Source organism: Salvia hispanica, chromosome 6 (assembly GCF_023119035.1).
Source record: "Salvia hispanica cultivar TCC Black 2014 chromosome 6, UniMelb_Shisp_WGS_1.0, whole genome shotgun sequence".
Taxonomy (NCBI): Eukaryota; Viridiplantae; Streptophyta; class Magnoliopsida; order Lamiales; family Lamiaceae; genus Salvia; species Salvia hispanica.
In genome coordinates this window covers 16,550,144-16,618,400 of record NC_062970.1, presented here as the reverse complement: position 1 = coordinate 16,618,400, position 68,257 = coordinate 16,550,144, and the positions used below count along the sequence as shown (strand labels likewise).

The following is a 68,257-nucleotide window of genomic DNA, read 5'->3' as shown; positions in this document are numbered from 1 at the left end:
TTTGTGTCATAATATACCAACATTCGAGGTATGACATAAACTACTGAGTTCCAGAATGTCTCATACAATTTGATCGAAATGTTCGTATCAAACATATTGAATATTAGTACGACCGAATATTGGGTCATAATAAATGAATATTTGGGTCATAGCATCATATGGTTAATTTGTGTCATAATAAACCACTAGAAAAGGAGGGATCAACAAAGTGTGCATCAATTGAAGCTATTAATGTCGGGAGCAAGTATACAGCAGAAAATGTGAAATGTAGTAATCAGAAGTGAAATGTTTTGGAATTACTTTACATATTATTATGTAGATACTATTATGATGTACTTTGATGTTCAGTAAGTAAATGACTCATTCAAGGTATTGCCATGCTATAAATTAATTTTGATGGCCACTTTGTGATTTTAGGGCAAGTGGAAAAGGCGTTGTCAGGATAGGGGTCTAGCATCAGACGTTGCAGATATTCATGGCCGGTTACATTGGTTATTTTATTCACCAATTGAAATGAGGGACTTTAGAATTTTCCACTCATCACCTTGCTTTTGTAGTTTAGATATGTCATTGGATTTTATGTTTGACATCTTATTATATGTTATTTAAGAAAACATGGTTTGATTCCTCAGTAAATCTCCGTTGCATCTTGATATTGTGAGTTTGCTTTAGTTATTAATGTGACAAACTATTTGTATCAATAAGGGTCATTGTTATATGAAAAATAAATCCAAATCTTATAATATGACCTAAAACTACTTAATTATGACCTTCCGTGTTTTGGGTTAATTATTGACCATTAGATCATCTAATCCTAGGGCCAAGATTTGGGCTGCATTTCTGGATTTAAATGCATACTTGTTTTGATCATCTCCCTATATATATATATATATATATATATAGGGGTGTATTCAGATTAAAACCATAATGTATATTAAAACATCAAACCATGTAAAATAATGTACATTATACACACTAATAATGTACATTTTATTCATGTATAATGTACTGTCAGCATAATGTACAGAATTCATATAATGTAAATGTACATTATTAGTGTGTACAATATTTAGAACATTACATTATACATGAATAAAATGTACATTATTAGTGTGTATAATGTACATTATTTACATGGTTTGATGTTTTAATATACATTATGGTTTTCATCTGAATACACCCCTATATATATATATATATAGGGATGTGATCAGGTCCATAAGTGAAATTCTGTCAAAAATCAAAGCAAATCTCAACCATTGGATCCTGTGATGTAACCGTTAGATTAATGCCACGTGTCATCTAATAATGTAGATTGTGTAGTCTAATAATGTAGCTCGACGAATAATGTAACGCGCTTTAGTCTAATAATGTAGATTGTGTAGTCTAATAATGTAGTTCGGCTACTAATGTAACGCTTATAATGTAATAATGTAGCTCGGATATTATGATCACAATCATCCAATCTAAGGATCCAAGGGCAGAGATTCACTTTGATATTTGACAAGATTTCACTTATGAACCATAGCGCACCCCTATATATATATATATAGGGATGTATTCAAATCCTTTTCATATCTTTTGTCTTTTTTCCTTCTTAATCCTAGCCCCACGATTTTGTCATCTGACGGTTAGATTAATGCCACGTGTCATTTAATAATGCACATTTTCATTCTAATAATGCACAACGGCTAATAATGCAACATTATAGACTAATAATGCATTGATCACAACCATCCAATTTAAGGATCCAATGGCTAAGATTAAGAAGGAAATAGGACACTTAGGGTGCAAAGGAGCCTAACGCACCCCTATATATATATATATATATATGTACCACATCATTCATTCATTCATTTATTCATTCAGGAAAACGCTTCATATTTTGGAACGGAGTGGAGCCACGACTGTGCCTCACCGAAACACACCTCATCAAAGAGCTTCTGTCCAAATACAGCAGCCTCTCCGTGAAATCCTGGCTCCAGCAGCAGGGCTCCAAGCATTTCATCGGCCGCGGCCTCTTGATGGCTAACGGCAACGACTGGTACCACCAGCGCCATATCAACAGTCAACAATCAATTAGTGAAATCGATCCTGTTTATAATGTGAATATAACTATGTCAACAGTCATTCAAACAAGCATACACAATGTCAATATCCTGTTTATAATGCACAGTCTAATTAGTGAAATTGATCATGTTTATAATGTGAATATAACTATGACAACAGCAATTCAAACAAACATACACTATGTCAACAATATACAATATCATGTTAACAGATGTATACTTTTATAGCTATGTCAATAGCTATTGAATAAAATGTCAATAATCTTAAAAATTTAAACAAATCCTTAACTGGAAGGTGATGCTTGATGTTCTCTGATGTTCAATTGCGCTTCTTCAATTGCTAATCAACAAAAAAAATCATCAGAAATTGAATTCATAAGAAAACTGGTTATTCTAGTATTAATCACATCAAAATCATACTACTAATGAATCGAAGAAGGAAAATCCCCCCAAAATCAAGGAAAATCAGAGAAATCGTCCACAATTTCACATCAATGTCGCAACCAGATCGGCGCCAAATTATGGGAGGTAAATTGCGACGAGCACGGAATCAAATTTGGTATATTAAAACACATCTGGATTTATTCCGTTTTTTCCAGCAGCATTGTTCATTTCCATCTCTTCCGATTCTACCATCGCTAATCAACAAAAAAATTTAGCAAGAATCGAATTCATAAAAAACGAAATCCAGATGTGTTTTAATACACCAAAATCGAAGCAATATACTTAAAATTTGAATCAATTTCTTAACTTGAAAAAGTCGCTTCAACCGTCGCCGATTTGGAATGCCTATTCTCTTCGATCGATGCTTCAGCCAATTCAACTTCAATCGATGTTTCAACCGATTCTTTTCAATTTTGCTCTTCTATCGTCATTGTAGAAAACTCTGTTTGAATGTTTACGGTTTGAATTTTGAAGATCAGTGAGATTTTGCAGATTTTGAAGGGGTTCAAATTGTATGAATTGTATGAAGATTTGAAGATTTGAAGATGAGTTTAAGAGAGGTTTTAAGAAATTAGATTGAAATACGTTTTTATGTTTTAAGCTTTTTTATTAATGTAATTACAATTATACCCCCTTGTTGACATAATGTGGTATTTGTTGACATTTTGTTAATCTTGTGGATTAGTGGCCCATATTGCATCTCATTTCTCAATTTAGCTAAATAATCTCAACCTAACAAGACCCTATATATATATAGGGGAATGTTATATTGCTAACTCATAACTTAATTGTTAACTACAACTAAATAATAGCCATTATATATTCAAATTAAGGGCTTAGATCATTAATCCCTAAATGTCAATACGATCAACGAAAAACGTCAATAAGGCCATAAGATTAATTCCAAAAAATATCAATAGGGGTATTAATGTCAATTAACTACATGTTTAGTTATAACTAACTTTTAAAAGAAATCCCAAAACTTTAAATTCATATAACATATATCAAATTAAAAATAATTTCATAAGGATTCCAACGATATCATACATCCATATGTTCCGACGTCAAACTTTGAAAAAAAATTCAAATTTTTTAAATTTTTTCGTACAAGCAGAAATGTCAACATACTATATAAAATATGTCAACATAATACATGTAGAATGTCAATATAAGCAATGAGTTAACATTCTTAAAACATTGTGTTGACATTATCAAAGCATTGTGTTGATATTTTCGGAACACTATATTGATATTTTTATCCAAAACCCTAATTTGGAGTTTTTTTTTTATCTTTTTCGATTTAATTAATGAAAACGAAAATTACACTTGGCAAAATTATAGACCCCACGTTTTCTAAAATCCTATGGCCTTAAATTAGTTGTAGTTAGCATATATATATATAGGGGAGTGATCAATTGCTAACTAATTAACAATCTCAAACTAAGACTAAATCTTAGCCATTAGATTATAAGATCTAGTGGTTGGAATAATGTCACATGTATTATATTTTTAATTAAGAAAATTAATAAATAAAATTAGAGGGTATTAATGTCAATTCCCTCTCATTAAAATCATCTTCAAACTTTAAATTTATGTAACTCTCTCGATTTAAATTATTTTTTCGCAAAAAATATATCAAATTAAAGATAATTTTATAAGGATTCCAACGAGATCTCAATTGCATATGTTCCGACGACGTTCGGATGATGAAATTTCATATTTTTATTTTAGTTTTGGTAAATGTTTGATAACCAGATTTTTATCAACAAATACATCAAAAAATCTCAATAAAACCATGTAAAAATCTCAATAAATATGTGTTGATATTTTCTTGTACTAGTGTTGATATTCTTATGTCATATTGTTGATATTTGTAATACACTATGTTGATATAAAAAAACATTCATGAAAATTATCATATGATAACATAATGACGATATTACCCTTTTGTTGATATTTTGTCCACTATTTATTGAGATTCGTAAGATTTAATCTCATCCACTCATTTTAAAATCTAAGGGTGGAGATTTGGTCTTGATTTTTTGATCAGGGTGCTATAAGCATTAGAATATGACCATATATATATATATATAAAGACTGTTTTTTGTCCATTGGATTAGCCGATCTCATCAATATCTAATGGCTAGATTAATTTGGAAGATATTATTAATTTAATTACTAATTATCATTAAAGGCCAATTTTGTCAATCTCTCATTTCGTTAGTTATGGTAAGTCCTATGATATTGCTATTTCCTCTATTCACTAACTAATTGTCAGCGTGACTTTCCAGTAAACAATCCTTAATTTCTCTCTTTCATATCTTCCATGAAGATTCATACGATCTTCATTTCATTTTCCATTCTAATTAGTTTCCAGTTTGTTCTTCTTCTTTTTCTTCACGGACTTTGAGTTTGCATTCCACAATTTCAAAGTGACTTCAGTTTAATTTTTTTTGGAGTCCATTTTATTTGCACTGGCAAGTTGTTTGAAATTACTCATATTCGTGTGCAGATTTGTAGTTTAATGTCATGACTCGATATTGGATTATTATGACTCAATTTACACATATTTTTCCATGACTTAAATTTCAGTCTAGTATGACCCAAAAGAATACGTGATGTTTTGGGTCAACCGGCAAAGTAATCTTTTATTTAGTAGTTTTATGTCATGACTCGTATATTCCATTATTATGACCCTGTTTACCCATACGTTTCCATGACTCGAATATCCGTTTAGTATGACCCAAAAGCTGAATTGTATTGTGTTATTGTTTGTGTATTCTTCGGTCGTGCTTATATTTGATTTTTTTTATTATGTTACAACCATGAGAAGAATAGTGTATTTGTTTTTTACAATATGTTCAACACATGAAAATATTCTTCGATCGTACTTATATTAAGTTTGTTTGAAACGAACAACTCAATCAAATTTTATGAGGCATTCTTGTACTCAGTAGTTTTATGTCATGCCTCGAATGTTGGTATATTATGACACAAATCAACCTAACAATGCTATGACACAGTTATTCATTTATTATGACACAATGTATCGAGTAATTCTCATCACATGAATTGTTCATGTTTTTCTCACCTTAAAGATGAAATAACATATATTAACAATGACATCCAACCGACAGATAAACATGTTTTGAAAAAATAGAATTGCAGGCTCTAAACATCGATTCAATAAAATAGTGGCAATCTATAAAGAAATGAACGAAAAGTTTCAGAAGCTTTAGGTATGACATAACCATTGTTTAAGAAACGTAGTTTGCTATCATCCTTTCTACGTTGATCTTTTTTTTCTTGCTCTCCTTTGCATAATGCTTGGACGCCGACTCTTTATTCAGTAATGCGCTATGATTATTTCTTGCCAGCATCAACACACGATTGTATTTTGCTCTTAGATACTGAAACACACCTTTGTTTTTAGTCGATAGTCCACAATTCCATTGACCTTCTCTTTCACCCATGTATACTTCAAGGTGTCTGAGCAAATAAACACCGTTGTCATCACTATTACCTGTCGTTCTCCAACTCATCCTCAACCTCTGAATAGGAACGTTGATCACTGTTTTGCAATGATTGTGACAACCAATCATGGTTAAATACTTACAAAAGAACGTCCTATGCAAGACATGCACTGTGTCAGTATAAATAACATTTAAGTAGTTCTGTGAGGACTAATGTGTCACACATATCAATGTCTCTGGGACACGACCGTAGGTGAATGACACAAATCCTACACAAGTATGACAATATTATTATATGGCACACAAACTGTAGTGCATCAATTTCTTGAATCATAGTGGAATAAGCATTAAAGTTTCTCAAGTTTGCAACTAACTAATACATTTTACATATATTATATGATTCAAATGTTATATACACATATCTTACACAAATATGACATTTATATTACCACATCACAGACACAATTAATTACATTCAAAGTCATTAAAATAAAATAAAGAAGCACAACTCAACTCAATAGTGAGAATACACAGCAGAGGGAGGAATATGTGACATGTTCCATCTGAATATTTTATATTTCAGCCTTGTCGTTGGTCATGTTGATGAATTATTTACACACTCCCTTAGTATGATGTGCAAACTATATCAACATAATGTTCAATGTGGTTAAGAATGACATAAGAGTGGACATTTGATGACATGTTCCAACTTTATTATGAGGTGCAATATCAGTACCATTAACAGTGGTTGTATGAGACATTGTTGTACTCAGTAGTTTATGTCATGACTCAAATAATGAATTATTATGACCTTGATTACCCATACTTTAGCATGACTCATGTATCCGGTTATTATGACCCCAAAGCACTAATGGTGTGCACTGTGTGTAAAAATGACATCCCAGTGGACAATCTATGACATGTTCCACCTAATTTACTTAGATAAGAATAAATTCCACCGAGTCAAACAAACCAATGTAAATGTTTAACCTTTTGCAGCATGTTTTAAGTTTCCAGCCCCTTCCTTCCCAATGGCAGAGGTTTCTACTTCCCCAATGATTGCATCTGTACAATAAAACAATGTTAATATTAATAGGTGACGTCATAAAACAACAATTGTGTAATAGAGATATCATATCAATCACAACAAGTTATGATTTGTGTTAAAAGTAAGTACCTTTTCTAGAAATGGAAATATCTTCACCTATTTCTTTATCTTTTTCTCCTTCAGCAACCATATTTGGAGGTGGTACTGTATCTGAGAGATTATCAACTTAGTTTCTCAAAAAGGACAGTTACATAAAGTAAATAGATATAACTTTAACCTTGTTAAAATGACCACCGACTCAACAAACTATTATATGTTCCCACTTAATTATGTACTAACAATTATATTCCAAAGTGTCAAACCAATAAATTCATAGTTACAACCTTTCTCCGCATTGTTTGCACTTGCTGCCGGATCTATCCCTTTCGTATTCCCCTCCAAACTCGCTGCATAAAAACAATGTTAATACTGCGGCGTACTCGTCAATAAACATCAATTGTGTAGTTGAGATACAGTCACAAGCATATCAGGTTATGATTTATGTTTACTGACCTTTTTCATAATTCGTTAAATCCTTTGCATTTCCTATCCCTTTTTCACTGTCTGCAGAGATATTCTTTTGTAGTGTTGTATATGAAGCATCAACAATTTAGTGTTTAACATTTACACAAACAAATAATAATAGTATGACCTATTTTCCATCAATTATATCTCATATTTGTCCTTTTACAAAAGTATATCACATCTCACTTAACTCATTCTTCAAAAAACAGAGGTACAAAATGAGAATAGGTATATGTTGAACCAAGATACCAAATCGAGAAGTGTTTCAGTCGAACATGTAACAGAGCGGATTAAGAAAAAACCAGCGAACAAAAAACAGAGTGCCGAAAAAGAATTAAAACTTCATTACTTCAAATAATAACCCAGACAATGTAGTCGACATACCTTTGTGGTTTCTAGGTTTTGGCGGTGCCTTCTTCTTCACATTAGTTCGTTGATAGACTAGGTCACAGCCAACAAATGGAATTGAAATTTGGGTCAGATTTGAGTTGGGTTTCGGTGAAATTGAAAAATAAACAAAACATACAAACCTTTTCCGTCATGTGTTCCGGTTCCAGAAGATCTAGTGTCCACCATGGTTGAAAAATACACTCCAGACGATCTTGAAGACGATTTTGATGCCCAGACGATCCCTTCTTCGGCGAATCAGTTGTTAGAGCTTTCTAGGGTTTCGACGAATCTGATGCCAAGATGATTTGGGTGATTTTTAGTGAAGTTTGTAGGGTTTGCGGATTTTGTGGTGGTATTTGGGTGAGAGAGAGGAATTGAATGGCGCGGGAACCGAAGAATCCACTTAATAACGTGTGGATTAATGATCCCAATTAATCCGCTCTTGAAAAACGGAAAGGGCGGTTCATTGTATTTTCCATTCCTAAATTACCCTTACATGACATAAATCACTCTTATTATGACCCACAGAAAATGTTGAAAAAGCCAGATCGTTACCGTTCATTTCCAGATCTTACGGTCCATGTTTAGTCTGTATTTCTGTACTTAAGGGCTTATTTTGGTAGATGAAAACCCTATATATATATATATAGTTAAAGAATATGCTTGATATTTCTGAGATGTGAAATAAAAGGTGAAATTTATATACACTGAGTTGTGGCTCATTGATAAGGCTAATTTCATGCATCGGTTATGTGGTGAAAAACACTTTATTCTACTGGGTCTAACGCAGTTTTAAGCCAGGTGTGTGAAGGAATTGCTAGATCCAGCTGGAGGCAAGGGACTAGCGAAGGGAAGTAAAGGAAAGTGAGCCGAGTTGAAGAGAAAAAAAATGGCTAGACGAAGGAAGTCAATAGCTGAGGGCAACAAAGACTATTCATACCTCGCTGGACCCACGTCTACGCCTATATATAGAAGAGCATGCAGCACACGCCAGATATATGATTTTGCTCTCAGCCCACACACTCACAAACACACTTGGGAAAAATGGGAATTCCGGGGTAGTTAAGGGTTTCTAGGGGTTCATCTTCGGCGAAAGTTAGTGGTAACACCGTCCTCACGGAGGGCGAAGAAACAATCAGTTTACATTCAGTTTTCTGCACTTTTATTCCGTCGAACTTCATTGTTTTGGAAGTCGATTGGTTGTTTGCTATTACCGTTATCTATGCATTTGGTTTATGTCATGATGGTGTTTATTTTGTGTTGATTTATGTTGATTCTGAGTTCTTTGTTTGAGGTTTTATTTCGGCAGTTGAATGTTACTCTCTGTTTTGGATAATTCTGTGCTTGATTTGGGAAATAGGTTGTGGATCTGTGTTGTTGTTGTTGATCGGTGGTTGTTTGGCGAATCTGTAGCTATGGATATACTTTTGGTCGGAGTTTGTTTCGGATGCTTGGATCCGGAGTGGATTTAGCATCCGAGGTTGGATCTGAACAGGGGAATCAAGTTGTGCATGGATTTCGAACTTTTTGCTCTCTTTTCATTTTACTTCGTCTAGTAGTCGCAGATCTGCTTAGTTTTAATTGTTCTTCGTTTAATTGCTTTAAATTTCAGTCTGCTTCGTCTTCGATCCACGTTCCATCTTTATTTTTTTTTTACTAAAACTTTTATGCAAATTGTTGGAGAAGATGATGTCGCTGTTAGTTAGTACTTTAGTTAGTTGTTTTCCAGCTTTTCATCCGTACTTTACCTTTTCAGTAAATGGTCCCCACCGTCAGTTCATTTCCCAGGTCTAGGTAATTTAGAAAATAGTTTCTTAGATCTAGTGTTTGTCTCATTTTCCAGTTATATGCATGATTTCTGTTTGCCTAGATCTAGTTTGTTAGCGTAGCAGATTTCACTCCAAGTTTAGTTTAATTTCCTCAACCCAAAAATGCGTGGCAACAGCCAACCCAAAAATAGTCCCGAATCCTTGAGCATGTTTAATTGCGCATTCATCTCTGTGGGATCGATCCCTACTTCCCCTGTGCTAATTTTAGTATACGTGGTTGAGGGTTTTTGAAGCGGTATTCTGTGTGTCCGACGACCGAGATCTTCCAACGATCCGTGAGTTCCTAGACCCTGTGATCTAGTGGATTCGCTGGACCTAGGAAACTTTTTATTCCTTTCTGTGCACGCGGTCTAAACAAAAGTTGTAGTAGCAGCCTAGCTTCACTTATATAAACCACTAAATTTTCAGGCAAAGATATTGTTGATGTTTTGGTTGATATGAGTTTTAGACACTCCACGTGTTATCAGGGTTGGCGGCTGACGCATTATGACAACCTTCTCCTCCTCGTCATTTTACATGTTGACCAATGTATAAACATATAGAGTGGTGAGAGAGTCTCAATACAGTTTCAAAATGGTTTAAAATATGAAACAGATAAATATTGATTTCTAAGTTTATCTTATATGGGTGTTTTACGAATTTTACATATAGGTTAATTGCTTAAAAAATTCATATCTATATAATTATAAGAATATAGGACAAAGGGTTGGTTGGGGTGTGACAGTTTAGGTGGTATCAGAGCAGGGATAGGATCTCATTGGGATAATCTGCATTTGTACGTATCATATGAAACATGTTGGTCATATGTTGCCTATTTATTTGACTATGTCAGGAATATAGACATCACTGAGCATGTGTCACTGAGGAGAGAAGGGTCAGCCGCCCTGCATAATTGTTTATTACTACCTCTGTCCCTGAAAATTTGATACAGTTTACTATTTCGGTCCGTCCCTGAAAATTTGATACACTTCACTTTTACTATTTTTGGTAGTGGACCCCATATTCCACTAACTCACTCATACTCACATTTTATTATAAAACTAATACTTTAAAAGTAGGACGCACATCCCACCAACTTTTTCAACTCACTTTCCATTACATTTCTTAAAACCCGTGTCGAGTCAAAGTGTAGCAAATTTTGGGGGACGGAGGTAGTATATGAGTATTTTATATATATATATATATATATATGTGGTATCACATGGAAATTATTAGTGAATATCTTGATTGGTAGAAATGTACTTATGATAGTGTACAATTGTTAATAGATTTTGTAAATATAAATATGAGATGTGTGTTATAGTATCTAGCTAACTAATCCTCCCCTAAGCCAACATAGTTATAATTGAATGCTCCCATAAGCAAACATAACCATAATAAGATTATATTACTTTCTCTTTTATTGAGTGGAAAGTTTTATCTAATAAATAGAGAAAAGTCAAACTATTAATTGTATCAGTTGAACTTATCAATCAGACCCATATTTATATGAAATGCAAAGGGAATATTTTTATCAAGACAGTAGTCATGAAATGATATGTGTAGACCTTTTTGTAAAATAAACAATTGACAAAAATATATTACGATGAGTTAAAATCTATACACACATAAGATTAAAGGAACATGAAAAGTATATTCGATTATAAGTGTGAATATAGATTCGTAAAGTATAAGTATTGATTTCTTAGACCATAAGTTTAAATTCATAGTTTTGTAATCAGTCCTAAGTTGTTGATTAAAATGTGCATCATTTAATTATATATAGTGTGTGTACTTGTGTGAATCCTTGAAGTTGAGAAAGTTATTCTTTTGAAAATGTGATATCTTGAGGGATCTCGTGTTAGAATAAAAGTGTATTGAACACAAGAAGTTTGTGATTTTGTAAAGTCAAAAGATTACTGAAGTATGGGGCAGAGTTTCCGACTGACAAAGAAGGTGACTGTGTGGGACTGGCCACTCCACATAATCCAAATCTTTGGATCGCTGACTCCCCAACGCCCTAAATTTGCCTCAGGATTTATTATTATTAATTCTTCTATTCTCATTCTTTTACCAAATCTTTTGAGTTGCAGCTGCATAATCTATAATTTACTTTCTTGATTAGTAAGAGCATCCACAATGGTCGGGTCGGATGATCATCCGCCCTAGTGTTCGCCCTAGTGATTGCCACATCAACATTTCTTAGTCCGACCTTTCCTTCTGCAGTGGTTTTGCCCTAGTGTCCACTCTATCAATTAAAACCCATTTTGTATTTAATTTTTAATGTTATTATTTTTTATTTTCGTTTTCAATTACTAAAATACCAAAATATATTGTATTAAACACCACAAATTTAAAAAACACCTACATTACATAAAAAAACTACATCATACTTAATTTTTTTTAAAAAAAACTACATTACTAAATTAAAAGAAAAAACTAAATAGTCATCTAAATCTAACTTCTTGTTCATATTGCTGGTCATCTTCTCAAGCCCTCGTCGGGCGGCCGGATCGGTTTCCTGATGAAGGTTGTTTTGTGCGTCAAGTATAAGCCTATACTCGCACACCTCACGAAAACCACCGAACTCCTGGATCATTGAGGCCACAAGCTAAGTAGATGGAGCAGGCGGAACCTGCGGGGGAGCCGATCCAGACGCGACCACCTTCCCTTTGGCTTGGGCTCTGACAGTCTTGTTGCCAACAGGACGCCTAAAAGTAAACGTAGGCGTGCCGGAACTCTCTTTCAGCTCAGCGTTGAGATCCATAGGTGATGGGACGTTGCTCGTGTAACCGCCAGTGGCGGTGTTTTTCGTCCGCTTCGCAGCTGAGGATGCAGCTGGTATCCCTTCGTCGAACTTTGGCTTGTCCTTCAAGATCAGCCAAATGTCGTAGAACTTGAACTGGCCATACTTCGACTGGTACTCGACCATCGACTTCTGGATGACATCCTCCATGCTCTCACCGCTGTCCCTTCCATCCCTGAACTTTGTGTAGATATCCCTGTAGTTGTTGACGTGGAGCTTGAGCCGATCCCAACACTTGCGGAGCTGCTCCTTGTTCCGCTTGTACGCCCAACTCGGCTTCGCCGAGTTGTATTTGGCCGCAATGCGATCCCACATCCTGGCCGAAGTCTGGTTGTTGGCGTGTATCGAATCCTCTGATATATCGACCCAACACTAACCCACCTTCATGTACTCCTCCATGGTGTAGTTTGTACGCCCCACGACATACTCGTTATTGGGATCATTGGATGGGAGTGGGACTGGGACTGCTAGCGCCTTTTCCCTCTGCGACGTCCTCTTCTTCCTCCTCGTCGCCTCTGGAGCGGAAGGTTTCCCACAACTCAGTTCCATGTCCTCAACCCGGTAGGCGTCTGTGTTGAAGAACGGATCAAACTCAGACTCGAAACGAAAGTGGACCCTACAGATTCAGGAGTCTCGACCCGGTAGTGTTCGTGGCCGGGCCAACGAGCGTCGCCTCTGCCACCGCCAAACATTGGCATATCGTCGTCGGCACTATTCGGGTTTGGGAATTGGCTGGGATCCATACTTGAGAAAAGAGAAGAGAAAGAGAATAGAGGAGTGATAATTGTGTGAAAGAAGTGAATGAGGAAGGGAGTATTTATAAATTTTGGAATTAAAAATAAAAATAAAATACTAAAACGTGTCGATATCGTCCTCGGTCGTCCTCGTCCGCCGCCTTGCAATGGGCGGACGATGTGTCGGACAACGCGTCGGGCGGACGACCTAGACGACCGAACTTTCGTCTGCGAGATCGTCCACGGTCCTGCAATGGGTGGACGATCGCGGACGAGGACGAAAAACACGGATCGTCCGCCCGATCTTGAAATCGTTGTGGATACTCTAAAAGATATTTGTTGATTATTGATGTGGGTTGGTTGGTCCATTTCCTTTTCTGTTTACCTGCTTGTGCTAATAAATTTCTTTTACTATAATATTACCAATGCATAAAATTAATCCTAAGTCAATACATGAATGCACACATCACAGGGAATCGTAAGTAATGGTTTTCTTTCCTTAAATAGAAAAACATATCTTATGTTTAATTTAATTTTTATTACTAGTGTTAAAATTATACATTGATTTTGTGTTTTATTTTTTTTTGGATTTGATGAAATAATGAATATAATGGATTTAAGTCAATAAATTATGAATTAAACCAGATGGAAGTACTCAACAAAAAAGAATCGAAACACCAAAGTACACTGTATAAGTACTTGTTTTGACGGAATTGGAATTTCAACCCATTTGAATATGGGCCTCCATCTATCATTTCCTTCTACAAACAAAATCCATTCGTTACACTTCAATATTTGACTTTCATTTTTAGAATTTTTTTCTAGATACGTGTTTCAAATAGTATATTGAATAATCAAAATTAGACCGCATATGATATATCCATATGAAATAATACTAACGTACAATGAAGTAGAAATCGATTGAGGATCTCCTCATTTCAAGACTTTACATTTATGTTACTCCACTTGATTACTACATTCTTCAATATCATAAAAGATCATCTAATTAAGAAAGCTAATTTATTTATCTGACCTACTAGAATTAACAATTAACACTGAAGTTATTTCTAAATGAGAAAAAAAAATCAAAAGAATATTGTTATTGAGATGATATCACTTGAGCAACAAGATGTTATTTCAAATAATAAACAACTCTTGTAATATGGACAAATCAAAACAAGTTTGACTTGCAAATTAATCTTTGTTTTCTTTTATCAATCTTTTAGAATTAATCAAATTAAATCAATTAAGTTGATTAAATTTTCCTGTCAAAAAGGCAAGTCTCTAGAAAGGTGACAGCCTCATGCACACCTTCCTACTAAAATTTCATGTTTTCTTTGCGACATAAATACAATCAAATCCTACACACATGCAATAACTTTAATAATTGCGGTTAATTGCTTAACAACAAAGCAAACCTTTATAAAAAAAAAAACACTCAATAATAACAATCTCGATACTAATAACATTATGATTAATCACTTTAATTATGAACAAGATTCACCATTTTCACATTCTAAGTCAAAAAAGACCAAAGTGAGGAAGCCCTTTATCTCTCTTTTTCCAACAATCATAGCCTTTTCCCTCCCAGCACCATCATTACTGAAAACAACATGGATATTTCTCCAACACATGAAGGGCATCTCTCATGCAAGGTCTTTTTTGAGGGACCAATGAAGCACAACTAAAAGCTAGCTTGAACCAAGCCAGCATGGCCTCCTTGTGGGTTGCTACGTCACCCCTTATCGCCATGTCAGCCATCATTAGGACCCGCTCCGGATCCTCAGCCACTGAACCAACGGTCCACTGGCTCAAGTCCCGGTCCGAGAAAACCTTTCCGGTCATCAACTCGAGCAACAAGATCCCGAAAGAGTAGACATCCCACTTGGTGCTGGGCTTGAGGTTGTTGAGGGACTCTGGAGCATGATAAGGGGATGTGCACCCCACAAACACGGATGGCCCGAGACAAGGGCTGCCGTTTTCGTGTAGATCCTCATGCAACGGGGTGGATCTCCTGCTCCCAAAGTGTCGGGCTGGGCCGTCAGACTTGCGGGCATGCTTGCCATAGATGAGCCCATGCATCCCGAAATCACTTATCACGGGCTCCATGTCAGCTGTCAAGAGAATGTTGCTAGGTTTAATGTTGCCATGCACATTTTTCTTGTCGTGGATGTAAGCTAGCCCCCTTGCTACACCTTTGGCTATGTTGACTCGGGTCATGAAAGGCAAATGGTATGGTGATGATCCAATATTTCCTAAAATGGTATCAACAATTTGATTATAAAATTGATATAAAAACAATGTCGTCAAGAAAAGTACTACCTCTGTCCCCGAAAATTTGATACAGTTTACCATTTCGGTCCGTCCCTGAAAATTTGATACACTTCACTTTTACTATTTTTGGTAGTGGACCTCATATTCCACTAACTCATTCTTACTCACATTTTATTATAAAACTAATACTATAAAAGTAGGACCCACATCCCACCAACTTTTTCAACTCACTTTCCATTACATTTCTTAAAATCCGTGTCGGTCAAAGTGTAGCAAATTTTGGGGGACGGAGTAAGTACTAAATAAAAGGGAGGGTCAAATTTCATGAAGTCAACAACATTAAAGAAATTACTAACTTTCCAATAATAAGAGTGGACTAGCTAGAATTTGAGCCCTTTTGGGCTATGGTAAGGAATCTTAATTTTCAGTAATGACGAATGCTAATCCTGATTAATTTATCATTTGTGACCTAAACATTCATGGGATAACTCTCTCTCCCTAGAGAAGTAGGAGGTGTGGTGGTAGCACATGCTTTTGGCTTATTATGTGTTTTTATATGCTCACATGGAGGTCCATTGGGAAGAGCATATTATATAATTACGTCAAGCATGTTCTCAATTCTGAAGCTGTCTTATGTAAGGAACATTGCTATATTTTTCCTAAATAATACAAAATACTATGGTCCCAAATCTCCGAGTCCATTCAATGAAGCTTAGCTTGAAAAAGATAGAGCAATGACAATCAGAATGTTCTCATAATTCAATCTCAAACTCCAAATTAAAAAATAAATAAATTTGTAAAGAAGAAAAAAAGGCTGAGGTGTTGAGAAATTAACTTACTGCAACCAACGTTGGACAAGCTGCCATTAGAGACATAATCAGAGATGACAAGCTTCTCGTCTTCTCCCCAATAGAACCCTCTCAATCTCACCAGATTCTGATGGCGAAGCTTTGCCACCGCCTTGAATTGATGCTCGAATTCCTTCAACCTCCCGGCGCCGCCGCTCTCTCCGATCCTCCTCACCGCAAACGCGGTCCCGTCTTGTAGCACGGCTTTGTAAACAATGGTGGCGCCGCTCGATCCTAGAACATAGGCCGAAGCCTTGAACAGCGTCTCCGCTTCCATCTGCGTCTCTCCGTCCACCATCACCAGCACTCTCTTGCTATTCAATTGCTGCTTTTCAATCGTAGGATGTTGTTGATCGGCGACGTAGTTGTTCTTTTCGTCACCGTCGCTGTCGCTACCTGTGGCTTCTGATGATTCCTCCGCGTTTTTTATTGTTAAGCAAGACCAAACTGGAGCCGTCATTGTCTCTTTGAAATCAGATTCTTTTTTGAATTCATATGCGGTGGCTGCCGGAATCGCGCCGCTTTTACCGGCGGCATTCTTTTTCTTCTTCTGGTGAATGTATAAAATTAGGGCCGCGAGTACTCCCACGGCAGCTAAAGGTACAACTGCGATTCCCGCGACAGCCCCCGGCTCCAGGCCGTGCTGCTGCGGCGCGGCCGGATTCCCGCCCGCGGTGGAATCCGGTTGCGCTATCGTTTTCGGTATGGCAGCGATCGCCGCCGCAGAAGAGGAGGAGGAGTTGGCGGCCGTGACATTCAGCGGCGATGAAATCGTGGAAGGAACCGTACACAGTTTATTCACCGGTTTGCCGCAGAGATCAGCGTTCCCGGCGTACGCCTCCGTCTTCTGATTCGACAGCGGCAAAGACGCCGGAATCTCACCGGAGAGACGGTTGAACGAGAAATCGATCGTGGCATTGGCCGGAATCCTCGACGCGAAGCCTGGGGGAACTGCACCGGCGAGCTGGTTCGACGAGAGGTTAAGATAGCGAAGATTCTCGCCGCCGAAGCCAGCTGGCGGCAGCGATCCGTTGAGCGAATTCGACGAGATGTCCAAGACCTGAAGCGATCGGATGCCAATCGGGATCCCTCCGGAGAGACGATTGCCCCGGAGGGAAACAACGGTGAGATTCTGAGAAGAAGCGACGCTGCGCGGCACATTTCCGGTGAACGCGTTGTGAGACAGGTTGAGAACGCTGAGAGCGGCGTTGGCGGCGAGGTCGGGTATGGAACCGGAGATTTCATTGGCGGAGAGGTCGAGGACTCGGATGTCGGTGGCGTTGAAGAGGGAGTTGGGGAGGGGGCCGGTGAAGGAGTTGTGGGAGAGGTCGAGGGTTGTGAGGTGAGTGAGGAAGCCCAAGTCCTCCGGTATGGTGCCGACGAGTCCGGTGTTGGGGAGAGTGAGGGCAGTGACGCGGAAGGGCTCGGGGAAGCCGAGGGTGTTGGTGACTTGGGCGCAGGCTACGCCGGTCCAGAAGCAGGGCGTGGCGTCGTTGTAGTCCCAGTTGGCGAGGACGGATAAAGGGTCGGAGAGAATGGAGTATTTGAAGGAGAGGAGAAGGGTTCCATCGAAGTTGAGAGATGAGGCAGCATGGAGGGAGAGAAGCAGAAAGAGAGAGTAGAGAGGGAGATGGATGGAGGTGGACATTGTTTCATGGACTTGGGGGAACTACACAGAGACGCATAGCTATTTCATGAGGAGAAAGAGAGAAAGAGAGAGAGGGTGAGCAACTTTGGAGATGGTTGTTTTGGTGAACAATAAAAGTATGGGAGAGTGAGGCTAGATAAGTTGAGCAGATGGGGTTAAGTATGGATGATTTGAAAGTGAGTGGAATGAATAAAAGTAATTTTCAGAGCAGTAAAAATGTTTTCTGCTTTTTTTTAGATGTAACTTTTGAATTGAGCAAAGTTTTATGCATGAGAGCTTTTCTTATATTTGAGCTAAATTACGACTACTCTTTGTGCATATATATATATGCTCATAAAGTGTTTGGCATGTGTTGATCATAAATTTCCGAGGACTTTTCTAGCTCCGTAGAAAAAAATTGTAGTGTACTACTCTCTCCGTTCCAAGTCAACTATTATTTCATCATAATAGTAGTTTGTCTCATATCTAATCAAGTTTGAGAAAAAAAAATTTGGAGTAGAAAACTCAACTAACAACACTAGTCATGAAATCTTGTTGTAAAACCTTGTTTCATCATAATAGTAGTTTGTCTCATATCTACATTGATTCCATTACATTTTTTAAAACCCGTGTCGGATCAAAGTGTAGCAAATTTTGGGGGACGGAGGTAGTACTACTACTAATTCTGAGACCAACTATAAAATGCCCATAACTCGTTTCTTGAGTATACTCTATATATACCTATAACATGGGTTGTCAACAAAAATTATACTATAGCCTTTCACCCCTTTATACAATAATAGCATAAACAATAAACTTTCACAATTTTTACAAGAAATTCCTCATTTTACTTATCTCCAATTCTGTGCATCTCAATCTGAAGTCGGCCTCTAGGTGACACCAGCTTAACCACACATAGCAACTATACTTCCTAGTTCCTAAGACAATGACACATGCTCGAAACAACAAAGCAAACATACAAAAGTCACATTGTGTCATAGTACTACAACTATTTAAAATCACATCTTATCCTATAATATATAATCATTTTGCCCGTATAATCAAAAAAATTTGGAGTAGAAAACTCAACTAACAACACTAGTCATGAAATCTTGTTGTAAAACCTTGTTTCATCATAATAGTAGTTTGTCTCATATCTACATTGATTAGTTTGATTATACGGGCAAAATGATTATATATTATAGGATAAGATGTGATTTTAAATAGTTGTAGTACTATGACACAATGTGACTTTTGTATGTTTGCTTTGTTGTTTCGAGCATGTGTCATTGTCTTAGGAACTAGGAAGTATAGTTGCTATGTGTGGTTGAGCTGGTGTCACCTAGAGGCTGACTTCAGATTGAGATGCACAGAATTGGAGATAAGTAAAATGATGAATTTCTTGTAAAAATTGTGAAAGTTTATTGTTTATGCTATTATTGTATAAAGGGGTGAAAGGCTATAGTATAATTTTTGTTGACAACCCATGTTATAGGTATATATAGAGTATACTCAAGAAACGAGTTATGGGCATTTTATAGTTGGTCTCAGAATTAGTAGTAGTACTACCTCCGTCCCCCAAAATTTGCTACACTTTGATCCGACACGGGTTTTAAAAAATGTAATGGAAAGTGAGTTGAAAAAGTGGTGGGATGTGGGTCCTACTTTTAAAGTATTAGTTTTATAATAAAATGTGAGGATGAATGAGTTAGTGGAATATGGGGTCCACTACTAAAAATGGTAAAAGTGAAGTGTATCAAATTTTCAAGGATGGAGGTAGTAGTATTTAAAATGTTCTCTCTCTTCTGCTAATGTCAGTAAGGAAAAAGGTTGGTAAGTTTATAGTCATCATCATATAAAATCTACATAATGCACTACATCTAACGATATAACATTTGAAAAAAAATGGTGAGTGGTATAAAAAAGTTTAGATTAGTGAAAAAAAAAAATCAAATATAGTCGTCAAACGCAAATATTCAACCCAAAATTACTATAGAAAAAAGCAGCGGACAAACACAATAAATCTAAAATTATTATAGAAAAAAGCAGTGGATAAACACAATATAACACAAACAAAATGGTACTCCAGTTCCAGTACACACACCTTGACATTATAATATGTTAGCCTCAATTATAAGAGATAAGTGTCGCACGTCAGCTTCAAGTCAAATAAGAAATTTTAAAGAATAGACACAAAATGCACAACTAAGTATGCATGCATTCTTTGGTGAATGTAGTACACAGCCTTGGTTGATATGATAATCTTTCATCTTAGTTTACTTCTCCCATCTTTATGCGTACTAGTACATTCCCACCACTACATAGTCTACATTTGAAATAAATAAAATGCTGTATATGAAATTGAAAATCTATTAAAAGTAAAAAGAGAGCACTCACAAAGGCTTGCAACTGTCATCTTTAGGTCTCGTTTGATTGCCCTGATAGGGTTGAGTGAGATAGGGTAGTTGTGTTTGGGTTTGCAAGATATGGGTGTTAGGCTTTATCTCATTCTTGTGTTTGTTTGCCCTGACATATGTTGTTAGATAACTTATACTGTTTTTGTTTTGTCACAAAAGAACTACGGATAAGAATGATATTTGTCATACTTGCCCTCCTGTTATTTTCATATTTACAGTTTTCTCCCCGTAAACCCTACCAGCCCTCCTAACAAAAGCAGAAAGGCGCCCAAAATTTTAATCCCGCGCCCATTCTCTATTTTGCTTCCAGAAAAGTATCAGTATCGTCTACACCCAGATCGTTGCAATTTGCACACTTGAAAGCTGAACTTCATCGACGGCAGGTAAGCTTTTATGCAAACGGTATCACTCCGCCTTCGTTGCTGTAATTTTTCGGTTTACACGGTGTTTTGGGCTTCCATGTGAGGCAGGGTTCAACACAAATTACTTATTCTGTGTCGCTAAAATCACTGATTACAAAATTTGTACCACTGATTGTTTAAATCACCCAATTAAAATTCATTTATTGGATAAAAAGCTATCTTTTTAGGGTTTAGCTCTGGGAAGCTTGTTTTCGGCTGTCTTTTAAATCCTTGTTGGTAATTTGTTGTATGATATTAGATGTTATGTATTGTATTACATTTTTTCAATATCTTGTAGTTTGATTGGTATGGCTTCCCACCACAATGGAATTAGCGAAGATGATGGAAGCCCAGAGGGTAAACGTTGTTCACCTTTTATGTGTATATTCTCATTATATTTTTGTAACCGTAACGTAATTTCTACGGGGTCCATTGTTGTCGATTACTTGTGTAGGCAGCAACGATTTGGCCACCAACGCAAATGCGAAAGCTGATCGGTCGAGACGCATCTGGTCGGTCCGGGAGGAAGAGATCCTTATGGCAACGCTGAAGGAGTTGGTTGCCAACGGTTGGAAGTCCGACAATGGTTACCGTACAGGTTACCTTGTGCGGGCGAGGGAGGCAATAAAGCGCGAATTTCCAAATACTGATATCATGCCACACCCGCACATCTATTCTAAAATAACTACTTGGAAGAGGAATTACGGTTCACTTAAGATGATGCTCAATCACAGCGGCATTGGCTTTAACTCAGACGGCAAGTACCGAATTGAATGTGATGATGAGCAATGGGCACATTTTGTCAAGGTTCGTATTCTGTTATTTGCTTCTAGTTTTGTATGTGATAATATTCCACAACCGGATTAATAGTTTCATATACTTTGTTTAAATTGTTGGGAACACATGACTGATATCATTCATTAATTTATTGGCATCCAATGGCTGAGTCAGTAACTATCTGCTATACTTTTGAACAATTGTTTGTGCCGATTGTTTGTGTACAGAAGGACAAACATGCCAAGTATATGAGGAACAAGTCTTGGCCCCAATTTGAGGACTGGAAGGAGGTTTTTGGTACGGATCGTGCCGATGGGGAACGCGGGGTAGACCTTGGTGAAGCAGTTGGTAAAATCTACGGGAGTAAAGCTGAAGTCGGGACTGAGGATGGGATATCTCAGCACATGACATTGGAAGAGCTGTTTCCTGACGAAGTATTCCCAGAAGGGGTCCTTCCCGAGATGGTCGACGAGAGCCAATCCGTTACCGAAGGTGGTTTGACTGCTGGCGCACCGGCTGGAACAGGGGAAGGGGGGGTGTCAGGCACTGCTGCAGCAGCGGGCGGGTCAGGATCTGCAGCAACGGGCGGGTCAGGATCTGGATCTGGGGCAGCCAAAAAGGTGCCCAAAAAAGTTATCAAAAAACGTAAAGTAGAAGACAAGATGGACGGAATAATCACTCTAATGGGTCAGATTCACACTGACACAAACGAGCGCTTGAAAGAGATTTCAAGTCGGATTGGGTATGAGTTCGATCTTAGCACCAAGCGGACCGAGGTTTTTGATCAGCTAAAAGGTATTTCGGGGCTAACGCTTAAACTACAGTTCTATGTGTCTAAGAAGCTTGTGAAAGAGCCTGAACTACTGGACAGGGATTGCCCGAGACGGCTCGTGCATCCTTTGTGTTTGATCTTTTGGACACCGATGGGAAGCTTTAAGACACAGCGGCAGGACAAATGGGTAACTGGGCTTTTGTGTGTTGTCGAACTTAATACCGTTGTTTCTTTTTGATTAGTATTACCTCGTTCTGGTTGAATTCAGTGACCTTGTATGTTATATTTTGACTGAATGAGTTGTGGATGATATTAGGATCTGTGACAGTATATGCGTCGCCACATCTCCTTATCTTTTGTAGATGGTTCTAACTTTGCACCCTCTTTGACGAACCTTATGTAATATTGGATTTGGCAGCCATGCCCCCTACTATTCTTCCTTTACTTATGAGTTTTGTGTCATGTGATACTCGGTGATAACTGTGATCCATGTAGTTAAAACTCATCCATAAAACTAACTGCTTTGTGATTTCATAAATAACCATTACACTGTGGTGATAATCCATCATGTTCTACGATGTAACACAACTTCTCAACAAAAGCATGAAAGAACCCCACATACAAAACATACAAACAAACTCTGAAATGCACACGTACACCCACATGATACCCTAGTTAACCAACACACATTATCTTGAACTACTTAACCCTTAGCCATTAAAAGCAAAGCATAAAACTAGTTTGAAAAACGATCAACGTGGCCCTAACATGGCTGATTTATGGGGCTCCTTTGCGTGATTTCGGAGGAGGACTCCATGATGCACATGACGAGCCTTTAGGTGAAGAGAATATAACATCTATTCCGGTTTTCAAGCGGGAAGGAGGGGCCGAAGCAGAAAGGTCGGGCAAGCATGAAACTTCGCCATCGAAAAGCTTGCGGCGAACACCATGGGATGGACACGACATCGGAGAGGTGACTTCATCGGAGTCAGCAGGTGAAGCATTGGGCTTTCCTCGTTTCGGTGCGTCCGGTACGTTGGAGTCAGATAACTCTATGACCTCCCTAGTGGTGTCCGAGATTGTAATCACCTCTTGAAGGATTTCGACCTTCACATCGTTTAACCCAAAGAAACTTGCGAGAAGGTTGGCTTCTGGTTCGTCCCGATGGAAATATGCAGCGGCTAAAGCATCCTTCTGTGATATCAATGAGCGAATGTTTTCAAATGAGAATTCACAACAAATTCTTAAATAAGATGTTTGAAGTTATACTCTGAGAGATTATAAGAACCTGGAAAAGAAGCTTCCAAGTTGAGTCGGCGGCACTCACGAAATGCTCATCAACATTCCACTGGACTCCATCAGTTTTCACCAACTTTTTGAACCTATGATACCGAGCCTTCAACAAAGCAATGCGAACTGATATGTCCTCAGTGGTAAGTTCAACCCCAAAAGGAAGGTTAATCACTGAACGGACATTGCGGAGCACATCTTCCGGCACATTTGCATCATCCCATTCACGTCCGCTTCGCAAAGTGATTAGTGTCGAAAGTAGCATGCTATCCATCTCTAACGTCCATTTTCCTCTATAGAAGAACATTGCTTGGGGAGGAATGTTGAAGCTCATTGTGGATTGGGCAGTGGGTTACTACGGATGATGAGCATACTGCTTTATGGTGGTTCTATCGACTAATATGCAGATTTGTTTTCCAGCAAGCACCACCGGCTGCATTAATGGTGTGTGGTTGAGATATTAATATTTTCTAGACGGCGTAGTCTACTCTATGTTCCTCGTCGTTCTTAATGCGCACTGCGTCTTAGCAGTGTGGTAGATACGAGGTGATGGATGCACAATAAAAAAATCACTTCGACACAACACTCCCACACATATGAAATTGTAATTTTAATTATCATTCATGTAGCTTTTTTATGTACACACGTGTTACAATGTAAAATAAGAATGTTGCATGTACTCAATACGTGTTATTAAAGAAAATTTTGTTGGAGAAAAAAAAGTATAGAAAATAACATCAACATTTGCCTCGTCATATGAAATATTATTTAATGGGTTATAATATGTATTACTGGAACCCACAAATGTTTTGTGTTAATGGAACTCATGTGTGTGATATTTTTTATCAATTCGGTTGAGATTCTCTTGTGATATGCAAGATTATATACTAATATTTTAATGTGCCGTTAAATCGGTGCGTAAAATGTATTAGCCATTATAAAGTACAATAAAATACATGTTGTTGACGATCACATACTATCCAAATACGCCTTGTATATTTTATTAGATAAAAATATTCTTCCCTCTCTCTCCATTTTCTATATACTTTTTGTTAATTACCACACATATTAGTTAAATAATATTAGCTAACGTTAGACACATATACGATCGATTAAATGATAAGGAGTGGTTCATTAGAATCGATAAAAAGGGAGAGTCATTATTGTTTCAAATATAATTGCCGATAACTAAGCGCTTATTTAGGCAATTCGAACTTAGTTTAATTGCACTATTTCATCACGGGTAACATCTATTCATATACTTCCAAAATAACATCTTCACACTCATTGATTGGGCGGGTGAAATGCCTGAAAATATGCAGAAGGTGGCGTCTTGTGATCGATTTCAAGGACTGCATTTATATGACCCAAAGCTACCAAAAGCTAACCCCTTCTTTTTCTTTATACTAGATGGCAGGAAGGGGGCAGTGTTTGGGCTAATCACATCATATCGCATGCACAGTCATAATTGTTGATTTTAGTTTTTAAATAGGCCATCCTTTCCCACTATATTCATCCAGCAAATAAACTGACATAGCAAGGCGAATAGGTAGTATGGGTGATAATGGTGCCATCGATTACCTTAGGCTTCCATCTTTCATGAAGAAGTTCTCGGAAGACACTAGCTTGAATGAGTTGGTAAGGTTTTGTTGTCCTCTGCTTTCTCTGTTCTTTTATGCTCTGTTTTGTAGACAAATTAATATATTGGATATTATTTTTCAAGCGCCTTCCACCGGAATTTGTGGCTCTTCATGGAGCGAATATCCCTTTCGACTGTCGCCTCGTGATGCCGCGGGGAAGGAGTTGGCCTGTTCGTCTGCTGAAGATAGCGAGTGGGTGTCACTTCCACGCTGGCTGGTCAGACTTTCGGATCATTCACAACATTGTGCACGACGATTTCCTTACCTTCACTATGGTCGACGATGGTATATTCCATGTCAAAAGGTATAACCCGCGGACCGGCTGCCCTCCAATTGGGGATGTTCAAGGTGTGTGTATATCAACTCCATTGTTAAAATTTTTTACTTTTTCTCTTTTTTGCTGACAATCACATCGGCTGATGCATCACTATACGAGAAGCCATTGTACCCGGTGAGTCCGATCACAGTGACGTCCCAGATGTTGATACGTCGGACGACTATGTGCCATCTGGAACAGAGGGTGACTCCTCGGATGACGATGACTATGCTCCCGACCAGGGGGTTGTAGATGACGATGGCTGCCCGATGTTCACCGTTACGCTTGATCCGTCGAACATCAACCGCACGTTAGAGATTCCATTCGCCTTTTGGAGGCAGCACATTCGCATGATTGCCCTGAATGACCCTGTTTACTTTAATGTGAACGGAGACAATTGGTACATTGTGCTCGACCACAATGATTCTAAAATTTGGGTGAAACGCGGGTGGAGAAGGTTCAAATATGGTAACAATTTGGTCGTAGGTGTTCGCTGCCATTTCAAACTAATTGACCGGAATGACGTCCAGTTTTATGTGTGGTTTGATCGCCCGTAGGTTGGCAGATTGTCGGTGGTCTTTGACGATATTGTGTTGCTTATTATGTAGCTTGTTGTGGGGTGATTATAGTTCACCAAATTTTCTCTTTCGGATTGTTAGAATTGCTATGGTAGTTTGCTATGTATGGGAGTCTGTATGTGACGGTTTTACACAATTAATCTCATTCAGATTAATGGGTAATGGGCAAGTTGTTATGCCAAAGTTTGTGTAATGAATTTGTTTTTGGTAAAATGCGTTTCTAAACAATTATGATTATCTCATTCCATCAATCAACTATTAAATAATCAGCATTAAAAATCTGGATATGCATTCTGATATATCATGTATGCTTTATAATAAGTTCAATCATAACTAGAAAAAGACCAAAAATAAATCATTTAGAGACAGAAGGAGTAACTGCGTTTTTAAACATGTCTCCACAGGGAAAACTCAAACTAGTAAGTTCATACATAACAAAGGTCCCAACAATCACCACAAATTATCAACGATTTCTCTCTGCCCACATAGCCCTTGCAAGATCGTCCCTTTTTTTGGTCCAGGCAGCTGTTGGTTCTACACAGCTGATATGATCACCACCGAGTGTGTTGTCGTTGTCACTTTCGTCGTCATTGTCAGTCTCATTGCCCAATTCAGCCTCTATAGGATCAACCACCATTTCACTTCTTATGTAATTGTGTAACAGAAAACATGCGATTATCAGTCCAGTTTGAATATCTATGGGATAGAAACTTGCAGATCGGAGTATACCCCACCGCATCTTCAACACGGCAAATGATCGTTCGATGACATTCCTCGCCTTTGTATGCCTTAAATTGAACAGCTCCTCCGGTGTCTGTGGTGCCTGTCTTCCAACCCCCCATTCCTTAAGATGGTAACGTATACCTTTGTACGGTGTCAAGAAACCATCCGCATTTGCGTAGGCACTGTCGCATAGGTAGTAGCATCCTGCAATGAACCACACTTTTCAAGTTAATTCAATTTATACCTATCCATCTTATTAGATAAAAAGATTCTACTTAATTCAATACCCACTTAATGCACTAATAAATATCAATTTAAATCTGGTCAAAGACTGATGAGGAAGTAAAAAAAGAAATTATTGAATATACACTTGAAAGCACAACACAGTTGCAACTTGTGTTTCATCTGATTAGGACATCTTAATGTAATAACTCAAAGCAGTGTTCAATTGATTAATGATAAGAGGGCACCTTTAGGAACTTTCAGACCTAACGGTCTGGTGACGGCATCCCTTAGAATTCTCGAATCAGCGGCAGATCCTTCCCAACCTGGAAGGAGGTAAGTGAATCGGAGCTGTGGGTCGCACACCGCCAAAGTGTTGGTTGTTATGTGACCCTTTCGGTTACGATATCGAGGAGCGTCAGCAATTGGGACGCGTACATGTATATAAGTTCCATCTAATGCGCCCAGACAACCCTGCATATAAACCTCACACTACATTAACGCATAACAGCCAATAGAATGTAAGATTATTCAAATCACTTTACCTTGAACCATTGCCACCTTCGGTCAGAGCACGATTCATCTATGGGTGTGGGCTTTGCCAGAAAGATACTATGCAGCGTGAGAACTCCGCGGAGAACAATGTGTATGTACTTTGACACCGTTTGTGATGAACGCATAAAATTGTACCCAACTATGCGAGATTTCTTATGGTGTGCAAGCACACATAAGAACATGGATACTTGTTCTTCAACCGTAACTAGTTTTTGATCAATTAGGCCGACACGGTCACGGAGAATACGACACAGCCGCCCAAAGGTGTTCCTATCCATCCTCAGATTGTCGATGCACGCTCTATCTGTTACACGAACTAGTCTATCGAGGTGCCGCACGTGAGCAGGAATAGAATCAAGGACCACAGACTGGCCAAGCCTGTCCCAGCGCTTACGCTTGCGGGTTTGCGGGCCAATCAATGTGATCATAAAAGATATGAGCAGCAAGTTTATTTGATAGTTACGTATAATTTCCTCAAGCAAAAACATTATGGTGGCCATGTCATTCTGCTGATTCACATTCTGGCCAAGGAAAGCATGTAAGCACAAATCAAACATCCATTTGAATTCGGGGTTTGAAACTACTTACACAAGTTGGATTTTATTAAACCACACAGCAACACAAGACTCAGAAAATATGTCGACTCAGCGGCACTAGACAATGCACATGTCAAACTGGATAATAGAAAATGGAAATGCAACAACAAATTGGATTTTGATGATAACCACAATATGCAATACAGAGCAAGTTCAAATAAACCAGTGCAAATATTGGGTAATAAATGTGGCGAGTATTCCAGTAACAAAACCCCACATAGTCACTACATTTTACACCATAAAGAATAATTGAACACTGATTAAGAAAACACAGCATTTTCGTTATGAAGCCATTGGGCGGCCATAACCACTGGGCATTGATATTCGCCCAAAAATATGCAGAACCGTGAAATTGAATTCGAATTTGTATGGGTAAGTTGATAGTTTGCATACCTTACGGAAATTGTCATCATTTGCCATTGCGAATAACCTCAGATTAGAAATTCCCAATTCTGGGCAGCGGAACCAGATAGGAAGGCGCTGCGCAACGAAATTAAACGAGACAATGAAAAAATGATAAGAATTCATATCAAATTAAGGCAATTCTTAAGAAATGACAAATTTTGCACGCTAAATTACCTCAAATCTGCGACTGCTGGAAAAGGATTACCAAAAATCTGTGGGGTGTAAAATTGTCGCCGATAATCAAAACTCGGATGCGGGAACCAATTTGCTTTGAAGCTCAAACATGAATGAGGGGTCTTTTAGACAATAAACCAAGCTACACACAACCTGGATCTGTGAGATAGAAAGATATCAGAGGTGAACACTGGGGTAGACTTATACAGAATGAGCTGCTTGGTATCATAATGACAACCGGGTAAGTGGTTGAATACCGGGTCCTTGGGGATCACTGTCAGGGCAATCAAAAACAAGATATACCCTAGATACAATGCCTTATCTCACCCTATCAGGGCAATCAAACGAGGCCTTAACATGTATTATTTGTCAGTATTAGAGAAAGTGAAGCATTCACTTTTTTTTACAATTGAAATTGACCATTTATTTACCAGAAATTCATGTATAGAAAGAGATATTTGTCAGTGGTTTTGGTGAATATGTGGTTGTTGTTTCTTTGCCTATACAACTACTCAACTTTGCAATACACAAGATGCCATTTTTTCAGTTAATATTTTCGTTTACATGAAATAAGCTGATATGTACTTGATTTCAAATTTCAAATTCTCATCGAAAAATGAACGAATTTTGGTGTATCTTTAATGGACTAACTTAGCCTTGTAGAACAATCTCAATTTCCCACGTAACTCATCATCGAAATGACACAGTAAAACAAACGCATGGGATCAAATATCTTGTCTCGTTATTAATTGAATAAAACTGCAATTTAATTAAGTATACTACTTTTGAAAGAAAATTCTCAGATTTTATTCATCATTTTCCTATAGTTTCAATGAGACACCCGTTGTGCAAATACGTAACTAAAACACCAATGTACAAAATGTGTAACATACATAAATATAAATTCAAATATAAATTCTCTCCCTCATTCGAATAGCAAAACCCCACGACTCGAAAACTTCATCTCCTCTAGCGAATGTGATTCTCCGATAAGCTGAGTTTTTTCTTTACATATTATATTACTACTATTGCCTATTGTTAATATTGAGTTTATCTGACTTGTAGAAAATTCGTCACATTTTCCACATCTATGGTTTAGAAATATTATTGAATTTAATTTATATAGAAGTTGAATGGATTATTTTGGATGTAATTGTGACGTTATTTATATTTTTGGTAAGCAGTGGCGGACATAAGAAGGGGTTTGGGGGACCCATGGAACTCCCAACAATTTCAATAATATATATTTTACTAATGCATAATGTTTATGTATTATTCACTTGCTAGCACAATTGGTAAGCATTCAAGTCTAGTATCATAAAAACCAGGGTGCGGTTCTCTTCAAGCTTGGTTGGCATTTAAATATTTTAAAATGTATTTTTACTAGTATTTTTACGATATTTTTTATATTTCTTACTGCCATTGCCCACAAAAAATTCTTTTATTGGAATAATTGACAATTTCAAATTTCTTTTAGCTATTTTCTGTGATGATTTTTTATTTTTCTACTACTACTATTATGCAAAAAAAATTCAGCTTATATATACATCATTATTCAACTTAATTATCTCATTACTTACCTCCCTTGTATCTTAATAATGTCACAACTTTCGGTTACATTGACATAAAAAAATACCCTACGTGTTAATAGGAGATTGGACACCCCAAGAAAAAAATCCTGCGTCCGCCAACTTTCAGTCAAACTTGCGGAAATAAGCGCCCAACCAAAAAAGGAAGCATGCTATTGGTTCTCTGGGTAAGCAAAAGGATAAATTCTATCTGTTGCATTGCGGCAATATTATCAGAGGCTAATAGATTAAGCAATGACTATGGCAATTTAATCATTAATCTCATGATTGATAAATATTTTTGAAATAATAAAAGTATATTATCCCGACGCCTAAGTATATGCTTTGCAGAAATAAGCTATTTTCAAATCAGTTGCATATATAAGATAAAACATTTTCTGAATCAAGTCTCGAGTTGGTGTAAGAATACAATACTTATATAGTTATATGCATATTCAAGGAAAAATAAATAAAAAATGAAATTGATTTGCATATGGTATGATAATTTAATAGTACTCCAATCAAACACAATCTGTCCGTTAGCACCAATTTCAACACAAATTCAACTTTCAACTTCGTATCATAAGCAGTTGCAGGTGGGAGATTATTATTTCAAAAAAAATTAGTGGTTTCGGTTAATAAATTTTTTTAAAAATTTGACAATACTATCATATTTTAAGGAGTTGTTATCAGTTTTTCAGTGGGTGTAGTATAAATTACTATCAATCAAGAAAATGATTAGTGTCTGTTAGGTTGTTAGTTGCTACGGTCAAACTATGATAATTTAGTATAGTAGAAAACATCATATTCCATCCGTCCACAAAAAATAGATCACTTTTGCCATTCTGGAACGTTCAAAAAAATTGATCACTTTCTTAAAATGGAAAGTTTATCTCTCATACTTTTTCCACTTTTTCTTCCCTCTCTCATACTTTACTCACTTTTTCTCTCTATCTCTCTTACTTTACCTACTTTTTCTCCTATTCTCTCTTATTTTACCAATTCTACATTAAAACTCGTGCCATACACAAAGTGATCTATTTTTTGTGGACGGAGGAAATACTATTTTATGACTAATTATTTTTTAACTTAAAGAAATATTTTATAATGTATAAAAAATCGTACTCCTTCCGTCCAGTCATAATTTATAAGCGACTCACTTTTCTTTTTAAGATATCCCACTATAAGTGAGTCATTTTCCATTTTAGCAAAAATTAGGAATAATACTCTTTCCATCCCATAGAAATAAACTGAATTTCCTTTTTCGTCCGTCCCATTCAAATAGTCAATATCCATATATCAATTTTTTAAATTTTTTTATCATTCTCTTTTGCTTTATCATTATGGTCCCACCATCTACTATATTATTTCCACTACCTTTTTCGCATTCTTTCTTATTTTACCAATTAAATATCTTAACTCATGTAATCCCCAATTAGTTTATTTTTATAGGATGGAGGGAGTATCTTTTATTTCTCTTACTTATTCACCTACCTACTTTATTCTTTATTCAATCCTCTATTTTTTTAACTCTCATACTTTATTTTTTATTTTTTTTCATTTAACTGTTTAAATATCAATTTCTTAGATCTCATGCTCAAAAGAAGTGTCTTGCTTATGGTAGGACAGATGAAGTAACTGATTTTCATGTTTATTAAACTTGTAATTGAGTGTTTGATGTATTAATTAGAAAAGAAAGTTAAATTATTATTTTTAAAAATAAAAATGTATCTTTTTAATTTGAACAAACTAAAAAAAGAAAATGGATCATCCTGGAATAGAGGGATACTGATTTACCTTCTTGCCATTACCGATATCATCATTATTTAAGTAAAAAAAAAGTTAAAAATGATCTTGATTTTTACATGTACAGACCTAACACAATAAAAAATAAAGGAAAACGAAATGTTTTTTGAAATCGTTAAAATATCTAATTATTTCAATTGAATCTACCGCTAGGATTTAAAGACAACCATATTCCTTGGCAAGATACTCGGTTACAGGATCATTTAAGGAATACTACTAATTTTTTATGACTACAAACTCTTAACCAAGCCAATTGGTGTTGGGATTGTTTAAGGATTTTTTTAAATAATGTATTTTCTGTGATAATTCCTTTATTGATAAAAAAAATAAGCATGTGTGTAAGAATATGAAGTAACACATCATTCGTAGATAATTTTCATTCTTTAATTTGTACATCTAGAAGTTTAAGCGTTTAGTTTTAAGTGTTAAAATAAATTTTTTAAAATGAGATAATAACTAATAAGTAACTTTCAAACAAGTAATACTCCATTAAGTAAAAATATATTTTCATAAACATAATTTAAAAATATTCTTATTATACCAATTCATCCTCATTTTTCAGCCACTTAGACTAAGGGAGTTAAGCCCTTAAATAAATAGGATATCTAAGCCCAAACGCAAAGCCCAAATCTTTTTCTTCCCTTCTCTTTCCTACCCCTCAAGCAAAGAGTAAACCATCAAACATCGCATCTCCTCCCATTTCTTCGCATTTGCCGGAGTTTAACGCCGCCGTTGCTGCGTCTCCTTTTTTATAGACCTTCTACCTCCCGCCTCCACTGGAAGCAGCTCGAAGGAGTAGCAGCGCCGACTTAAGCAGGAGCAGCTGCCGCTGTCTTCCGCCGCCACGGACCACCAGTCACCGGAGGCGGCCGCTGCGCCTCAAGCCTAATTTCTGCGCAGCTCTCTGTATTAGATACATGACGCTACATGCGAATTGGTCGGTTTCTCACTCTTATACTGTTAAACCCTTCCTAAACCCTGCTCTCCGACTGCCTCAATATACCTGCTTATTATGTGTAATTTGTTAAAATTAATTTTGATTTTATTCTCTCTCATAATTGCAATGCCGAGCATGTTAATTTTTCGTTTGTGCTTGCTTGATTTTTACTTATTTTATCCTCAGATTACATGTCTCGGAATTTAGATTTTCAAGTGGTTTGCATGATGAGCATTCTTTTTGGCATTACGAACATTTTTTTTCATATTTGGAATCTTGGATACGGATGTAGATTAGTTTAAGCAGCTATGCAAGACAACTGTTTGATGAATTACGTATTCGAGTTATTACCTTGACTATGCATAAGTCATGATGATATGGAGTAGGAGTATTATTTTTTGGGGCTTGACATGTTTTCATATTTCACTGACTATATTGAGATAAAATTGAAATCAATGAGCTTATATTTGCACTAACTAGATACTCAAACTTTACAGTATTTTGTTCTTCGATGTGGTCTCATTAATGAACTGAGCAAGTACTATTCTACGCCTTGTTTTTCAGTTAGTGGTCGCCAAGATAGCAAAGCTACTTGCTCTGATGGTGGTGCACGTTTGAGTAAGGTTTCATGCACTCTCATGGTTTTTATTGCTTATCCCAGGTCTATGCTGCACTGACGAATATTTTTCTTGGATATACACTCTAATCATAGATATGGATGTTCGTTTTCTTTATTTACGTTTAGTGGAATCTTTCATTTTAATCATTTTCTATGCATCTTTGTGATTTGGGAGATGCGTTAAATATAGGTTATTCGGTGGAGTGATGGATACTAATATCTTCAAATTTATTTTGTGCAGTGAATAATTTGAGAAAATGTATTTCTTCTGTTGGATATTCTGAATTTAACAAGGATATATGCAACTTTGAGAAGGTTCCAGTTTCATTTTTCCACGGAAACTTGAGGAGGTACAGTGGTAATTCGAGTCTTGAAAGTTTTTCTAGTAACACTCATGATGTTCTTCAATCTAAAGGACTTCAGCATTGGTTCAAGAATTGGCAACACTTGAGAAAGAATAAACTAACAGCAAGTACTTTTGCTTTGGCAATTGGTTTCTGGCCTCGTGGACGGGCTAGATTATGGCTAGAGAAACTTGGAACAATCGAGCCATTCTCAGGTAATTTAGCAACTTGTTGGAGCAACATTAAGGAAGAGGTGGCGCTTGAACAATATAAGCTGTTAACTGGAAATACAGTATTGTATCCTGAATTCCAAGTGTATGGAGAGAAGAACCCTGCCGATAATTGGCTTGCTGCTTCACCCGATGGAGCTATTGACAGTTACATATATGAATTGCCCAGCCATGGGGTTCTTGAAATTAAATGCCCATTCTTCGGTGGTGACATGAGCAAAGCAGAGCCATGGAAACGAGTGCCACTGCATTATATCCCCCAAGCTCAAGGCTTGATGGAGATATTGGATCGAGATTGGATGGACATGTATGTCTGGACAGTCAATGGCAGCAGTTTGCTTAGGATACACCGCAATTTGGAATATTGGGACACTATGAAGATAGCACTGTCTGATTTCTGGTGGAAGCATGTCCAACCAGCACAAGAGATTTGCAGTAGAACAGTGATCACAAATCCACTGATTGAACTAAGGTCATTGAGACCATCCCCTAAGCATGAATTACATCGTCGCATTGTGTATGAGAGCAAACTCATTGTCGACAACTCCGAGCTCTTGTGGTGGGAGAAGTTGAAAGGAAAACAAAATTGTGGTGAGTTTGTTCGTTTTCCATAACAAAGGCACGAAGCTGCTAACTGTATCTAGTTTGATGTGAAGTAATCAGTTGGTGGATTTCGACTGATGTGTCACGCCCATCCTAAATTTAGTGATGCTCTCATATGAACTGAAACAACAGGAAAGTTAAACAATGTAAGATCTGAGTTTTTCCTTAATTTCCTTATTTATATTGTACAGTTGGAGTAGTTTATTTATTTCAATATTATTTCTTACAACAATTTTGAGGTTGTGTTGGCGTGTAGTAAAATCAATGTACTCATAATGCTAATGAAAAGCCAAATAATTTTTGTTTTCTTTCTTAGCAATATGGTTGAAAAATTAAGTAGTAGCAACTCTTTTTGAGTTAAGTTATGAATATCATCAAATCGTGTTTCTGCAATTTTTCATTATAATTTTTTATATTGACCAGGTGTAATTTTGTTTTACAGTGGCTGCAGAATACTCTTAACTTGGAATTAGAGCAGATTAAGATTGGCTGCGTTTGCAGTGCACTGATAGATTCTTGAGCTCAATGCGCCAACGACTGCCTCTTAAGGAGTAGTATTACATTAGTTTTGCACGCAATACTTAAATTTGGGATACATCATGTCAAAAGGAATTCGCGATATTAGCGTGTAAAATGGTGAAATGAATACTAAGAAATTGGACTGACTTGAATATATTTTTTTATCATTTAAAATATTGATGAACATTTTATATCTATACATATGAAACAGTGATGAAACATCTAATTTATCAAATTTCAAATATTATTATAAATTATATTTATACACTACATTGGTTTTATTTAAGCACGCCGAGGGCGAGAACGACGAATTTAAAAATATGAAAAAGTTAATTGAAATTCACGGGATCCTTTTCTAAATTTATGTTGCCCAAAGAGGCGAAAACTATAAGCTTGGCATTCCGGGAGCTTTAGTAGTATAGTACCTCATAGATAAGCTATGCAAACTCTTCTTCTGCCGGCAGCTCGCTCCGGCCTCGCACCTCCGCCCTTCAAGGCGGCGGTGACATGTAATGTCTCCCGTCATTTTCTCCGATTCAACACCTCCCCCTTTCCTCAATCATCTCTTTCTTCGTTGAAGTTTCTCCAGAGTTTATCCCCACCTTACATAATTCTCAATAATCACAGTGCCAAAACCCTAGCTTCCGCTCCCACTCCCACTGCTGCTGCCTATACTTCTCCAAGTGATGAATCTGAAAAAGCCAAACTCGCTCAGGTCTCTCTCTTTCCGTTTCTATGTGTTAATGTGGATTGGAGTTGTGCGACTATGGAATTTCCGGGTTGAGAGTTTCCAGTTTCCAGTTTCCAGTTTCGAGTGATATGATCTGAATCTAGGGTTTAGGGGTTTTCCCCTTTCAGTCGCACACTTGTACTTATTGCTATTTGACAATCGCAACCTAGAATTTCATCTTATTTTTATTTGGGCTGAATTAGTTCATTATTTAATGTTCTTTTAAGAACATTGCACGTTTCTTAATTCAAAAATGAAAACATTTAGCATAACAATTCCCTGAAATAGAAAACATTCCACTAAGTAATGCAGATCAGAAATTGGTTCCCGTGGAGTGATTTGGTGTCATTGGATTAAACCTGAACCTTTGATATTCCCGCCTGAGCTTCTATTTTTGAAATGCCTGTTTTCAGGTTTCGAAGAGATTAGAGAAAACTTCAAGGTACTTCAAGAGATTGGGAAGCTTTGGATTTTGGGGGCAACTGGTTTGCACAGTTGTGGCAGCTGTTATCCTTTCATTTTCTGTTGTCATTACTGGGAAAATCACATCACCTCCTACCTTTTATGCAACTGCTGGTGGTATTGCTGCTGCCTTCATTTCTGTGTTTTGGTCATTTGGGTATATTCGATTATCTGATAGACTTCGGAAGACAGCCACTGATCCTTCAAAGGTAATGATTAACAAATGTTTAGTGTATTTGTAGCACTAAAATGTTTTTCTTAATGTGTTTTTGTTAGCACCAAGTTTTTTATGTATTCAGATAACTGCTTTCGTATTAAGTCTTAATCTGCAATAAATGGTGGAACCACCACTATCTTGACTCTGTTGGTTTGGAAGATGTGGTATATGGTAAATAGGGCAGATAATTCTAAGAAAAATGATTATTTACTGTAAAACCTCTCGGGCTGAGTAAGGGTAGAGACTTGAGAATCAGAAGTTCCTTTATTGTAAAATCTCTCTGTCAAACACATAGATACTCCATTGTGAGGTATACAGGCCAGATATAGACCAAGAATAGGACCCTAGGGGCAGAAGTTGCTTATATAAGACATACTTACACAACCAGACTTTCTAACAAGGCGAATCCCTTTTTTTTTGTAAGTAGTGGATGTTGGTGAGTGTTTTCATGTCCTTGGAGTAATTTCACCACGCCCACTAATACGGAGCATAAATTGAGGCAGAGCTAAGTAATTTACGTGTATTCTGGGAATTCTGTTAATTGTGTTTGATTGCTAACTGAAAATTCAATCACTAAAACACACCTAGTACTTGCCCATTTAAGTCGTCATGTACTGATATAATAAGTGTGTAGTTGAGGCAATATCTCATTACATTTGTACAAGCACTGTATCTTGATTGCAAGTTCTGTATTGTTATGATGGTTTGACACATGTCATTTGCTTTCAGGCGCCTCCTCGTGCTGATGTTGTGAGAAGTCTGCAAAACGGCATAGGCATAAATGTCTTGGGCATAGGTGCTGCTATACTTGGCATGCAAGCGACAGTAGGCCTGTTGGTGGCTAAAGCTCTTACCACTTCAGCTACTCCTTATTATCAGGGCATTGCCCCTGGGAACAGCCCGGTTCTTGCCTTGGATGTGTTCTTGGTGCAGGTATCCTTTGTAACTAACTCCATATTCTCATTTACCACTACATATTTGCCCCTCTTCTCTACTTGGTGTTCTTCATTTGGATAGTGTTAGCATTTTAATCAGGGTGAAAGTTCTCAATCGTAGTAGCTTCTTTCCAGTTATATAACCATGTTTTGTGCTCTATTTGTAGGCATCTGCAAACACCATTATGTCACATTTTATCGGACTAGTATGCTCGCTGGAGCTATTGCGCTCCGTCACCTTGCCATCTTCAGAAACTGTTCTCATCCCAAAGATTGCCTAACTTGGATCAACTGTTGGGTGATAAAGCACATGAAACGGGCTTCCTGCAATCAATTGGTTGCTTGAACTTAGAAAAGAGATTGTTATTGACTATATTCGTGTATTTGCGGACTCTTTGAATGCAATTTATGTTTTTTGTTGCGGAGTTTCAAAAATAAAGTCATCCGCACTTGGAGTATTGCAATTATTAACCGAGTCAACTAATCATAATTGATGTTTGGTCAATCAACATTTTATAAAACCCAGCAAACTATGGAAAAAGGAGAAAAACTATTAATTCATTGAGTGGTACCAAATTTAAATCGTTTTTTGCAATTCTCTTATCAGTCTTACTTAGGAGAGACAGAGAGACGTCGCGAGGTCTTGAGCTCCCTGCTGCAAAATATCTCAAGTGTAGTATCCAGTAACTCACTACAAAGTGGAGCTGATCACAAGTCAGTCAAACTAAAAGAATAGCCATTATCCCATTTGATTGCAATGATAATGACCTAAACCACATACAAGTTGATTTTCCTCATTCAAGTTTAAACAGATTCAAGTTTAGTCAACTAGAAAGTAAATTTTGAACGTTTGGTCGATCTTCACTATGTCCAGCTTCTGTATCTAACACTTTAATGCCAATTATGCCATCATGCATAAACCAGAGATTGAGAATACGAGAACAAGACAGCAGTTCAATCGCCTCTTAAGCTTCCTTGTTGTCTGAGTCTCCACCTTCATCTGAAGATTGTTCCTTCTGATGCTCGTCACCACCAGCATCCGTTTTGCACTTTTTGTCTTTCTTCTTCAGCTTTTTCTTCAGACGTTTCAAGCGTTTTTTGGCTGTACGCTCCTCAGCAGCTTTTAATCTTTCCTCCCTCCTCTGGGCGAATTCGGTTATCTGTTTCCTTTTCTGGAAGTCTGCATCCATTCTTGCAAGCCGATCTTGTTCTTTCCGTCTCATTTGACGATACTGTCACCATTAATAACCCCATGAAAAGTTAGTAAAACTTCCATACAAAGGAAGTGAAGCCAGCCACATTATCATGTAAATGGAAAAGTCTTCATGAACTATTATCAAGAGACTCGAGAAAGGATTGGTTCTGAGGAGCCAAAGACACAAACTCAAAACCTAACAAATGAATGGGCCAAATGGATGCTTGCTAGCCTGACAATGAAAGAGGTATATAATATGCAATTGGAAAAACAGTGATTCTTACACCAACTCATATTAGAAGGTTACGTGATATACAAAAATGAAGCAGATAAATCAATGCGAATGAGATTAATCCATGCTATGCAGCTTGAGATTAATAAATGCAAAAGCATAAGGGATAACAGATGAATACTAATCTCAGCATGAAGTTGGACGAACATGTCGGTAGAGTTTAAAAAAAACATATAGAACATGTAATATCTTCATGATAGTGGATTTTTATTTCCCAAATACGAACACAACCCATATTATTAATTAACAACCAGAACTTCAGAAGTAAGCTTATTGAATTGAACAAAACACAAAGTCACACATCATAAAGTAACTTTCACTCTTCTACAGTGGATCCCTCACCCTTATGGTATAAGTAAAAAAACACGCCATGTTTCCTGTAACTTCATCTCCTGCTGTCAATACTTTATCTTTCTACCCAGTTTTTATTTGTCAATTTCATTAAGAACCAAATGATAAATAGTCTTGTATCGCTACATATTTAATCTGGACTTGTTTCATGACGTATCAACACAATGGTAGAATAAAATTCCTGATTTGGGTTGCTACTAAGCAGTACTACTAATATAAACTCTGTGGTCAAGTGTATATCAAACTAATGGCTGATTTAAATGCTAAAACTAATGAATATTAGTGCTAGTAAATAAATCATGTAATGTTACATTCTGAAGGGTCTTCAAAAGCTCTCTCAGTTACTGTTCCCAACCAATGTTAAAACCAGAATCAAGTAAAATGAACAGGTCTGACACCTGAGGTACCGAACTACCAAGTCAATAACCAATTATTCATGTATAGGCCAGATTCTTAGTCAAGACAGAGAGACACATGCTTTTATAAGTATGCCACAAGACTTTCCTTAATAAACTTAAACTACGCCACGGCGATATACTTCCAAATGTGGCAAACAAAACCCCCAAATATTTATCATCTCATCTCATGCCTAAGTAAGTCACCCCCTCAGACCCTACTCATACCGCCAAGTAATACATAAAAAAGATCGACAAGAATTATCACAGCACATAACTTCCACGAATCATTTTCAACATGTCCAGTCCTAAATTGAAGAAAGAAACATTCTGACTAGTGTTTGGTAGTTGGCACAGAGATTCATCCATACGAGTTTATTTTAAAAAATTCAAACTTTTCTAAGTCTAATAGATGGTAAAAACTAAGAACATTCTCCAAGTGACGCACATCAATCAACGTTTACAACAATTCAGTTTGCAAACATTTCATTGAAACAAGAAGCAAGCAATACCTGATGGAAATCACCAGAACCTGAACCGGCTGAACTGCCGGAGGTGTTGCTGACACGAACAGGAACGCATTCAATAATGCGCCGGAGCTTAACTTCAAGGTCCTCATCCTCGGGGTTGGCTGCAGGCGGCGTATATTCTACCAGAGCTGAGGACGAAGATGACGGAGGACGTGGTGGCAGAGCGGCAGGTGCTCTGTCCGCCGCCACAACCATCTGCAAATCACCGGCGGCGGCGGAAGTCGGCCTTCCCGACGATGTCATTTGCGATTTTTTCTGCAAAACCCCTCAACCCTAGGGTTTGGAATTTCGGGTTTTTGTAGTAATTCGACGGCGAGATTTGTGGTTTCAAATTAAATCAATGGATTGGTACAGGAGCTGCTGAAATTGATCGAATCTAACCTAGAATTATGGGAAGCTGGAGCATTTCAATTTATTGAGGCTGCACAGTGCACAGACGCATTGTATTTTAAATTTTCATTTTACTCTCGATGCAAATAAAATTTCTATTCATTATAAAAAAAGAGAATATTTAAAATATAATTTTTTAAATATTACGAAAACGAAAAGGTTAAGAAGAGAATAAAAGGGAAACACATAAATATTTGGAAACCTCGTGACGATCTACAATTCTGAGAACCAGGCATCGTTCTTCTCCTCTCATAAGAGTAGGCGCTTGCTTCAATCGCTGCAGGTCTGATTTTGAATCTGTTGATCTTCTGTTTTCAGTTTTTGAGAACAACCGCATTTCTTTTCCGGTGGATCAGTTGAAACTGATGTGAGAGAAGAGCAAGTGAATATCAATCCTTAATTCGATTTTTTTGCCGAATGCGTGTTTTCCACTTACTCCTGAACAGCTGAACTAGGTGTTGTCCGAATCTTCTTCTTAATCTTATTGCAGTTTCTGCAATTCAGTGTTGTGTATGAAACTTGAACAATTTGCTTATAAGGCTTAGCAGTAGTGGAGAAACAGGCATTCTGTTATCAGTAGTGTACTGATGGATATATAATGTTGTTTGTGAATGCTCATCTTAGTTTGAATTAGCTACTAAGATTTAGGGCAATTTTCGTTCAAAGTCCCAATGTGCTAAGCCAGTCCGACTCTATTTGCTACCTCTACATCAAGGATTCTGTTGTTTTGCTTGTCAAGCAGGGCCGATAAGCTAAGTGAGCGCTGAAGAATATGGATAAGTTACAAGTTCAAGGAGATGAGTCGGTTCTTTTACGCGTCACCCACTCCAACATCAAGAGTTTTGCTTCTGATGTTCGATTCTCTTTACAGGTATGCGAATCGTACCACCATTTTTTGTTTATATCTGGCTGATGTTTGATTTTTCATTTATTTATGTGGCAAACTTGTGATTTGCACTAATCAACAATACTTTGAATGAATTGTATTATTGATAAATGATAACCTTATGTACTGATAATGAGAGTTTGGAGGATAGTTCTCTGTATTTAGATATCCCGGAATATGTTCAAAACCTGACTGCTAGATACTCCATCCGTCCACCATTAGGAGTCCCATTTCTTTCTGGCGCTAGTTTTAAGAAATGTTAAGAAAAATGGGTGGAAGAAAGTTAGTGGAATAGGGTCCCACTTGTATATATTAGTCTAAAATGATATGTGAGTGGAATGAGTTAGTGGAATGTGGGGCTTCTTACCATTTATAGTTATAATGAACCGGGACTTTTATTCGCGGACGGACCAAAATGAAAAACGGGACTCCTATCCGCGGACGGGGGGACTACTAAATAATCAGTATTAGTATCTTCCCTGCTCTGCATATTGAGGGGGGTTTAGATATGGGAATGTCTGGAATTGGCACAAGGAAGTGATCCCTGATTGCTTAATCTATTTGATACTAGTGCTGGGACTTGAGATTTATTCTACATGCTGTAGAAGTTTTCATGGAAGCTATATTTACGAAATATTAAGTGAACTTTAATCAAAATCATGCCTGAAATTGTATGCATAATGCACCAGTGTCCTAATCAAGAAATCAAGAAACTTGATAACCAAATAGCTTATTCATAAGTGCTTGTTGCATAATTCTTTTCATCTTTTTTATCAGATGACTGTAGAAGCTGTAAAAGATAAACTATGGAAAAAGTGCGGCACTTCTGTTGAGTCAATGTGCCTCGAGCTTTATGATGATACAGGTGCTAAAGTTTCAGATCTAGCTGATAACACGAGACCCCTTGGTTTCTATTCTCCACAAGATGGGTAATTTAGATATTCTATTTAGTATTCTTCATTTGTTTAAGGTTTCTAGACAATTCTGGTGGTTGTTTTTACATTTTTAATCAATTTGTTTTTTTATTGTTGGAACTCTTAGTATTGGTATATTATTTGGAATATTTGCTTATATGTGTCGTTTTGATAGTTCACCGACCTATGGTCACTGTAAAGAAATAATGACATAAGGAAAACAAGATTAATAAGCTTTGAATTGTAGTTGTAAATAAGTTGATTAAATTGTTAACAGAATTTTGCACCAAATGAACCCCTATGTTTATCATACTTCGCAACCTACTCAAAATCTGCTGTATCTAAGGTTTTATAGCTTAAATTCCTTGTTCAGTATCCTTGTTGGCTTCGTTATTCTTTTCGTATTAATTTTCAATGACTGTAAACTTTATTTCCATTAGATATTTATTTTGGGTACCACACTCATTCTGATACTGGATTATTTGCTTTCTTAGTTTCCGGCTTCATGTCATTGATCTTGATCCTTCATCAGTTACGTCTGGTGGTTGGCTGGAAGATACTTCCCTTGTGGAGAAATACAAAATTTCTGATGAAGCATATAACAAACTTGATGGTATGCCATATGCCTTGTCATTGTTTCAATCTCTCCTCCATAATGTAATATTTTTAGCTCGGAGGTGACTTGTTTGTCTTCTCATGAATGTCCAAACTATTTTTGAAAATGACTTACTCCAATGGAGAAGACGTTAGTCATCAGGGCAACACGACAAGCTGTGAAATGGGTAAAATTTTGTTAGAGAAATGAAGCGAAGAAGGATCGTATGTATATGTCAGACACTTTTTTAAACGAAAATGGATATGTAGTTGGATAAATAAATGGTACGATGAAGGCCTGGGCCACTAGGCCAGAATGCACATGATTCAAAGCTCAATACTCTTCTCAACTGTCAAACCGCAAAGGACCATTATATGATAATTGATAGTATTGCATACAATCATAAAGGAAATCATAAAGGGAACTAAGGATGGATAGCATGCAGGATCCTCCACTTCGTGTAACAGTCTCATCCGCTCCACTCCAACATAACCGCACCCCCATCTTTATTATTCCTTGTTGCTGACATTGACACCCACTCAAATTGTGCAGCTTCTTCTCTAATCTTAATTTGTCAAATTTTATTTCACATTTTGTGCAATATAACAATTTTCTGCATTCAATTTTAAGTTCCATGTTATGGATATCACAGTTTTAATTAATACTATATCTTAATGTTGTGGGGTCAGAGAGAATTGAACTATTATTTATTTCAGGCACTTACAAAAAGTTCAAGGAAAGAATGGGAGTTCAACATTCAAATCTGGAGTCTAAAGTATGTTCTGTGTATTATTCTATCTACTTGCACTTTACGCTTACTTGTCGAGATTCTTTGCGCACGGTATTCCTCTAATTGGTTTAGGGTCATTTTCCTTCATGACAAATAAATTACTAGTATAATATTGCTCTTTAATGATCATGATTGAGTTGGCTTTATAGATTATTTTATGAATTTTGACCTTCATAAAAACTTATGAGACAGACTCTTCTGTATAAGACTACATAACTTTTATATTCACTATTACTACTTACAACACTTCTTATCTTGTAAAATATTATGGCTAAACAGTAGCTCTTATCTCTTTGCACTCTGTATTATTTTCTTGTTCTTAATTCTAGTTTCATTTATTGTTTACAGATTTCAGACAACTACATGGAGGACCTATGTGCAAACATAAAGGTTTGCTTTGCACCTTGACTCTTCATACCTTCTTTGTGTCACAATAGTTGTAATCTTGTAAAAACTTGCATATGGAATATCTAATTGCAAGTCACCTGTGGGCAGTTGTCATACTTTTCTTGTTAACATAAGCCTAATGTGGGCTATATCTGGACGAAACTTCTTCAAAGGCTGAACTGAACTTGGATCCAATTCTTTTTTAGTACTCCTTCCGTCCTAGCCTAAGCGAAGCGTTTCATTTTTGCACGTGTTTTGGAAAAATGATAGTAATAAATAGTTAAAGTGGAGAGAAAGTAAAGTAAGAAAGATACAATTATTCTCTTTCTTACTTTACTTTCTCTCCACTTTAACTATTTATCATTTTTCCAAAACACATGCATAAATGTCTTGCTTATGTTTGGTTCATGAGATTGAACATCACTACTTAATCCCATGTGGATAATCATATGATAATGAGTCATAGTGACCCCCTCCAACTAAAAAAATCTCAACTTAATCCTAGATTAATAATCATATGATTATGAGTCATAGCAACTGAACGACACCTAAGAGAATGATGTGTGGCATGCTTTCTTATGGTTTAATCCAAATTATGAATCCAATAGATCAACCTTCTATCTTATTTAATACACATAAACTTTTTCTTCTTCTCACTCTTCAGATAATTTTGACACTTCTATTATAAGTTATTATCCAAATTTTTTATTTTTAAATGTGCCCTTGTCAATTACACACAGCGTATTTTTCTGGATTCCGATGAGAATATTAGATGACCACAAGCTGCACGATGCTAACTCTTTTGGTCTATTCTTCCTTTTTTTTCCATCAAACAAAGTAGGTGGGAGATAGATGCCAAGTTGAAGTAGGGGAGAAACGAGGCATTGTCAAATTTGTGGGTCAGGCAGAAACACTTGCACCTGGTTTTTGGGTTGGGATCCAGTATGATGAACCTCTGGGGAAACACGATGGCATGTGCGTGATTCTCAACTTCGTGTGATTTTCTACAATAGCATCTATGATATTTTATTAATGAAGCAGTAAACACTTGATGGACTGAGATTTATAGTGGGTAAAATATATTTAGAAAGAAAAGCCTGTCACGGAATTAATCGTAGCTATGATTTTCACAACATCATTGTGCTTGTCTTGAAAGTAAGCTTTGGAATTTGAGTTGTTTATTATATTGTGCTTTGTTTCGGACGTTCTTCATATCCGGAGTTATATTTTATGTTTGAGTCGTTGACAAGATCCTATGGATTTAGATGAGGTTGATAATATCATAAAATACATAACATTCTGTTACAAGACTCTTGCAAATCAGAAGTTTATTTCATTCAGTGACCATGCATGTGATTGAGTTTTATTCATGGGTCAGGTTTTGGGTATGACATGGAAGTGGTGTTTTCTGACAATGAATAGGTGTAATTCTGGGTGTAGTGATTTCTTAATAAGTTTTGCCGATGTGTATTAGGTGGTTATTGGGAAGCTCTGGTATAGCTTGAGGATGTTTTGCACATTTAAACATGTCCATTTTTTTTGTTTGCAGGGTGAAAGGAAAGCGCTATTTTGAATGCCCTCCTCTTTGTGGGGGAATGGTCAGACCAGATAAAGTACAGGTTTGTTCTTAACTACTACTACTAAATTTGGTTTCCTTGCATTCTTATTACGGTAAATAACTGCTTCTTTGTAATTATAGCTCAAGGGGGTTGTGATTGTGTTAAATAAAATCATTTGAGTTGGGTATAATTTGTCATGGGTTATGTAGAGAGGTCTTGGAGACAATGTTGTCAAAGCAGAATGGCGGTCCATGGCGGTTCGCCCGAAAAATGCCACAGCGTATCGGTATGGCGGGATATGGCGGTCATTAATTAAATATATAAAATAATATTTATTTAGGGGCATGTTAGGGTGCCACCACCCCTTAAAATAACACCATACCACCATTCCTAGCCAATCATTTGTACACGTGGACGAATAATAAGCTGCCACGTGGTAAAAAAAAAAATCTGAAAAAGATGGCCAGCAATTTGTTGCTCTTTATACAACAAATTTTCTTGTCCAGCAATATCCGACACACTATACAACAATCTATAGATTGCCGTGTAGTGTTTGTAATATTGCTGTGTAGCGTTTATATATTGCTGTATAAGTGGTGTCACGGTGCCACTTTAAAAGGGTTGTCATTTTAACACAAACCTATTTATATATTCATATGTAATTCAAAAAATTAGAAAATAATAAAAATATAACATTAAAAACTCTAAAAATATGTAATAAAGCATAAAATAGAAAGCAATTATATAAAAGTCTAGTAATTAAAGTCTTTAGTTCAAGAGTTGGAGAAACTTAAAGTTTTGCAATGTTAGTCACCTGTGAGGTTGATTGTTTTCCTCTGCTGCATATTCTTATTCACCATCCTTGTTTTTTTTTTTTCATTTTGCGATGTTTAGGTTGGGGACTTCCCGGAACGAGATCCTTTCGAAGAAGATGAAATCTAAGTTGAGGAAAACTATAAAAAGGTATGCCAAAGTTTCTTGCGATGTTTGAATTCATATCCACCACTGTAGGAATATTTTGTTCGGTTTTGAATTCATATCCACCACTGCTGCATATTCTTATTCACCATCCTTGTTTTTTTTTTCATTTAGTAGCATTGAGTCAGCGCAGCTTTTGTTTTGTGGGGATAATGAGAGGGTTGTTGCTTGAAGACGATTTCAAATGTGTCATATCATATCAACTTTGTTTTCATATGATTAAGTAGTACTATAACTTAATTTTCTAAAGAGAGAAAATGATGCAGCTAGTTTTTCATGTTAATCTAAAGGTATGCCAGAGCTTTTGTTCGTGAGCTATGTTGGCGTCTAACACTGTTAAATGTTGCATGTTGTTTTGCCTATAAATATCGAAATGTGTAAAGATAAATGACAACATATCGTTGTTACATGTGATAAGAGTATTATTTACTTATAATAGATTAGTACTTCTATCTTATTTGGGTTCTAAATGTAAACCATTGATAATACAGGCGACTCGCAACAATCCTTTACTTATTAACACAAATGCACAACACCCAAATATAAACAAACGTGAAAAGATAAAGCTATGTTTTAATTGGTCTACAAGAAGGGGTCCTTAATTCTAAATTCAATATATGAGCCCAGCCCAACAATTGATAATCAGTTTGATTAATTAGATAAAATTATATTTTATAAATTAAATATGATTAAAATTTATGAATATTATTTTGATAAGTGTGTCTCAATACTTTATGTTAAGATAATGCTATAAGATTATTATCTTTACACATGGGCATTTGTCTTAGTCTTCTCAATATTATTCGCTCTATTATTTTACTTTTTTTTTACTTTAACTATTTCATAATTTTTTCAAAACGAGGGCAAAAAAGAAGTGACTCAGCTATGAGGGAACGAAGATAGTATTCCATAAATATTAACCTTCTTAATTGTCAGGAAAATCACACCAAGACACCAACTAAGTAAATATTCTATCAAGTCAAAGCGAGAGACTATTCTCAAATATCAATATACTAGTATATATATAAATTGTTTGCCAATTGCCACCTTCAACAATCTCACCAATTCTTATCTTAGACACAAAATATGAAACTGTAATAAATCCCAAATAGTATGACAGAAAACAACAACCTTATCAACAAATGAACTCAAAGCCATATATGTTTCACTGCTCAAGTGTGCTTCCTGCAACGTCAACTACAAATCTGTATCGAACATCCTTCTTTTCAAGCCTCTCAAAGGCAGTGTTGATGTAATCCATCTTCACCGTTTCAATTGTGGAAGAAAGTTTCTTATCCTTGCAGAACTCCAGCAATTCCTCCAGCTCCTTCATGCTACCAACGAAGCTTCCCACGATACTCTTCCTCCCTAAATTGAATCGAATCATATCATCAATGCATTACTTAAGACGTGTGTCATGTGAAAGTAGTAGCAGACTTATTTGAAAAATAATCTGAGATATAGATCAACTTTGTTTGATTATGACATTAGAGAAAGGTAGGTGATGGATGTTTATATGATAGCCAACTTCCTGGTCATGAAAGTTATTACTTAATCAACAACAACAAATCGACTCATTCGAGTAAATATTTCAAGATTCATATGGTTACTCCATGCATTATTTCCATTCGTAGATTAGTAAACCTTCATTGGATGGATGCACCATACATCCGGATGCACACAATCTTTCACCAACATTTTCTAGTATAAACTAAAAAGCATAAATAGACAAAGTGGGTTGATGAAACTCACCAAGCATGATCATTGGACTGACAAACTGTAAAGGGGTATTGATAACTCCCATCAAGATCAGCTTGCCGTCAATTTTCAGTAGAGAGAGGTAAGGCTCCAATGGGTGGCTCACAGGGATTGTGTCGATTATGTAGTCTAGTGAGTCAGCAGCTTCTTGCATCCGAGCAGCATCCGAGCTCACCAAGTAGTCGTCAGCACCTAGGTGATCCAACGCCTCTTCCCTCTTTCTTTCAGAAGAGCTGATAACCGTGACATGGTGGCCCATGGCCTTGGCAATAATAACTCCCATATGTCCGACCCCTCCAAGCCCCAAGATACCGCCTCTTAGGCCGCTCTGTTTTAGCCCAAAATGGTTGAGGGGACTGTACACAGTCACTCCTGCACATAGCAGTGGTGCAGCCTGCTCCGGTGCCATTCCATCAGGGATTTTCACCACAAACCTGTGAAACGAAGCAATCAGAGACAAACAAGATCATCCAATAAAACTAGTTGGAACCATGCTTACTTCTGATCAACAACCATAGCACTAGCAAAACCCCCTTGAGTTGGCTTGCCGTCGATGTAAACATCGTTGTAGGTCCAAATCCTCTTGTTGCAGTATTGCTCAATGTCTGCCTTGCATGGGCGACAGCTGCCACAACACCCGACGATGCAGCCAACTCCAACCACATCACCAGCCCTGAATTTGGTCACATTGGACCCTACCTCAACCACCTCACCAATCACTTCATGCCTATGAAGTAACAAAAGAGAAGTAGTCTTAAAGTTTGGAACAACAACAAACCATGATATGCTGACCAACATTTCTTGGACAAAATAAATTATACTCTTTGCCAACTCAATCTGGTCAGTATTCTATCAAACTATTAAGAGTCAGCCAGGTTTTAGATGTTCAATACACAATTAGCAACATCAAACATCAAATAACAGCAGAAGATACAAAAAGAAAAGAACATGATTTGACTCCACAAAATTTACCAAAATGAAAGAAGTTTAATCCTTTTAAGTGAATTAGACCCTTACACCTGTTCTAGCACATTTAGACAAGACCATAACTTCATAAGCAAACCAATGTGTGAATTTGTTAGTGAATGCTCATTCATCCAAAAAATGGAGAGAAGGTGATAGACAATGAAATGGAACTCAATTCTTTCTACCTGAATCCATCAATCTTCAATTCAAAATTAATTGCCCCTAAATCAAATGAATATTCTAAGGCAGCCTCTTCACACATACACATACGCACTCCATTAAAACACAGTAGAAAATCAGGAACTATAAGAAAACACACATCAGAACAGAACACCAAAGCTCAGCTTTAAAGAAAACGCAGTCACACACACACACACACACAGAAGAGAGAGAGAGAGAGGATATACCCAGGAACCATAGGGTAATTGGACATGCCGAGGTCATTCTTAGTCTGGTGAATATCAGTGTGGCAAATCCCACAGCACATTACCTTCAAATAAACATCTCCAGGCCCTGTATTTCTGCACATGCATCATTTTTTCCCCATCAAAAACCAATCTTTTCAAACAAAACAAACTAAAGTAAGTAACTAAGTAAGCATCGGAGAGAGAACATGCACTGATCATCAATAAAGCCCTATAAAAAGTAATTCTTGAAATACCTGAGAGTGTATGTATAGGGCGCGAGAACACCTGAAGGGTCTCTTGCAGCCCAGCCCACTGTCTTTCTTTCTACTTCCAAACTGCCCATGATTTTCTAACTATTAAACGATTAAAACTTCAAAATTTCAAGATTTTTCAAGAATGCTGTCAGCCTGTGAAAGTGGGAAATAGAGACGTATATATATAGTGACACGAGAATGGCTAAAATGGTAGAATTAGGACAGTATTAAAATAGTGTCATCAATAAGTGGGAATAGTGGGATTTGCTAAAATATTGACTTGAAATTTATAATTTATGATTATACCATTACTTTTAAAATCGTACTCCCTATATATTTAATCTTAAGATTATTTTGTATGGCAGGGTGGGTAAGAGTTACTCTCCGATGTTAATGAATGCGTTTCATTTTCTGCATTCATTTTGGTAAAATGATTATTAATCTATATTTTTTCTCTCTTCATTTATTTTTTCTCCATTTTAACCATTTATTACTTCAATTATTCTTTTTAAAAACGAGTGCAGAAGATGAAACATCTTTATTAACATGAAACGAAGGGAGTACTTCACTATAAAAATGTTGAATATAATACATATAGGAAATGATATGCTATACATGTTATACAAGAGCATCTCCACCGGTGGACGTCCCGGTCGGACGTCGCGGAAGTCCGACCGGACGTCCGCCATTGTGAAGGTTTAGGTCGGACACGGACGTCCCGTGAGGACGTCGGATATCCTCGCGACGTCCGACCAGACGTCCGCCATTGTGGCGTCAGTCGGACGTCCGAGTTAAAATTTAATTTAATTTTTTTTTATTAATTTTTTTAAAACTCTATAAATACGGTCGGACGAGGAGGAGTGAGAGCCGAGGGTTGTATTTCTCGACATTTTATGATTATGTAATTTTTAACTTAATTATGTTTTTTTTAAGTATTATGTAATTTTTTTTAATGAAGTATTCGAATTTTCCCGTATTCCGTGTCGATATTTTAATTCCGTAAATTTTAATTCCGTAAATTGAGTAATTGTGAATTTATTTTATTGCGGGAAGTCCTAGTGGAAGTCCTGCATTGTGCAGTGGGATGAGAAGTCCTAGTGACGTGGCAGGAGGTTTTTGTGGGAAGTCCTAGTGGAAGTTCTAGTGGGAAGTCCGCCACCGGAGATGCTCTAAGCTCCTTATGTGAGCACCTCTCATTTCACGCACGTTTCGATTTATATACTCCCTCCGTCCACGAAAAATAGGACACATTGTGAATGGCATAGATTTTAATGTGGAATTAGTAAAGTAAGAGGGAAGTAGTGTTAGTGAAATGTGAGGTCCATATTATTAGTAAGAGAGAAGGGAAAAAATACTAAGAGAGAAGTAGTATCAGTGGAATGTGGGGTCCATATTATTAGTAAGAGAAAAGAGAAAAAGTAAGAGAGTAGGGGTGAGAAAATAAACCGAAAAGCGAATATCCAAACCGATCCAAACCGAAATTTTGAAATTCGGTTCGATTTTTTCAATTTTCGGTTCGGTTCGGTTTTAAAAATTCTAAAATTTCGATTTTTCGGTACGGTTTGGTTGGGGCGGAAAAAAATACCAAAAAACTGAAAAACCGAATTATATTTTAAATATAATATTATACTATATATTTATTCTATTAATTTAATGATTATATCATGTATCTAATATATATTCTTTTAATATATTTTATATAATATGCATTATATATATTTTATTAATTTCATATAATATATAGTATTATATTCTATTAGTATATATAAAATAAAATATTATATTACTCCATTTTTTTTTTCTTCTGTTTTTCGGTTTTTTTGAAAATTTCGGTTTTTTCAATTTTGTTCGGTTTTTGATGTTTGATTTTCGGTTTTTCGGTTCGATTTGGATTTTGAACTAAATTCGGTTTTTCGATTTTGGTTCGGTCTGGGCAAAAAACCGAACCGAAACCCGAATGCTCACCCCTATGTGAGAGAAGTTGTTCAAAACTTTCATTTTTTAAAAATGCTCTATTTTTCGTGGACAACTAAAAATGGCAAATTTGCTCATTTTTCGTGGACGGAGGGAGTATTTAATTTGATACAACTATAATAAAAAATGTTATTGAAGCTCTGTCCACGAAATAATGTTCACATTTGCTATTTTGGTCCGTCTACAAAATAACGTCCACATTTGACTTTTTCCATTTTCAGTAAGTGGACCTCATTTCCACTAACTCATTACATATTTATAAAACTAATATATAAAATGAGACCCGTGTTCTATGAACTATTTTCAACTCACTTTCTTTCACGTTTTTTAAAACTCGTGCAAAGTCAAAATTGGACTTTAATTTATTGACAAAGGAAGTAGAGTATAAAATTTAAGTTTAGGGTATTTTTTGAGATTTTTAAGATTTGTCATAGATTCCTTAATTGCCATTACTGCACACATTAATCATATAAATCTGATTCATTGCGCAATCTAAGCGGTTGATCATCCAAATCAAATAACTCTAGTTTGGTCTTAGTTTAAAAAAATGAGCTTTGATATGCTCCATTCCCTAATAGTAGTGTAAAAAAATAACCAAATCTTAACCAAATAACCAAACACTGTTATTTTTACATTGATTTAGTTATAAAACATAGGTCATTTTTAACTAGTTTTAGTTGATACGAGTTCATACCCCTCGTATGAACTAAATCGGTTTTAAAATAACCTAATAGGTATAAGAAAATGACTTTTGTGTTTTAAACTCGTCCTTCCATTTTTTATCTAATGGTTGACGTATGGTCTTTAGTTGTGAATTAAAACTTAGTTAAGTTTTGATCAATACCTTGAGTTATAATTAAATTATAACTAAGCCTTATTTGATAACTACACCATTAGAGATCATTGGATTTAAAGATATAACGGTCCCAAATAGTGTCATGTATTAATATGAAAATATTATTTTAATATACTAGGGTATCAATTTCTTTATTATGCATGGTATTTTTCGTCATTCTCGTGTTGTCAACATATTATACTAAATATATCAACTCAATGACATAAATATGAAAATAATTAAATTAACATTTCACATATATTATATTGAGACGATATATATATATCATGTTGGCATTGAATTGATTATAGAAATATATGAAAATTCAAATTTAAACTTTATCATTTTAACATAAGCAATTAGATATAATTATAATCCTTACCAAATTACCTTTTGTACTCACCACCATCCAAGCTAAGATGACATATTTCTTGTTCGGCACGAGATTTTATGAGTTTTTGGTTAATGTGTTTAATTTTAGATGAAAATATGAGTGTAAGTATTAAATCGAATGAGAAAGACAAATGAATATTTTAATTAGAGAAAGAAAAAATTGTTGGATATATTAGTTGTTTAGAGAAATTTTCTTTATTATTTTAAAAAATAGAAAAATATCATCTTATTTGAGACAAACTAAAAAGGAAAACATTTAATCTTAGGTGACATTATTATTTTCAAAAAAGAAAATTGCTTATTACCGATATCAACACAAATGCATTTATATGAGTTGATATACGTAAGTCTTCTATTAACATTTATAACATGGTAAACAGAAGACATACGTATGTCACGTTTCGACATCGGTAACGTAGGTTATTGACATAGTTGTCAGTTATGATAGTTGTCCACCTAAGAGGACCCCTATGGGACAATTATTTTCCTAGTAGAATCCTAAATATATATAGAGTATATATTACACTTTGAAAATTATAATAACATACTTACATTGAAATTTTAAAATAGTGATTTAATGTGTTTAACTTAAGAATCCTGAATATATATAGATTATATATTACACTTTGAAAATTATAATAACATACTTACATTGAAATTTGAAAATAGTGATTTAATGTGCTTAACTTTTACCTATGTATTTAGCCCTACAACATTCAGTTCAATGTAAAATTAATGAGTTGGTTTACCGTTTATAGAATGATAGCCAAAAATCTTTAAATATGAATGATAACCAACTAATAGAATAGCCTAATTGGTATGAAAATATCATGATAGCCTTAAAATCTGGTGGATTAAATTTTCGGCCGGAGCTGTCTAACCCAATTTTCTATGGATCTGCAAAGAGATTATTCTACAAAATAAATAAAATCTCATTGAACAAGCATGTAATGTGTCACTATTAATTTTAAGTCAATTAAATATATTCAAGGTTTGATTCCGTTTTGTAGATATTTTTGTGCTGAACAATTAAATTTAAATGAATTTATTATGACAATCATCGAGCCTTTGAACGTTTAATTGATAAGACAGTTAGCAAATGTTTGTCGATAACATATCAGTTGAGTGACGTTTTTAATTTGCATTATATCCATGTAAGAAAAGACACTTGTTGCTTTTGTAAACACACACTCTCTCGCTTAAAGTATCCACATTTTTTTTTTACAGAAAATGAGCTTAAAAGAGATCGATTTGGTATTAAGCTTAGACAAATGAGTATTCTACCACTTGGCTTTTCATAATTTTGAGGGAACACCGTGTTTAATTTGATCTGCCAATACGAGTGGCATATGATTTCAGAAGAAGTTAGACGTAGTGAAGTAAGTATTTAGAAAAATATAGTTGAATACTTTTAATAAAGAAAGAGGGATGAAATATTTACTTTTAAGTATAGAAAGTAGACATCTTAGTGAGATAAACTAAAATGGAAAAATGAATATCTTGAAAATGGATCAAAGGGAATAACTAATTACTGTTACAAGTATTTAGGGTTTTCTTGTAATGAATTATTAGAGTATCTACAATACTGGAACAGTCACGCGATTCAACCACAAAAAATACTTGTCCGCCTAGTCATCACAGCCATGTCCCAGCCACATAAAACTTGTCCAATCACGTCACGGCCACGCCTCACATTTTTTTAATCGTTGGTATATTTTAATTGGACTAGAACAAAATTAAATTGGACAAAAATAAATAGAACGGAATGGAATGAAAAAACATATTGGGAATAGATATTTTATAGATAAAAATAAAAAAATAAAAAAATTAAAGAAAGTATCGCGACAGCGGATGCGTGGCTCACAATAGACCGCCGCGACACCACCGTCTCGCTGCCGCCCGCCACCAGGCTTCGTCGGGTACTCGGCTGTCCTCCATGTGCCGCGGGTCTCCTCCGGCTTGCAATAGACCGCCGCGGCTGCGCTGCACAACAGGGCGGCCGTCGTAGTTGGTCTATTGTGAACACTCTTACTAGTACAAGCAATTGGTAAGACAATCCACGATAAGGCCGCAAATTATGCTGCCATAACTTTATTGCAGCTTGTAAAATAATCCAACCGCCGCAAATATTCTTACTATTTTCAAACATAAAATTTTAACAATTTAAATATATGTATATATGCGTATGCATACAATATTTTAATATTACATGATTTACAAAAATCTATATTTAATTTTATAATATTAAGTTGAATATTATATTGTTGTAATATCTTGAATTTTTACTTATTTTTCACGAGAATTTGATTTAATTAACAGTAAATAGTTTAATAATAATATTTTTATTTGTCATAGATCAGTAAATAATTAAATTGTTAAAAATTTGAACAGATTTATATAAACAGCTATATAGGAGTAGTATCCTAAAAGAATAGAAGTTTTAATATCTATTTTGATACAAAATTTTGTTTAGCAAGTAGTACTCATTTTGATACAAATATAATACTACTCCCCAAATAGTAGTTTGGTATTCTTTCATGATATTATCCCCAAATAGAGATGTCAACTGGGCCGTGCCAGCCCGGCCCAGGCCTGGTATGGGCCGGCACAGGCCCGACCCACCAGTGAAATGAAGCGGGTCTGGGCTGGGCTCGCCAGTTGAGATGGGCTCCAATTGGGCCATTTTATAAACCCAGGCCCGGTCTAGGCCCAAGACCATCCGAAGCCCAACCCAGACCTAGGATCACCCCGGGCCCGGGCCCATCAGAGGCTCACCTTCTATAATTAGTTTTTTTAAATGTAATTAGGTGATTAATAACTAATAATAGTATATTTTTCTATTTATGCATATTATCTTGTGCACGAGACATGTTAATTTTTTCTATATCATTCCAATATTTTGGATGTCTCCGAATTAACTCAAACAGTAATAGTTTAATATTAACATAAGTTTCCAACTAAATTATGAATGAAACATTCAATCTTGATTACATCTAATTTTTTTTATAGTTTTTTTTATCCAAGACGTAAAAAAGATGATTCTGAAGTTTAACATTAAGAATATTACGTATTCAAACCTTAATATATGATGATAATTATAGAATTCTTTAAATTTGTTAGTTAGTTCATATACTTGTAGCTTTAAAAATACAACGTGAACCTATATGTCATCATCTAGTAACAAAATTAACAATATTGGTTATTTCTTTAGTTATACACTTATATTTAAATAGAATAATGAACATTAAAAATATTGTTGATACAAAGTCAATAAATGAACTTAAACACATTATTAAATTTAGATTTAGTTATTGAGATATAAAAATACAAGTTATATGTTTTATTTTTGCATATAATACATTTAAGATATCTTTAAAATACTTAAACAAAAAATTCAAACAGAGTCCAGCCCAGCCTGGGCCGGGCTTAGCAAAATTAGAAAAAGCCCGGCCCAGCCCGCCTCAGACATGGGCCTGAGCCGAGCTACGCCGGCCCGACCCACTTAACATCTCTACGACCCCAAATAATTTATAAGTAAATGTAAATGTATCTATTTTGCAATATAAGATCTCAAACATATTATTTAATCAAACACTAATGGTATGAATATCTTTACACACCAGACAATTGGATGGAAATAATTCACCAATTGATCTATCTATTTTTCAACATTGATTTTAAAGTATATTAATAAATTATTAAAATAAAATATTAATGTCATTAGGACTTCTTTTACAAACCAAATAATTGGATGAGGACAATTCACTACTTCAGTATTTTTGTGATATTAGATCTCAAAAGAAGTATATTATAAAAATTTCTTTATTAAAGAGCTAATGTTATTAGGATTTTTTACAAACCAAATAGTTGGATAAGAATATTTTACAGCGTAATATATCTATTGTTGTGATAAATAAGGCAATTGTGAATCGAGAAACAAAAGAACGTAAATAGACACAAAATTTACGTGGTTCATCAACGTTGTGTTGGCTACGTCCACGGGCAAGAACGGAGAACAAATTGTATTATGACTGCGGTTTTCAGATACAGATTGGATCTGATTGGATTTCAGATCACAGAATTATGTGCTCTACTCCCATATATATAGGTACATATGAGACGGACTGGGCCCAGGAAACATAATCCTATCCCAAATACGAAACCTAATCCTATACAAATTCAAGGCATACTAACAAATCTCCACCTTGAATTGAATTCTCCCTTCTTCCAAATTCATCATCATAATACCAGACGAATAAACTTCTCCATTCTTGCCTCAGATTTTCCCTCCACGGGCAACTAACAGCTCATGACATTAAGCAAGTCCAAACAATGTTGGAACTTGCTCTGTGGGACTGACTTGGTGAACATATCAGCAGGATTATCAGCAGTACCTATTTTTTTCACCTCAATTCTCTTCTCATCTCTTAGAAAATGATACCTGAAGAGCCCTATGATGGTGTGTCTAGAAGCTAATGATGGTTAGTGAAGCGTGTTCTTAAAAAATACTGAAGAAAACCCTCGGTCCAAGAAATCCGCTAGACACTGGGTCTAGGAACTCAGAGAACCTTGAGCTACCTGTCGTCGGGCACACAATCACTTACTTAACTCCCTCTTCAAAAACCCTCAACCCGTTTAGCTAAAAGAAACTAGTACGTGGAAGTAGGGATCGATTCCACAGAGATGAATGCGCAAGTAAACATGTTCAAAGACTTGGGGACTATTTTTGTGTTCGCTGCTGCCACGCAATTTTAGGGTTGAGTTTTTTTTTTTATCCTAGACTTGGTAATTGAAATATGCTACTCTAACAACTAGATCTAGGCAGAAACTTAAAAACATGCATATAAACCGGAACAAGCGAGACAATTACTAGATCGTAAGAACTATTTCCTAAATTAACCTAGGCCAGGAAAAACAACTGAAGGTGGGGACCATTTTCTGAAAAGGTAGAGTACGGTTGAAAAGCTGCAAAATAACTAACTAAAGGACTAACTAACAACGACATCATCTTCTCCAACATTTGGCATGAAACAACCAGTAAAAACAGAGCGAAAACGTAAATCGAAACGAAGCAGATAGAATTAAAAGCAACAAAACCGAAGAACAGTTAAAACTAAGGCAGATCTACGGCTACTAGACGAAGCAATGTAAAAACGAAAGAAGAAAATCAAAGATCCATGCACAACTCAGTTCCCCTGTTCAGATCTACACTTCGGATGCTAAATCCACTCCGGATCCAAGCATCCGAGACAAACACCGATCAAAATCATCTCCATAACTGCAGATTCGCCGATTCACCATAGATTAACAACAACAACCACAGATCAACTCATATTTCCCAGATCAAGTACACAAAACATCCAAAGCAGAGAATAACAATCAACCTCCGAAACAAAAGCTCAAAACATAGAATCAACGTAAATCAACACAAAATCAACACCATCGTGACGTAAAATAAAATTCATAGATAAACGATAAGTAGCAAATGAGCAATCGACTTCGAAAACGGTGAAGTTCGACGGAAATCAAAACGCAAAAGCTGAAAAGTAAACAATTTTATCTTCGCCCTCCTTGAGGACGGTGTTGCAACATAATTTCCCGAAGATGAACCTCTAAACTACCCCAGAATCCCCATTTTTCCCAAGTGTGTGAGTGTGTGTGTGAGCTGAGAGCTAAATCATGTATATCTTGTGTGTTGTATGCTCCTCTTTATATAGGCGTGGGAGTGGGTCCAGCAGGGGCTCTTTTGTGTGAATAGCCTTCTTTGCCCTCAGCTTTGGACTCCCTTCGTCTAGCCATTTTCTTCCTTGATTCTGCTCACTTTTCGTCTCCTTCCTTCGCTGGTCCACTGCCTTCCGTTCTTCTGGACTAGCGAATTCCTTCACACACCTGGCTTAAAAATTGTGTTAGACCCAGTAATTGGTGATTTTTGATCACATAACCGATGCATGAAATTAGCCTTATCAAACTGCTCATACTTAAACCATACTTGTCCTCAAGTATAAAGACAAGAAAAAGAAATAAGGCGAATTTCAACGCATGGTTATCCCCTGATCGACTTTCTAGGCAACCGTCCCCACAAGATTAAGGTCAATCCAACAGGCTGCACTTCTCCAAATTGGCCCCTTCCCTACTTCTACCTAATCAATCTGTCAGTTCGTCAAGATAGCCTTTTACCTCCTCAATTGTTGGATTCACTCGATCACTCATTCCTCAAAGGGATATTAGGATCGAATCTCTCATAAGTTATTGTCACACCACTGAAGCGTCGGGTTATTAGAGTTTTTTCCTTTCTCTACTTCGTTCCCCCTTTTATTCCTGGGTCAGGTTACTATTGCTTCCTGCCCTTAGACATATTTCCCCTGGACTTCGTCCAGCTTATACCTCCTCTTTTTTTTTTTTTTTTTTTTTTTTTTTTCTCTGGACTTTGTCCAGCTTATTCCTTTTTTTTTTTTTTTTTTTTTTTTTTTCCATGGACTTCGTCCAACTTATAACTCCTTTACCTGGACTTCGTCCAACTTATACCTTCATAACCCAATTTCCTCCTATTTTTTCTCCTTCATGACTCTTCTCCCTGAACATTCAGTGGCGGCCCCATTTTACATATGTTAGCTCAAAATTGTATTAGGCTTATAACTCGCTCTTGTAGTGGGGCTTCACAACTAAGTTAGCTAAGGCATCTTCTATCGTTCTTACTTCATCCAGACTGACATCGACTTATTAAAGGAAAAGGCTTCTAAGTTGAAATACATCATGTCTTCAATTTCTCTCACTAAGGAGATCATGCCGTATTATATTCACCAGCTCATGCGACATAAACAAAACCTAGACTTAACGACTCTTAACATTATAAACACATACAAGCATTGACTCCCCTCCCCCTCCCACTTCACTCAAGCTTGTCCCCAAGCCATCGTCGTGAATGGGGGAAACAGGGCAGTCAATCCAATATACAACAAACAATATAACCAAATAAAACTTCTCACACTTAGACCGAGCATCGGGCTAAGTGGGAGATGACACATTTAAAACAGAAAATACAAACTTCTCACACTTAGACCAAGCATTGGGCTAAATGGGAGAAGGTAAACACATATAGCAAATATCTACAAAAATACAAACAATAACAAAGACATAAAAAAAAACAAAAATTAAACTAATACAGAAAATAAAAGTTACTTGGTCATGGGGGGGCAATTCATTTCTGGGTCTGGTCCCCTCGAGAGCCAGACTGGGGTGGGATTCCGGGTTGGGTCATCTTCACTTTCTTCTTCGCCGGTAGCTCCAGCTCTTCTTCCTCCTTCTCTTGCTGATCGGACACTGGTTTCTTTAACGTCAGGGACTTTGATTTGGATGGGATTAACACTGGCTTGGACGCGGATGGGGCGACCACTGGCTTGAGCGGGTGTGGGGGTCGCTGGATGGAGGAACTGCCCTGGCCGGGCTGCTTGACCTCACTGCTGGATCCAGGAAGCGCCTTCTGCTGGGTCAGGGAGAGTGTCTTCTCCACCCATTTTGACATTGTCATCATCATCTCCACGGCTTCTGCTATCCGCTCATTCTGTTTGGAGGACTTCATTGCCAGGTCTGCAATGTTCCCCCGCAGCGCCTTTATCTCCTCTCAGGCCCCGCTCAATTCTTTCCGCATCCCACCGAGTTCCTTCATCATCTCCTTCCTCATCACTTGCATCTCCTTCTTCAACTCCTCAACCTCCTCACTGGGTACAGCCTCCACAGCCTCCGACTCCGTCTTCACCTTATCTCCCACCTCGTAGAAGAAGGTTTCCTTGCCGTGTGCCTGGAGCAGCCCTTTGTTGAAGAAATATTCAACGCTAAATGTCTCTGGGGGCTCACACATCACGACTAGAGGAGCGGTCTTGGCTATCTTCATGTTGATGTTCCGTTGGAGATAAGCGCCGAGGAGATGGCATGTGTACATATGTCGCGCGGGATTGCTTGTCATTTGATGGCATGCTTGGGCCAACCAGTAGCCGAGATGCACCTTCACACCCTTCGCCATACACCAGGTGAAGTAGAGGTCAGTGGTTGTCAGAGCTGAGTTCGCCGTTCCCATCAGATTGTAGCTAATAAATGTCTGGGCGAATCGGAGGATGCGGTCTTCAATGTGGGAGGCTTTGGAGTAGCTGGATTTGAACGCTCCCGCATTAGAGTGGGTGACCAGCTCCCATGCTGCCTTTACTTTAAACCCTGGTGTGTTCTTCGGTACGGCGACCATCCTCTCATTCCAGATGCCTTCGTCATCATCGGCCCTGGAAAACGACCCCATCCTCAAGGACCACTCCCTGATGCTCATCTCATGTTCTTCGTTGAAAAGCCTGAATGTGATGGAGTCCGCGTCGAGGTCAGAAGTGTTCTTGAGTCGGAACGTTGAGAAAAACTCTCGAGCTAAGTCCACCGGCACCTTTGGCTGGCTGTGCTTTAATAACCACTCAAATCCGATCGCGTAGATACACGCGCGAAACTCCTCATCGCATGCAATCATCTTAAGCTCTTTGGAACTGTACTGTTTCCCTGATTTTGCCATCTTCCCTGGGCTGCATCTCTCCTTGTATGTGGCGGCCCTTTTCTGATCATCAAAGCGTCTCATCGACTCCAATAATTCCCTAGTTAGCCAAAACTCCGGGCGCTCATAGTTAAACTCCCCATCAGATTCTCCGGGTTCGGAATCAGACCCAGGAGTAGGCTCGGCTCGTTCCTCGGTGGAGGGAACTTCGGTCAGAGGGGAAAGTGGCTCCTCAACCTCCTTGACGGAGGGAGTTTTCCTTGACCGCTTTGACTGGGTTGCAGTTGCTTGCTTCCCTTTCCTCGTCCTTTCCTTGACCAGGCGGCTATCCTCCGCCTCATCAACTGCTGCCCCTCGGGTTGGGAACTCTTCTTTCTCAGAATAGGCCAAGTCGTCCACTTCGTCTAGTAGACTCCTCCTGGCCCTCCGCCTCTTTGCTCTTTCGTCAATCCTTGGTTCGTCTTCATCCTGGTCATCCACCAGGTCCACAATCAGATCTTGCCCTTCTTCGGCGGGCTCCGGTACTCCAGTATCGTCGGGGTTCGTCTCCCCTAAAGGCTCCCTCGGGGTTTCCCCCATATCATCCACCATTGGGGTCCCCCCGTCAATATAAACAGGGGGTTTCCTCCCTGACATTACTCGGGGTTGCCCCCTCCTCTATTGGTTCAGGGGTCGTCCCCCTAAAATCCTTCGGGGTCTCATCCCCGGTCTCCATTGGGGTGTCCCCCTCAACAAACTTTTCCAGAACAGGGGTTTCCCCCTCGACAACTTCTTCTAACACAGGGGTTTCCCCCTCGGTAAATTCTTCTAGAATAGGGGTTCCCCCCTCAACAAACTCCTCACGAACAAGGGTTTCTCCCTTTTTCTCACCCTCAGAGTTAGGGTTTTCACTTCCTTGTCCCTCGGACTTCACCTTCTCATCACCATCTTTCAGCCTACCATCTGCCGCCAGTTCCCCCGTCGTCTCTTTCTTGTCCGTCTCCAGTGGACTTGTGCTTGGAGCGGTTTCCGCCTGTTGAAGACAAGAGTCCGGTACTCCGGTTGAAGCTTGAGGCCTTTCGTCGTGGGGCACTGCGGTTTGAGCCGTCAAATCAACAGGGATCGTCGGCGGTGGTGTGGCAGCCGCGGATGTCATCAGGCTGGCTGAGAATAGGGCGTAAACCTCCTTCGCTTTCTCGACGCTCCCCAATTTTTGCGTCAATTCCGCCAGAAGAACCGCTTCGTATGGGCTCTGTACGGTTTCCGATCCCGTGGCTGACACTTCCGACCGTGAACTCCTTGTGGTGTGAGTTGGATCCATCACTGTAATCTGAAATCAAAAGAAAACTTGGTAGAAATCGGGTTATGGTTTGCAATTCTTGAGAGAGAAACAAAGTAGAGAGAAGGGAGAGAATCTGCGGTTCATCGTTTGGGATTATTGGAGAGAGAAACTGGCGGTTAGCCTTTTTGGTGAAAAGATGGTGCGGTTGCAGGCGTGATGTAAGCAACCGTACACCTCCCATAAATATCGGCCAATTTGAAATTCAAATTATCTCCACCCCCCCCCCCCTAAAATTCCTTCTCTAGACTTTCTTTCCTAGGTAATTTCCCTGACCACGACTTTACACTTAAAAAGAAATTGAAAACGCCAGACTCCTAGGTCGAGGATAGAATACAAGACAAACGTTTTTCCTATGGAGTCTGGTGTTCTGAAAATATTTTTGGAAGATTTAGATTTTCTCTTTTTTTTTGGATTTTTACTTATTTACATAACACAATTAAACTATTTACCAAATCCGTTTGAGTATTCCCGAGATCCCCTGGTTCATTGTATATATTAAAAGAATGTAAACCAATTTACCTGACCCAAGAATTCATCGATAACATTTCCTTGTCTATCTAGGTGATAATAGAGAGTGCGCGTAGTGGCACTTCCTCCACTACACACAACTCAGAATTATCCCTATAGACCTTTACTCTATGACCATTAACAAGGAAAGGGATAGAGTTAGAGGCACTTCCCTGGATCTCTACAGCTCCATTCGCGCGGAGGCCGACAATGGTATATGGACCGATCCACTTAGACTTCAACTTTCCTGACATAAGCTTGTGCCGAGATTGGAAAAGGAGCACCTTCTGTCCCACATGGAGTTCCTTGACTCGGAGATTCTTGTCATGCCATAACTTTGTCCTTTCCTTATACCGCATAGAAGACTCATAAGACTCCAGCCTTAGTTCCTCCAGCTCTTGTAACTGTAACTTCCCCTCCTCTTCACAAGCTAAAGGTTTCATACTCATCTCTTTGACTGCCCAGTACGCCTTGTGCTCTATACCCACGGGCAGGTGACACATTTTGCCGAATACCAGCCTATAAGGCGACATTCCGATAGGAGTCTTGAAAGCAGTTCTGTAGGCCCATAATGCATCATCGAGCCTCTTACTCCAGTCTTTCCTCAAGGGATTGACTGTCTTCTCCAGTATTGCCTTGATCTCTTGATTAGAAATTTCTGCTTGGCCATTAGACTGAGGGTGGTAAGGGGTAGATACCCTAGGGTGCACACCATATTTCCTCATTAGAGCCTCGATGGTGCGATTACAAAAATGTGTTCCCTAATCCGAGATGATGGCTCGAGGAACTCCGTATCTGTTGAAGATATTGGCCTTCAGAAACTTTGCTACCTCCTTCGATTCACATGTCGTTGTGGCCTTGGCTTCTATCCATTTAGACACATAGTCCACTTCGACCAATATATATGTGTTCCCATAGGATGATGGAAACGGTCCCATGAAGTCCATCCCCCACACGTCGAAGATTTCGCAGACAATCACCGGGACCTGGGGCATCTCGTCCCTCCTTGAAATTCCCCCTGTCTGTTGGCACCTTTCGCAACACTGACAAAACTCGAAGGCATCTTTATTAAGCGTCGGCCAGTAGAACCCACTATCCAATACTTTCCTCGCTGTTTTCCTTGGTCCAAAGTGACCTCCACACGCCAAGGTGTGGCAATGATTCAGCACATCTCTTTGTTCCCATTCGGGAATGCAGCGTCTGATCACTTGATCTGAGCACATCTTCCATAAGTAAGGATCATCCCAAAAGTAATATTTGGCTTCACTTTTAATTTTCATCTTCTGGGCCCGGGAAATTTCTTCTGAACTTGGCACCTCTCCCGTGACCAAGTAGTTTGCCAAATCAGCGAACCATGGTTCTGCGTTTAGTGTTCGCTTCCCCTTGTCGGATTCTCCTAGACCGGTTAATGTCAAAACTGCCTCCCAACTGATCGGTCTAGGGAATTCCCCTATATAATACAAATGCTCTTCAGGAAAAGCATCAGGTATGGCCTCTTCCGTTTTCCCTTGAAAACTTCTGCTCAAGTGATCGGCTACTCTATTTTCTGTTCCCTTTTTGTCTCTCACTTCCCAATCAAACTCTTGCAAAAGCAACACCCAATGGATTAACCTTGTCTTAGACTCCTTCTTTGCCAGTAAGTACTTTACCGATGCGTGATCTGTGAAAACAATAACCCTCGACCCAAGCAAATAGGGTCGGAACTTCTCGAATGAGTACACGACAGCCAACATTTCATTCTCCGTGGTATCATAGTTCTTCTGAGCTTGATTTAGAGTCTTGGATGCATAGAAGATCACATAACTTTTCCCATCTATCTTTTGACCTAGGACAGCTCCTACAGCAAAGTCACTAGCGTCGCACATTATCTCAAAAGGGTGATTCCAGTCTGGCGCCCTGATTATTGGTGCTGACACGAGTTTGTCCTTGAGCAGTTGAAATGATTGCTTGCATCCTTCATCAAAGACAAATTCCACATCATTGTGCAACATATGGGTGAGAGGTTGCGCGATTTTTGCGAAATCCTTAATAAACCTCCTATAAAATCCTGCGTAACCCAGGAAGCCTCTAACTTCTTTTTGGTTTGTGGGGTAAGGTAACTTTGATATCACATCCACCTTTGCCTTGTCCACCTGTATCCCTCTTTCAGAAACCACGTGACCAAGGACAATACCTTCAGACACCATGAAGTGGATTTTTCGAAATTCAGGACCAGGTGTTTCTCTTGGCATCTTCTCAATACTAAGTCAAGGCTGGCAAACAAGTGTCGAATGAATCTCCATATACGGTTAAGTCATCCATGAATATCTCAATGCATACTTCAAGAAAATCCGAAAAGATACTCATCATACACCGCTAGAACGTCCCTGGTGCGTTACACAACCCAAACGGCATCCTTCGGTATGCATACGTACCGAAAGGGCACGTGAATGTGGTCTTCCCCTGATCCTCTGGGTCTACGTAAATCTGGAAATAGCCGCTGTATCCGTCCAGGAAACAAAAATACTGTTTGCCAGCTAACCTTTCTAACATCTGGTTAATGAAGGGTAAAGGAAAATGATCCTTCTTCGTGGCTTCATTCAGCTTCCTATAGTCAATGCACATCCTCAACCCAGTCACCAGCCTAGTGGGCACCAGTTCGTTCTTTTCATTCTTGACAATCTGTATTCCTGATTTTTTGGGCACCATATGGTCAGGACTGACCCACTCACTGTCCGGGATGGAGTAGATGATCCCTAGAGAAAGCAATTTCAACACCTCCTTCAGAACTTCCTCTCGCATGTTCGGATTCAGCTTCCGTTGTGCATCTCGGTGAGCCTTCACACTTTCCTCTAGCCTGATGTGGTGCATCCAGAGACCAGGGCTGATTCCTACTAAATCGGAGAGGGTCCATCCTATTGCTTTCTTGTTCCGCTTGATTACCTCCAATAGTTCCTTCTCCTGCTCATCGGTCAAGCTACTATTGACTATTACTGGGAATGTCTCATTCTCTTCCAAGTAAGCATACTTGAGACCTGGTGGAAGTGTCTTCAGTTCCTTCTTGGTGTCATTCGTCTCCTGGGGCAAGGGATTTTTTTCTGCAACGTCAGGTAATGTGTCCTTCCCAGACCCAGGAGAATTTTCCAAACTGGCCACATGGGCGGATCCCCTTGATCTAGCTAACTTGGAATTTTTGCAAAATTCCATGATGGCTTCTGCTAGTTCCTCATCTGTCAATTCCATTGTGTTCATTGATGCACACCACCCTACAACTTCTCGATCGATTAAATGGCTTAACTCCGAGTTGTCAATTTGTTCCTGTATCAATTCAGTCTCAAGATATTCTTGGACCAGGGGGTTAATAACATCTATAGCATACAAATTTTCCACATCTAATGGCCTTTTCATTCCCTCATCAATGCTAAATGTATATTTTTCCCCATTATAGTCCAGACAAATTATTCCATCAAAAACATCGATAATGGTCTTAGCAGTACGTAAGAATGGTCTCCCTAAGAGCACACCACTAGACTCAACAGACTCATTATCATTCATTTTGATAACATAGAAATCAACAGGATATAGAAAATCATGCACCTTAACTATGACATTTTCTAACACACCTTCAGGACAGATGCAAGTTCTATCTGCTAACTGGATTACCACCTTGGTAGCGACCATCCTAACTCCTGTCAGTTTCTTGTAGATTGAAAGTGGTAAAACATTTATAGATGCCTGATAAACTCATGTTTTAGTCGGTTTAATTGGTATGTTGAGGTGCCTAATGTTGAGTTTTGATGCTTGAATTGTCTATTTCCAGCCAATTAACCTATCTTTTGGAGTTTCATGTGTTTGTTGAGTGTTCTAGGATAAGAAGATAAAAAAGAGGCAAAAATCCGGCCGATTGTGGATAGGAGGCAGCAGGGCCTTTAAAGGCTACACCCGGTCGGGTGAGTGAAGACACGTAGTTGTCACTGTGTGCATAGAAAGGAATAACAAGTTTCCTAGGTCCAACAAATCCACTAGATCACAAGGTCTAGGAACTCACTGGTCGTTGGAAAATCTCGATCGTCGGACACACAGAGCACTTCTTCAAAAACCCTCAACCACTTATACTAAAACCTAGCACAGGGAAGTAGGGATCGATCCCACAGAG

General features: G+C 37.5%; 12 protein-coding genes and 1 long non-coding RNA gene across 22 annotated transcripts; 5 read left to right on the top strand and 8 right to left on the bottom strand.

The window, feature by feature from the left end:
* Nucleotides 1-6,214: 6,214 nt before the first annotated feature.
* LOC125193096 lies at nucleotides 6,215-7,661 on the bottom strand. The gene is made up of 4 exons (XR_007171526.1): nucleotides 7,587-7,661; nucleotides 7,418-7,480; nucleotides 6,977-7,051; nucleotides 6,215-6,255 (listed from the first exon to the last, which is right to left on the bottom strand). It is a non-coding gene; the product is annotated as an uncharacterized LOC125193096 (long non-coding RNA).
* A 4,746-nt stretch (nucleotides 7,662-12,407) lies between these two features.
* On the bottom strand, nucleotides 12,408-12,917 carry LOC125194805. Its single transcript, XM_048093026.1, has one exon. It carries the CDS (start codon nucleotides 12,915-12,917, stop codon nucleotides 12,408-12,410), a length of 510 nt encoding a protein of 169 aa, XP_047948983.1.
* Nucleotides 12,918-14,729: 1,812 nt separating this feature from the next.
* LOC125196677 (probable LRR receptor-like serine/threonine-protein kinase At4g37250) lies at nucleotides 14,730-18,254 on the bottom strand. Its single transcript, XM_048095284.1, has 2 exons — nucleotides 16,450-18,254; nucleotides 14,730-15,591 (listed from the first exon to the last, which is right to left on the bottom strand). Exons 1-2 carry the CDS (start codon nucleotides 18,104-18,106, stop codon nucleotides 14,936-14,938), a joined length of 2,313 nt encoding a protein of 770 aa, XP_047951241.1. The 5' UTR covers nucleotides 18,107-18,254; the 3' UTR covers nucleotides 14,730-14,935.
* A 3,295-nt stretch (nucleotides 18,255-21,549) lies between these two features.
* LOC125192284 lies at nucleotides 21,550-22,826 on the top strand. Its single transcript, XM_048089819.1, has 2 exons — nucleotides 21,550-21,710; nucleotides 21,908-22,826. The coding sequence occupies exons 1-2, from the start codon at nucleotides 21,558-21,560 to the stop codon at nucleotides 22,688-22,690; spliced, it is 936 nt and encodes a 311-aa protein (XP_047945776.1). The 5' UTR covers nucleotides 21,550-21,557; the 3' UTR covers nucleotides 22,691-22,826.
* Nucleotides 22,827-22,961: 135 nt separating this feature from the next.
* Nucleotides 22,962-24,289, bottom strand: LOC125197201. Its single transcript, XM_048095914.1, has 2 exons — nucleotides 23,741-24,289; nucleotides 22,962-23,646 (listed from the first exon to the last, which is right to left on the bottom strand). The coding sequence occupies exons 1-2, from the start codon at nucleotides 24,074-24,076 to the stop codon at nucleotides 23,230-23,232; spliced, it is 753 nt and encodes a 250-aa protein (XP_047951871.1). The 5' UTR covers nucleotides 24,077-24,289; the 3' UTR covers nucleotides 22,962-23,229.
* An 880-nt stretch (nucleotides 24,290-25,169) lies between these two features.
* LOC125192254 (B3 domain-containing protein REM20-like) lies at nucleotides 25,170-26,421 on the top strand. Its single transcript, XM_048089777.1, has 3 exons — nucleotides 25,170-25,380; nucleotides 25,466-25,730; nucleotides 25,822-26,421. The coding sequence occupies exons 1-3, from the start codon at nucleotides 25,297-25,299 to the stop codon at nucleotides 26,253-26,255; spliced, it is 783 nt and encodes a 260-aa protein (XP_047945734.1). The 5' UTR covers nucleotides 25,170-25,296; the 3' UTR covers nucleotides 26,256-26,421.
* A 142-nt stretch (nucleotides 26,422-26,563) lies between these two features.
* Nucleotides 26,564-29,092, bottom strand: LOC125196993 (protein ALP1-like). Of its 3 annotated transcripts, none has more exons than XM_048095681.1 (6): nucleotides 28,952-29,092; nucleotides 28,766-28,852; nucleotides 27,767-28,297; nucleotides 27,470-27,695; nucleotides 27,006-27,203; nucleotides 26,564-26,894 (listed from the first exon to the last, which is right to left on the bottom strand). In XM_048095681.1, exons 2-6 carry the CDS (start codon nucleotides 28,790-28,792, stop codon nucleotides 26,740-26,742), a joined length of 1,137 nt encoding a protein of 378 aa, XP_047951638.1. In that variant the 5' UTR covers nucleotides 28,793-28,852; nucleotides 28,952-29,092; the 3' UTR covers nucleotides 26,564-26,739. The 3 variants fall into 3 exon arrangements, with proteins under 3 accessions (XP_047951638.1, XP_047951637.1, XP_047951639.1); XM_048095682.1 differs by having other exon boundaries at nucleotides 26,835-26,920; XM_048095680.1 differs by having other exon boundaries at nucleotides 26,564-27,203.
* A 3,880-nt stretch (nucleotides 29,093-32,972) lies between these two features.
* LOC125195773 lies at nucleotides 32,973-35,751 on the top strand. Of its 4 annotated transcripts, XM_048093996.1 has the most exons (6): nucleotides 32,973-33,262; nucleotides 33,827-33,880; nucleotides 34,123-34,231; nucleotides 34,400-35,046; nucleotides 35,112-35,204; nucleotides 35,501-35,751. In XM_048093996.1, the coding sequence occupies exons 1-5, from the start codon at nucleotides 33,253-33,255 to the stop codon at nucleotides 35,153-35,155; spliced, it is 864 nt and encodes a 287-aa protein (XP_047949953.1). In that variant the 5' UTR covers nucleotides 32,973-33,252; the 3' UTR covers nucleotides 35,156-35,204; nucleotides 35,501-35,751. The 4 variants fall into 4 exon arrangements, with proteins under 4 accessions (XP_047949953.1, XP_047949950.1, XP_047949952.1 ...); XM_048093993.1 differs by having other exon boundaries at nucleotides 34,123-35,046; XM_048093995.1 differs by lacking the exon at nucleotides 35,112-35,204 and having other exon boundaries at nucleotides 34,123-35,046.
* Nucleotides 35,752-35,910: 159 nt separating this feature from the next.
* On the top strand, nucleotides 35,911-38,346 carry LOC125195775 (protein TIC 21, chloroplastic). Its single transcript, XM_048093997.1, has 4 exons — nucleotides 35,911-36,292; nucleotides 36,721-36,978; nucleotides 37,716-37,919; nucleotides 38,089-38,346. Exons 1-4 carry the CDS (start codon nucleotides 36,017-36,019, stop codon nucleotides 38,200-38,202), a joined length of 852 nt encoding a protein of 283 aa, XP_047949954.1. The 5' UTR covers nucleotides 35,911-36,016; the 3' UTR covers nucleotides 38,203-38,346.
* Nucleotides 38,347-38,646: 300 nt separating this feature from the next.
* On the bottom strand, nucleotides 38,647-41,111 carry LOC125195874 (PRKR-interacting protein 1-like). Its single transcript, XM_048094144.1, has 2 exons — nucleotides 40,667-41,111; nucleotides 38,647-39,153 (listed from the first exon to the last, which is right to left on the bottom strand). The coding sequence occupies exons 1-2, from the start codon at nucleotides 40,925-40,927 to the stop codon at nucleotides 38,887-38,889; spliced, it is 528 nt and encodes a 175-aa protein (XP_047950101.1). The 5' UTR covers nucleotides 40,928-41,111; the 3' UTR covers nucleotides 38,647-38,886.
* A 114-nt stretch (nucleotides 41,112-41,225) lies between these two features.
* On the top strand, nucleotides 41,226-47,592 carry LOC125195873 (tubulin-folding cofactor B). Of its 5 annotated transcripts, none has more exons than XM_048094141.1 (11): nucleotides 41,226-41,357; nucleotides 41,817-41,945; nucleotides 42,738-42,889; nucleotides 43,369-43,487; nucleotides 44,186-44,244; nucleotides 44,608-44,649; nucleotides 45,488-45,621; nucleotides 46,196-46,265; nucleotides 46,415-46,491; nucleotides 47,100-47,168; nucleotides 47,301-47,592. In XM_048094141.1, the coding sequence occupies exons 2-11, from the start codon at nucleotides 41,847-41,849 to the stop codon at nucleotides 47,353-47,355; spliced, it is 876 nt and encodes a 291-aa protein (XP_047950098.1). In that variant the 5' UTR covers nucleotides 41,226-41,357; nucleotides 41,817-41,846; the 3' UTR covers nucleotides 47,356-47,592. The 5 variants fall into 5 exon arrangements, with proteins under 5 accessions (XP_047950098.1, XP_047950096.1, XP_047950100.1 ...); XM_048094139.1 differs by having other exon boundaries at nucleotides 41,227-41,357; nucleotides 47,298-47,592; XM_048094140.1 differs by lacking the exon at nucleotides 41,226-41,357 and adding an exon at nucleotides 41,416-41,529 and having other exon boundaries at nucleotides 47,298-47,592.
* A 584-nt stretch (nucleotides 47,593-48,176) lies between these two features.
* On the bottom strand, nucleotides 48,177-50,748 carry LOC125193221 (cinnamyl alcohol dehydrogenase 1-like). Its single transcript, XM_048090983.1, has 5 exons — nucleotides 50,569-50,748; nucleotides 50,315-50,428; nucleotides 49,441-49,668; nucleotides 48,936-49,375; nucleotides 48,177-48,551 (listed from the first exon to the last, which is right to left on the bottom strand). The coding sequence occupies exons 1-5, from the start codon at nucleotides 50,655-50,657 to the stop codon at nucleotides 48,349-48,351; spliced, it is 1,074 nt and encodes a 357-aa protein (XP_047946940.1). The 5' UTR covers nucleotides 50,658-50,748; the 3' UTR covers nucleotides 48,177-48,348.
* A 13,424-nt stretch (nucleotides 50,749-64,172) lies between these two features.
* Nucleotides 64,173-64,847, bottom strand: LOC125194804. The gene has a single exon (XM_048093025.1). The coding sequence runs from the start codon at nucleotides 64,845-64,847 to the stop codon at nucleotides 64,173-64,175; it is 675 nt and encodes a 224-aa protein (XP_047948982.1).
* Between the last annotated feature and the right edge of the window lie 3,410 nt (nucleotides 64,848-68,257).

Coding starts and splice junctions, on each gene's coding strand:
- LOC125193221 (XM_048090983.1), bottom strand. CDS start 50,657: ATGGGCAGTTTGGAAGTAGAAAGAAAGACAGTGGGCTGGGCTGCAAGA. Junction 50,429..50,568: donor CCCTATACATACACTCTCAG/GTATTTCAAGAA, acceptor ATGCATGTGCAG/AAATACAGGGCCTGGAGATG. Junction 49,376..49,440: donor GCTATGGTTGTTGATCAGAA/GTAAGCATGGTT, acceptor TTCGTTTCACAG/GTTTGTGGTGAAAATCCCTG.
- LOC125194804 (XM_048093025.1), bottom strand. CDS start 64,847: ATGAGGAAATATGGTGTGCACCCTAGGGTATCTACCCCTTACCACCCT.
- LOC125195775 (XM_048093997.1), top strand. CDS start 36,017: ATGCAAACTCTTCTTCTGCCGGCAGCTCGCTCCGGCCTCGCACCTCCG. Junction 36,979..37,715: donor CAGCCACTGATCCTTCAAAG/GTAATGATTAAC, acceptor ATTTGCTTTCAG/GCGCCTCCTCGTGCTGATGT. Junction 37,920..38,088: donor TGGATGTGTTCTTGGTGCAG/GTATCCTTTGTA, acceptor CTCTATTTGTAG/GCATCTGCAAACACCATTAT.
- LOC125196677 (XM_048095284.1), bottom strand. CDS start 18,106: ATGTCCACCTCCATCCATCTCCCTCTCTACTCTCTCTTTCTGCTTCTC. Junction 15,592..16,449: donor CTTGTCCAACGTTGGTTGCA/GTAAGTTAATTT, acceptor ATACCATTTTAG/GAAATATTGGATCATCACCA.
- LOC125196993 (XM_048095680.1), bottom strand. CDS start 28,792: ATGGCAAATGATGACAATTTCCGTAAG. Junction 27,696..27,766: donor GAAGGTGGCAATGGTTCAAG/GTAAAGTGATTT, acceptor GTTTATATGCAG/GGTTGTCTGGGCGCATTAGA. Junction 27,204..27,469: donor AGGTCTGAAAGTTCCTAAAG/GTGCCCTCTTAT, acceptor GGTTCATTGCAG/GATGCTACTACCTATGCGAC.
- LOC125194805 (XM_048093026.1), bottom strand. CDS start 12,917: ATGTGGGATCGCATTGCGGCCAAATACAACTCGGCGAAGCCGAGTTGG.
- LOC125192284 (XM_048089819.1), top strand. CDS start 21,558: ATGCCACACCCGCACATCTATTCTAAAATAACTACTTGGAAGAGGAAT. Junction 21,711..21,907: donor AATGGGCACATTTTGTCAAG/GTTCGTATTCTG, acceptor GTTTGTGTACAG/AAGGACAAACATGCCAAGTA.
- LOC125195773 (XM_048093993.1), top strand. Junction 33,881..34,122: donor TGATGGTGGTGCACGTTTGA/GTAAGGTTTCAT, acceptor TATTTTGTGCAG/TGAATAATTTGAGAAAATGT. Junction 35,047..35,111: donor GAAAGGAAAACAAAATTGTG/GTGAGTTTGTTC, acceptor TTTGATGTGAAG/TAATCAGTTGGTGGATTTCG.
- LOC125197201 (XM_048095914.1), bottom strand. CDS start 24,076: ATGAGCTTCAACATTCCTCCCCAAGCAATGTTCTTCTATAGAGGAAAA. Junction 23,647..23,740: donor CTTGGAAGCTTCTTTTCCAG/GTTCTTATAATC, acceptor TTGATATCACAG/AAGGATGCTTTAGCCGCTGC.
- LOC125192254 (XM_048089777.1), top strand. CDS start 25,297: ATGGGTGATAATGGTGCCATCGATTACCTTAGGCTTCCATCTTTCATG. Junction 25,381..25,465: donor ACACTAGCTTGAATGAGTTG/GTAAGGTTTTGT, acceptor TTATTTTTCAAG/CGCCTTCCACCGGAATTTGT. Junction 25,731..25,821: donor TCCAATTGGGGATGTTCAAG/GTGTGTGTATAT, acceptor CTATACGAGAAG/CCATTGTACCCGGTGAGTCC.
- LOC125195874 (XM_048094144.1), bottom strand. CDS start 40,927: ATGACATCGTCGGGAAGGCCGACTTCCGCCGCCGCCGGTGATTTGCAG. Junction 39,154..40,666: donor GTTCTGGTGATTTCCATCAG/GTATTGCTTGCT, acceptor TAATGGTGACAG/TATCGTCAAATGAGACGGAA.
- LOC125195873 (XM_048094139.1), top strand. CDS start 41,847: ATGGATAAGTTACAAGTTCAAGGAGATGAGTCGGTTCTTTTACGCGTC. Junction 43,488..44,185: donor AGCATATAACAAACTTGATG/GTATGCCATATG, acceptor TATTTATTTCAG/GCACTTACAAAAAGTTCAAG. Junction 46,492..47,099: donor AAAAATGCCACAGCGTATCG/GTATGGCGGGAT, acceptor TGCGATGTTTAG/GTTGGGGACTTCCCGGAACG.